At 34.9% G+C, this 72,089-nt stretch overlaps 3 protein-coding genes across 3 annotated transcripts; 1 reads left to right on the top strand and 2 right to left on the bottom strand.

Moving 5' to 3' along the window:
• Positions 1-24,131: 24,131 nt before the first annotated feature.
• LOC112701405 (uncharacterized) lies at positions 24,132-25,533 on the bottom strand. Its single transcript, XM_025752165.1, has 2 exons — positions 24,957-25,533; positions 24,132-24,247 (listed from the first exon to the last, which is right to left on the bottom strand). The coding sequence occupies exons 1-2, from the start codon at positions 25,531-25,533 to the stop codon at positions 24,132-24,134; spliced, it is 693 nt and encodes a 230-aa protein (XP_025607950.1).
• Positions 25,534-29,466: 3,933 nt separating this feature from the next.
• Positions 29,467-34,020, top strand: LOC112702965 (uncharacterized). The gene is made up of 3 exons (XM_025754222.3): positions 29,467-30,027; positions 30,297-30,644; positions 33,206-34,020. Exons 1-3 carry the CDS (start codon positions 29,701-29,703, stop codon positions 33,704-33,706), a joined length of 1,176 nt encoding a protein of 391 aa, XP_025610007.1. The 5' UTR covers positions 29,467-29,700; the 3' UTR covers positions 33,707-34,020.
• A 16,866-nt stretch (positions 34,021-50,886) lies between these two features.
• Positions 50,887-57,136, bottom strand: LOC112702964 (ent-kaurene synthase-like 1). The gene is made up of 14 exons (XM_025754221.3): positions 56,851-57,136; positions 55,562-55,614; positions 55,207-55,492; positions 54,950-55,130; positions 54,428-54,645; positions 54,209-54,329; positions 53,918-54,015; positions 53,598-53,821; positions 53,383-53,495; positions 53,169-53,267; positions 52,686-52,901; positions 52,435-52,576; positions 51,562-51,807; positions 50,887-51,348 (listed from the first exon to the last, which is right to left on the bottom strand). The coding sequence occupies exons 1-14, from the start codon at positions 56,900-56,902 to the stop codon at positions 50,998-51,000; spliced, it is 2,400 nt and encodes a 799-aa protein (XP_025610006.1). The 5' UTR covers positions 56,903-57,136; the 3' UTR covers positions 50,887-50,997.
• Between the last annotated feature and the right edge of the window lie 14,953 nt (positions 57,137-72,089).

The raw sequence follows: 72,089 nt of genomic DNA, 5'->3' as shown, positions 1-72,089 counted from the left end.
TGTGCGGAGTTGTGGCTAAGTGTGATTCACGTTTGAGAGCGCTACCAAGTTTTTGGCGTCATTGTTGATGATCACAATTCCGTGCACCACATATCATGTAAGATCGATTCACAAACTGAAATTCACACATAGGATTCACATGATAGTAGCAAATATCAGATTTAATTCACAAAAAATGACCACAGCAGTGACACAATAACCAGATTCATAAAGATAAATCAAAATTCATATACTACTACTACTACTCCCCCATTTGTCATCAAGGGTGGAAAAGAACTTAATACCAAGATAAAACTACACCTTAAAACTTGCACAAAAGTGTTAATGCAAAGTCCAAACATCTAATTAACTGAAAATAAATGCAGCAGTGTTTAAACGGTTCACAGTCATCCAAACCAAAACATAGAATAGTTCAAAAAGGAAACAACAAAAGTTTCATGAGACGAAAGTAACCGGAAGACAGCAACAAGTGGGACAATTCTAGACATCTGAACCAGCCACCTCAGAATCATCCTCTTCTTAAGTATCAGTGGCAACATTTTCATCCTGTTGGAGATTATCAATGAACTTTAGAAAGATAGCCACTCTATCTCTTGATTTTCTGAGGAAGTTCTCATGCTTGCTTGCTAGCTTCCTATGTTCTTTGCTTAGAGTAATCATGTGGTTTGACTGGAAGACAAATTCTTGTACCACATCCTTAACAACCCCAAATAGAGTAGATTTTTGTCTAGTTGAGACTGTGGTACCCTCAGTAGAAGGAGCAGGGGAATTCTCAGGAACAGATTCATCATCATCATCATCAAGCACTACCCTTTCAGAACGAGTGGGTCCCTTTTTCTGCTGTTTCACTTAACCACCTTCTTTTAGATATGAGTGTCTATTTTCATAATCCTGATTTGACAAGTCAACACCAACATGCTCAAAAATACAAGTTAAGAACATGCCATAAGGAAGGGCTTTATCTTTCTCACTTCTAACAAAATCAAACATATATCTTACCATTAAATAAGCAAAAGAGATTTCTGTTTTTGTGAGAATAGCATACAAAACAAGAGTGTCAATGTAAGATACCATTTGGTATAAACCACTCTAAGGAAGGATGATATGATTTACTATACGGTGCAACTGAGCACGATTATAACCCAAGGCCTTGTGATTGGGTGTGATGCCATCAATAAGAGAAAAATGTTCACATACATAAGCCAGAGCATCATTAAAGAGATACCAACTCCTTCATCCCACTTACCTGACGCATAGCCACACACCCCAACATCAGTGTATTTCAAGGAAGCACTGATATTTTCATTGTTTAACACAATGTCTCAGCCTTTGACATAAGAATGAATACTGCTCTCATGGTAAGTCATATTGGCATAAAACTTACTGACTAACAGTGGGTAAACTGGCTTTTTAATTTTAAAAAGATGATTCCAGTCCAGAAATTCCAAATTTTCAACAAAAAGAAAACCTTTCTTTTTCAGATTGGGTAAATCAGCAAGAAAAGTCAGACACAGGGTACAATACTGAATAACTTCTTCACAAAATTCATTATTCATGGCAGACCTAAATCTGTGAAGGTTATAGTTTGAGTGGGAGGTCATGAAGTGTAATTTGTGTGCAAAGGGATCAATGTTTGATTCCTTAATAGATTTAAAAGGGATATGTGGTTTACCTCTCTGAAGATGAGTAGGAACAGACCTTGGCTTAAGTTGAGTTGGCTCAATGGTTGGTTTGGCTGCAGCAGACCGTTTCCCTTTCGAGGTGCTTGGATTCGATGAAGCACTGTGAGGAACGTTGGGAGTTGAGGTTGGCTTGGAGGAAGATGGAATCCTTGAGGGATTCTTGGTGCAAGCCATAAGATCTGTGCGAGGAGGAGATGTAGGGGGAGAAGGCGAAGGTGTGAATGTTTGATCTCTGGAGCGAGTGGAAGGTTTTGGCATCGAAGAGAATTTGAGAAGATTTTTTCGTGGAAGTTTTTTATGAACAACTTTCTTCCTCATTTTGATTTTAACCCTGGTTTTGAAGGAAATGATGCACTGATGGTAGTGGGGGAAGGAACCGAAGGGTTAGTGGTATGATTTATGAGGAAAGAGGTTTAGTAACTGCCATATTCTTGTACCCATGCAACTGCATTACTGTGACTTGACACTGAAAAGACTTGACATCACAAAGAAAAAGTGATTTGATTTTATTAAAAATAAAACAGAAAGTAATTTTAAATTTGAAAACTTTTGACTAAAGGACAAAAGGAATAAAATAAAAGAGAATACAACACATGGATGATATAACACTTAATTTTGGGCCCAGAGGTGGTTTATTTTAAGGAAACATATTTGGACCACCCAGAATCTAAATTTTAAGGTTGGCCCAGATGATTCAGCATATGCAATAAAGCCTAGAGAACGAAGTTCAGAGAGATGGTTCTTCATTTGCCCAAAATTATCTCATCCCAACCTATGAGACAAAAACTTCAACAAATATATCAGCAATTTACAAACAATGAAACATGACTTCAAATTCCTAGACTGGTCCTAAGCATGCAAAATCTGTCTTCAGTGAGTGGTTTAGAGAAAATATCAGCTAATTACTCTTCTGATTTAACAAATTGAATGCTAATATCCTCTTTTTGAATATGTTCTCTTATTGAGTGAAATCTCACTTCAATATGTTTAGTTTTAGAGTGCAAAAATGGATTCTTTGGAATATTAATGGCACTTATATTGTCATACAACAAGGAAATATTTTCAACATTTAATTTATAATGAGCAAGCTGTGTTTTTAACCACATAAGCTGAGAATAACAAGAAGCAGCTATATACTCAGCCTCTGCAGTGGATAAAGTCACTATGAACTGTTTCTTACTTAACCAGACATTTAGAGACTTTCCAATGAAACAACATATGCTTGATGTGCTCCTTCTATCAACTCTAGTACCAGCAAAATCTGCATCACAATAACCAACTGTAGAAAAATCATCAATCTTAGGATTAGAGTGCATGGGAGTTCCTACATGGGTTTAGCATTTTCTATACCAAATTTCTTAACTAGTTCCTTAGCATACTTCTCTTGATGAATACAAATACCATTTTCAGTTTGCTTAATTTGAAGTCTACGAAAAAAATAAAGTTCACCCATCATGCTCATGTCAAATTCACTTGTTATGAGTTTTCCGAATTTAGTACAAAGAGATTCATTGGCTGATCCAAAAATAATGTTGTCAACATAGATTTGGACTAGAATGAAAGAATCATAGAGTTCTTGATAAATAGAGTAGTGTCTGTGGTGCCTCTTTGAAAACCATTTTTCAAAAAAAAAGAGCTAAGTCTCTCATACCAAGTTCTAGAAGCTTGTCTTAAACCATAGGGAGCTTTAGATAATTTGAAAACATGGTTAGGAAATTCCTTATTTTCAAAACTAGGTGGCTGTACCACATACACTTCTCTATCTACCACACCATTCAAGAACGCACATTTCACATCCATTTGATATAATTTGAAACCACAATAAGTAGCATAAGCAAGAAGAAGTCTTATGGCTTCCATTCGGGCAACAGGGGCAAAGGATTCATCAAAATCTATTCCCTCTTCTTGGTCATATCCTTGATCCACTAATCTTGCTTTATTTCTAGAAATGCTTCCATCTTCACCAAGCTTGTTCCGAAATATCCATTTAGTGCCTGTTACTTTCTTTCCACTTGGCTTTGGAACCAATGTCCAAACTTAGTTCTTCTCAAACTCATGAAGCTCATCCTCTATTGCCTTTACCTAAGAGGGGTCATCAAGAGCTTCCTCGACGTTTTGAGGCTCCATTTGAGATAGAAAAGCAATGTTAGTTTCTTCATTTGCCTTTCTAGTAGAAGAACGAGTCTTGACACCATGTGAGACGTCCTCAATGACAAACTCCTCAGGATAATTCTTTAGGAATCTCCACTCACGAGGTCTAGTGGACTTAGAGGCGGATTTAGTTACTAGGGGCCTCAAGGAACTGGTGGGTTCAGGATTTCCTCCAGATTCATGAGACAAAACAGAATTGTCTCTTACATAATTTTCAGCAGCTACAGGTTCTGATTCAGCTTGCTCAGAATTTTCACTTTCATGATTTTGGGCCTTTTCATCATCCTTTTGAACCTGATTTCCTGTATCCCGATCTTCCAAAACACTTCGAACCAAATTAGTGTCACAAAATATAACATGTATGGACTCCTTGAAATAGGATTATCGTCGGTTAGGAATTTCTTCTCGGATAAAGGAAACAACTTCGTTGCAAGTATAGTTCCAAACCGACAAATAATGCTCAATCAAAGTTTAATTTTTGGTTGTCACAAGTCCAACCCACTAAAAATAACCGAGAGTATTAGTCCCAGGTCATTATCCCTAGGAATTGCAATCGAATGCCCAATTATTGGTTATGAGGTTCAAGGAGGGTTGGGTTGATAAAACAAAAAAAAATTAAAAGAAAACAAAAGTAAAGCAAGCAACTAAAGAAAGCAAGTAATAAAGAGAGATATTCATGGCAAGGATTGAGAATGTAGGCTTTCTATCCTAGTCATTAATTATCTTATAACAATTAACAAGAGCTAATCCTATTAAGTCATCTTCAACAGAGGAAGAAGGTACAATGTTATCTTCAACATAGGAAGAAAGTCAAATAGGACTAGTTAATCTCAATCCAAAAGTCTTAATCAATTTACTAATTGAATTATCAAGAGATTAGAGTCAATAGAAACAATATTAACTAACAACTCTAGATCACCAACATAAGTTGGGTATTAATGACTCAAGATTGCCTAATTTCTCTTCCCAAGGCAAGAATACTCAAAATCTACTCTAACATCCAACCAAGCATTTTGTCAAACACTTGGAAGGCATAAAAGGAAAGCATTATAAAATTGCAATAATAATAAAATCTACAACTACCAATTGCAAGGGAACAATAATAACAACTCAATTAAATAATAAAAGAACATAAAACATAAATTGCATGAAATGAAAATCAAAGTAACAAGAGTTTATCAACATAAAAGAGTAGCTCAAAAGATAAATTAACAAGGTAAACTAAGAGAATGAAGATGTAGGAACAAGAAATTGTAAAAAAAACAAGATGAAAATAAGAATTAAACCCTAGATCTAAGAGAAATTAACCTAATTCTAACCTAATTCTAGAGAGAAGATGGAGCTTCTCTCTCTAGAAACTACCAAAAGCATGATCCTAAGCTAATCTAATTGCTCCCCCTTTGTCCAATCTTGAATTCTACATCAAATAGCCTAAAAATGAGTTGGATTTGGGCTTGGAAAGCTCAGAAATTGCCCCCAGCATTTTCACTTTAATGAAGTCACATGATCAGCGTCACGCGTGCACGTGGACGACGCGTGCGCGTCGCTAGCAAATTTCCTCCTCACGCGTACGCGTAGGTGACGTGTGCCCGTCGCCATGAATGTCCTTCTCACACGTACACGTGGCTGACGCGTACGCATGGCCTTAAATCCTCCAAATGCTCATTTCTTCATGAATTCTCTACTTTGTATGCTTTTCTCTTCACTTCTTCCATCCAATACTTGCCTTATGAACCTGAAATCACTCAACAAACATATCAAGAAATTGAATGGAATTAAAGTAAATTAAATTTAGCTATTTTAAGAACTAAAAAGCATGTTTTCACTCTTAAGCACAAATTAGGGAGAATTACAAAAACCATGCTATTTCATTGAATAAATGTGAGAAAAGTTGATAGAATCTCCTAAGTTCAACACAAGATAAACCACAAAATTGGGGTTTATCACTCCTCAATTATCATCGCATCTTGATGATAAACTCTATATGCTTTACTATTTGTGGAGTAACCTACAAATAAGCACTCATATGCCTTTGGATCAAATTTTCCCAAATTATCTTTGTTATTAAGAACAAAACATTTGCATCCAAAGATATGTAAGTAATCTAAATTTGGTGGGTAGCCTTTCTAAAGTTCATAGGGAGTTTTCTTCAAAAATTTCCTTTTAATGGTTCTATTCAAAATATGGCAAGCAGTGTTAACCGCTTCAGCTCAAAGGAATTTTGGAACATTGCTCTCACAAAGCATAACTCTTGTCATTTCTTGTATGCTTCTATTTCTTCTTTCCACAACATCATTTTGTTGTGGTGTTCTAGGACAAGAGAAGTTGTGGGATATTCCAAATTTCTCACAAAATGATTCAAACAATTGGTTTTCAAATTCAATTCCATGATCACTTCTAATTGAGATGATCTTTAAATCCTTTTCATTTTGAACTTTCTTACTAAAAATCTCAAAGGCTAAAAAGTCTTCATTTTTGTGTGTAAGAAATAAAACCCAACCAAATCTAGAGTAGTCATCCACAATTACTAAACCATAATGTTTACCACCTAAGCTTTGAGTTCTTGTTCGACTAAATAAATCAATATGTAGTAATTCAAGTGGTCTTTTAGTAGAGATGTCTTCCTTTGATTTAAATGAGTTCTTAGTTTGTTTTTCCATTTGACAACCCTCACAAGTGATATCCTTGTCAAATTTAATCAAAGGGAGACCTCTTACTAAACCTTTCTTGACAAGCTTGTTTATTTGAAACATGCTTGCATGGTCCAATCTCTTGTGCCATCACTTTTCAAATTCTTTAGAGTGAAAACAAGCTATATTTTGATCTTTTAGTTCATCAAGAGTAAATCCATACATATTTTCACATCGCTTAGCAATAAATAATACTTTATTTGTCTTTTCATTCACGACACAGCATTCCAATCTTTTGAAAGAAACTAAATAACCTAAGTCACACAATTGACTTATACTCAAAAGATTATTCCTCAAACCATTTACCAAAAAGACATCATCAATGAAAGTAGAATGATCATTATCAATGAAAGTAGGATGATGAAGAAAGTTGACCTTCTAGTCATGTGCCTTGAGCATCCACTATCTAAGTACTATATATCCTTTTTTGTTCTAGGATGCTAGGCAAATCTCATCAAGTTGATCATCACCAGCCAAGAAGCAGATTTATGCTTCGCATTCGTAGTTTTCTTCCTCATCCGAATCATTCTCACGATCTTCCCAAGATGCCATGAGCACTTTTTTCTTTTCTTTCTTTCTTTTTTCTTCCTTCTTGAGCTTCGGATAGTTAAACTTAAAATGTCCAGCCTCCTTGCAATGATGACAAATCACCTTGCTCAAGTCCTTCTTGTATTCTTTTGAGCTTGAACCCTTGTACTTTCCTTTGTTCCTCATTAGCCTTCTAAGTCTCCTAGCAAAAAACACAAGTTCATCGTCTGAAAAACCATCACTAGACTCACTCTCTTTTTATTCTATTTTTGACTTAAGGGCTATTTCCTTTTTCTTTGAGTCCGGGTTAGTATGTGTGGCTTAATAGGCAATGAGTTTAGGTTATTACTCTCGGCTAGGACAATGGCTGTTGTTTCCCATTCCTTTGTGAGGCTTCTCAAGAGTTTTCTCACTAGGGTTTGTTCTGAGTTGGTTGTACCCATAGCATCGAGGTTGTTGATTATGATTGAGAATATCTTAAACACTTCATCAATTCTTTCTCCATCCTTCATATTGAACATTTTGTATTCTTTTTGCAGCATATCAATCCTCATTTCTTTAACCTGTTTAGTGCCTTCATGTGTAACCTGGAGTTTCTCCCAGATTTATTTGGCTTTCTTGCATTTAGACACCTTTCGGTACTCTTCAAAGCTGATAGCACAGTGAAGAAGGTTGATGGATTTAGCATTCAGCTTCACTTTCTTCTTGTCGTCATCATTCCATTCAGTTTCTTCTTTTAGAGTCACCACTCCATTAGCGCTTGTTTTGGTTAGAATTTTGGGGCCGCTTACAACAATCTTCCATATGTTGTAGTCAATGAATTTGATGAAGATCCTCATCCTCCCTTTCCAGTAGGCATAGTTCTTCCCGTTGAAAAATGAAGGCCTATTGTTTGACTAGCCTTCAGTTAGAGTGTAGGCAACTGTGGTTGTGCTCAAGTTGTTCGCTATTCGACATTTACTTCAAGTGGTGAAGTTTGATTCTTGAGACCAATGCTCTTGATACCAATTGAAGGTTGTAAAAGGCTTAAAGAAAGGGAGGTTAAATCTATGACATTCTTTTAGTTTAATGAAATAAGGCTTAACTTATAAACTTACACTAAGATTCTGTTTGAACTCAGCAGTGAAAAATTTATAAGACAATTTCATTTTGTCTCATGAATGTCAGAAAACAGAGTAGAGAAAGGGAAGAGAGAAGCTGACACCATCATGTATCCTGGTTCAATTGCCTTATGCAATGCAACCTACATCCAGTCTCCACCACAATAGTGGTGGAATTTTCACTACAGTTAAAGTATTACATACACCAATTCCACAGGATTGACACAATCCTTTCACTCTCAAGTTCTAACCTAACTTGACTTGGTTATGCTAATACCTAACTCTTCACTCTTAGTGCTTATTACCCAACTAAGAAATGGGTACCTCACTGGTACAAGATACAAGACACAAAACCAACCTAAAAAAATCTGAAATCACTCTAGTCTTTTCACTCAAGTGTATCACTCGGGCTTTTTCACTCTTTGGCTTTTTCTTAAGCTCTCTCTTTCAGCCTTTTTACACTCAAAAAATTATAGAAAGATATACATTTAAAATGAAATTACAATCTGTGAAACATGAAGGAGATTGATGCTTCAACAGCCTCTATTTCTATGCGATGAACCAGATTTGCTTAACTCTGATTTCGTTTCTCATTCTGGCGGAATACTCTTTTGATATAAAGCACTGTCCAAGTTGATGAACTCTCTCAAAGAAGACTTTTCAGAACATAAACTTCAAACCTTGGTTCTCTCTCCTTGGCTTCAGAATAATGAAAAAATTGTCTTTTGTATCTCATGCATGTTGCTGAGTTGCTCTCTACCAAGTCAACTCCTCGAGCTGTGTGCTACCAATATAGCCTTTCACTTTCTTCTATTAATCCCCAATTTGAAATTTTGAAACAGATCTCTTTCTCTTGACCGAATGCCTCAGAACAGCAAAGAAGAAAAGTTTTCATTGGCAATCCCACATCTGAACCCTTGAGATACTAATTTGTCCCCAAGAAACAATCTTGACCTTTGATTCACAGCAGTGTATTTTAGAAATCACTTTTTTCATATATCTCAAAATGAAATAGCAGAGAGTTGGAGAAGGAGGGAAGAAAGTAAGATGCATACAAAAGGAAATGAATCACATTTAGCTTCTGACTTGGCTTGATATGGTTTGATTTGGATGATTAGACTTCAACCTTTTTTCTTAATCTTTCTCTTTCTTTCTTTTTTGGTGAATGACTTAGAAACGAAGCTTTCTCTCTCTTCTCTGAGTTCTGACCGAAAAGAAAAAGGAATGTTGGCTTTGGTGAAAGCACTTTGGAGGGATCAACTTTAAGTGAGATCAATTCAAACTTGGGTTGGCTCTTTTCTAATTCAGCCCATGTGATTCTTTTGCTTAACAACTTCGGACTTTTAATATTTTGTTAGTCTATTTTATTTCTGGTTTGATTTCTTTCCTATTGTACTGCTGTAACATTTTTTCTTTGACCTACAACACTAATCAAATTCAATCAAAGCGAATTAGATATTTAACCTACTAAGAATAATAATATTTATCATCAAATTAATTTAATTAATTTCTTAACTCAACATATAATTAATTAATTTCTTAACTCAACATATAATTACCGTAATATAGGCACATTAGAATGAGCCTTTTCATAGTACTATTATTAAATATATGTTGTAAGGTAGAACGGATAATGCTCTTAATATCAATTAGTTTTTACTTAATTATGAGAATTCGAATAGTTAGTGTTGCAAGTAACAATTGCAAAATAGATAAAATTAATGTTTTCCAATTTAGAAAAAGAAAAATCGAAAATGAAACGCTTAGTACTACCATGGGAAGAGATAGCAATTGATCAAAAGTGGTAGGCCACAATCCTCATGAAACCTTTGGAGTCATAGGGAATGGATAGGCTCAGGAGAGGAGAGGAGAATAAAACAAAAATAATAGTAATGAAAATGTACGACAGAGAGAGTCCTAAAGCAAGTGGAATAAAGCAAATAGACAGACCAACATGCAATTCTGTATTATTATTATTTTATTGTCATTCTTCTGCGGTTGAACAGATAATCTGTCGCTTTTGTCTCTTCCCCGCATTACTACAATTTTATGGAAGAAAATCTTGTATTTTATATGCATGATATAAGTTTAGAACATTTATAAACTTACTTATTATGTATACGTTTTAATGTTTTATTGTATGATGAGTTCATTTATTAGGAGAAATGATACGCTCATTTTTCTAGATTAATTAGTATTTAGTGCATGTTTGAGCGTTATTATTTTATTAAAAAAAAATTTTTTTAATAAAATTTTTTTTTTATTTTTTAACGTATTTGATAAATTTTTTGTAGTAAATAAATAAATAAAAAAATACTTTTATACTGTTATATGTAAACATAATTGATAAATAAAAATACTTTTTTACATAAAATATCCAAACATAAAATTACTTTTACTTCTCTATAAGATCTTTTTAAAAAAAAATAATTCGAAAAAACATCTTTTCTTAAAAAATTCACCCAAGCCCTTAATAAGTTTAATTTTAGTATAAGTTTTTTTTAACACTATTTATAAGCATTGGTATATTGTTTATTATAACGTGTTTTATAAGGTGATTTATTCTCTTTCACTATCGGTATAGATATTATAAATAAATTCACATCATTAACCTCTTAAAAGAACAAAGGAGAAAAATAAAACTTACATCATATACATCTTAAGCTTTATTTAGGTGTGATCACAGGATATTTTATTTTTAAATGATTCTTTTAATATTAAATAAATTAAGAAAATAAATTTAATTAAAAATTTGGAATTATATTAAATTAAAAATCCATTTCCTAGTTTAGTAGATAAATAAAAGCATGTTTAAGAAAAAAAATTATTAGTGGTGGATATAGAAATGGGTCAAATAATGTTATCTATCATTATTAAAGTGGGTGTTTATGACAGATATTTAATTTTTAAAATAAATAATATAAAATCCCAAATAATAATTATAAATAGAATATTTAAAATAAAAATAATTGGATGAATAAATTATTTTATAACTAAATTCAATTAAGTCTTTTTTTTCTTTTATTGTACCAATAGACTATTACACTAATTTAATTGACTTTAATTACTAAAATAACTTAACCATATATCACATCATAGTTTAAAAGTATTTTAGAAAGGTAAATATTTTATTACTAATAAAAGTTTTTTTGTTTATTTTTGTAGATATATATTAAAATTTAACTTTTATTTTACTAATTTTATACAATTAAATTAATTTAAGAAAGATTAAATATAAAATATTAAATATTAAATATAAAATAAAAATAAATTAAATAAATTTTAAAATAATATTTAGTTAAATGATTTAAATTATACATTAATTAAGAAATATAATATATGATTATGTAATATATTTAAAAAAGACCATAATATATAACCAGAATTACTCTGACCTGGTGATAATCAAGTTACTTCATATTCTTTGTAGAATTTTTAAATAGAAACAAACCCGTACACTGACATCATCAATGCATAGCAAATAAGTAAAAAAGTCTTATACCAATAAAATAGAAAAATATTAGAGAATAAATATTTTTATTAATATTAATTAAATTGTTTTAATTAATATTTTATTATTATATTATTAAAATTAGGATTTGGAATTTTATTGATGAAGAATATTAGAATAACATCAGAATTTATTAATTTTTGTCATCACCTTAGTCATTAATATTAAAAGCATGAAATAAAATATGTAGTTGGATTATTAAACTAAAATTTTTTTAGAATGTTAGAAATTAGAAGTCATTTAACAGTTGAATTTTTTTTTCTTATTTTATAACAACTAAAAATAAATTATTTAAACTTTTTTAAAAATTTTAATTTTTATTTTTTCATCATTTGTAAAGCACACAAAAAGAAGTTTAATTTCTAAATTGACTCACATAATTTTTAAATTTAATTTCTATTTTATTAATATATTATAGTTATTTTAAATTATAGAATTAAATTTTGAATAAAAATCATTTTTTTAAGGAAAATAAATTTTTTTATATTAAATAATTTTTAAACAAGTTCTAAGTGATGAAAAAAATAATAAATTCTTATGATTGTTAGTATTTTTTTTCTCTATTGATTATAGGATTTTTTGCCTAAATAAATGAAATTGAAACCAAATTTTGTCGGATTCTCCTAAAACAAATTTCGAAACGTGTCTACCCTATTTCTAACATTATATAAATTAGCTTGGGGTGATAAGGGTTACATAATATGTTAAATATGGCACCTTAGGACGATTTATGTATGTATGGCCTAGTTTGAATTAGCCATAAATCGTGTCAGGGTATCCATGGTTACTAGTTGAGTATAAATTGTCATACCCTAGTGAATTCATGTGATTTTGGGCTGAAACACAAAGACTTGCCACGATTAATGTGCTTTTCGAACCCTAACAACCATGGCACGATTTACTTTCTCTTTACTAAACCTAATAGACCTGTCATGATTTACTTGCAACGTCGTAACCCTGAAGAGGCTAGAACGATTTATGATGATAAAAACTCTATAAATAAACGAGTGTGGCGTCAACCAATCACACTTGAAGTTTAGTGAATTTAGGGAGAGATGGCTGAGAGTATATTTTTGTTAGTTCATCGCTGAGGGAAGATTGATGAAAACACAACTGAAGGTGTTGTGTTCTCTAGTAAAAAGCAGATAAGTGTGTTTGTAAATCCATCAACGATTGTGATGGAATTACATAGTAGTATATTACAGAAGGCAGAAAAGTGTGGCAAAAAAACGTGTGAAACAATTATTTTTTCTTATTCCTATATCACTGAGGCAAGGTTATGTTAAGTTTGAAAAGTACAAGATGCCTGATGATGACGACATGCGAGTTATATTCCACAGTCAAGCAAGATTTTTCGACTTGGGCGCTATAGAGTTGTTTGCCAGAATGGTTAATGTAGAGAGTAGTGATGAGTCCATATTTTTCGATATATTTTACCCTGATTTGAATGGATTCTAGCATATGAACTCACACTTAAGCACCCAAATAGCATACTTTTGTGTTTGATCCTTAATTTGATCCTAAATGTAAAAACATGCAATTTTGTGCTTTGATAGAGCGATTTAATTCCACTTTTATTTCATTCGATGCCGTGATATGGTTTGTGAGTGATTTCAGGCCTTGAAGGCAAGAATGGATGGCCAAATGGGGAAAGAAAGCATGTGCAAGGGAGAAAATATGAAGAAAATAAGGAAAAGCACACACAGCGAAGTGTGCGTGCGCACAACCCTTCGTGCATACGCACAAGCGAGAACTTCCATGTGTGCATGCGCACAAGTCAATTTTCAGCCGAGTGTGCGGACGCACACGTCTGTGCATCCGCACAGGTTCCTACACGTGATTTCATCAATGAAACATGTGCTTCGTGAATTTGGAGGCCCTTGGCTCATTTTTGGAAGGCTGAAATGCTGATTTGGAGTGCTATATAAAGGGGGATTCAACACTTAGCAAGGGAGCTCACTTTTATTTAGGTAGTAGTAGTATAGGAAACTTCCATAGGAGTAGGAGTAGTGTAGAATAAATTGCTTTCTTAAGGTTTAATTTTCATCTCCATTGTAGCATTTTATAGTAAGCTTTTCTTTTGGATTTTGCTTCTTTAATTGTAAGTACTCTTAATTTTCTCTTTAATTATATTGTCTTTATTTTCATTTCCTCTTGGTTCAAGTGCTTTGTTTATATTTCCAATTTTGAGTTCTTGAAGTTTTGATTGATGAATTTAATGTTTCATACTCTCTTTTTGTTTGATTGCTTGTTTATGTTTTGTTTTGTTGTTAGTTGGTTATAGTTTTCAATTTTCCTTTACAATTTTCCATGTTTTATTTTTATGCATACAAGGTGTTTGTGAAAATACCAACCTTAGATTTTGAGTAGGTTTTTCCCACTTTGGCTTGTGGTTTGAGTTCCTAGGATACTAGAGTCATAATGTCTGACATTTAGTGGTAATTCTTGGGTAGTTAGTTGACTCTTGTTTCCATTGACGCTAGTTTTTTATCAATTAGTTTGGTAAGTTAGCTAGGACTTATGGATTAAGGTCAATTATGCTTGTTTGACTTACTCCTCGATGGTTGGGGTTGACTAGGCGAGATTGACTCATCATAATTATCATAGTTGTGGTTATGGCGATGATAGGATTCCTTGGATCCTCATTCCCAAGTCAAGGTCCTGTTATTGTATTTTTAGCATTTTCACTAGTTTTGATTTCATCTTCTCTTTTCTTGCATTAATTACAATTTTAATCATTCCTTAGTTCTTTTATTTCTTAAGTTCTTTAATATTTTAGTTCTTTGATTCAAAACCCCCCTTTGCCATCACAACCGAAAGAGAAACATTTCCAATTGCATCCTAGGGAGAACAACCCGAGGTTGAAAGACTCTCGGTTAATTAGAATTTGTAAACATTTGATTAAGAGAATTCATTGTTGGTTTGGACTATGCTACCAACGAATTGATTCTTGTTTTGATTGATGCCAAACTATACAACAAATTCTCTTGTCAGGTAGCTATGGTGAACCTGCTCCGAATCCGCCAATTGGCGTAATATAAGGGAGTCCAGCGCCATTCCAGCTGGGCAACCGGTGACTCCCTTTGTTTCATCCTCATCATTTGCGGCTGATTTGCCGGTTTCGACATATGACTTGGATGATGGGCATACCTTTGGATAGCTGCAGTTGTAATGGGAACAACACCTGTAGTAGAGGTGTACTGGCATTCATGGAGGTAAGAAAGAGAGATCCATTTGCGGAGGCTATAGGCGATGATGGGTCGGATTCGGAGCCACCAATTATTGGTGATGAAAGCGATGGCGAGGAAGACACCACACGTACCGGGGGAGCACAAACCCATGCAAGCAGTCAGACATAGCAGTATCCTTGACACTTTTCAACTTTGGACCTTGATGCAATGAACCAGCCTGTATTTTCAGATCAGCAGCACCCTGCTATTCACAGAGACAGGCTTAGTATGATTGGCACGGACGAGTTTGAAATCGGGCAACGGTTTGAAATCAAAGAAGAACCTGTACTGATATTCAAGAGTTATAATATTCATCGTGGTGTAGAATATAAAGTATTTGAGTTCGACCAATTGAAGTATTATGGAAAGTGTGTACGTGCAGTTCGGGAATAGATGTAACTGGCTGATACGTGTGACTATGAGGTAGAGGAACGGCTATTGGATAGTTAGAAAGTACAACAGACCGCATATATGTCTAGCAACTGAGATATCGATGGGTCACAGGCAGCTCGATTATCATGTCATCTGTGCTTCAGTTATATCGTTGGTCATGGCGGATGCATCAGTCTCCGTTATGGTATTGCAGAATGCAGTGTCGTCAAAGTTTGGTTTCAAGCCCAGCTACAGGAAGGTTTGATTGGCCAAACAAAAGGCCATTGCTCAGATATATGAAGATTGTGAGGAGTCTTACAACCTTATACCAAGGTGGATCATTGGGGTTTAGTTGTATATGCCAGGCATTATAACGGTGTTGCGTACTTCACCAGTGAGGGCAGGTAATACGATAGATGGAACGAAAGTTTTCTTTCATTGATTATTTTGGACATTTTCTCTGCGTGTTAAGGCATTCAAGTATTGCAAGCCATTGATATCCATCGATGGTACTCAAATGGCGATTGTGCAAGATGGAAAATCGAACATTCTTCCAGTGGCATTCGGGTTAGTCGAAGGCAAGAACACATATTCGTGGAAGTTTTTCTTAGTCATCTTCATCAGCATGTGAGTCCCCAGCCCGGCATTTTAGTGATCTCTGACCGGTACACCGCCATCAAGGCTACCCTACTTGCAGAAGACGGTGGGTGGCTCCCACCAATGGCATACCGTGTATTCTATGTACGACACATCTCTACTAACTTCGCTCTATCCTTCAATTCTAAGGATGGTCGGAAGATCCTCGTGAATGCCATATATGTGAAGACTGAGGAGGAGCATCAATATTACATGGATATCCTACGGAAGGAAGACTCTGCCATGGTTGATTAGTGTGACAGGATTGGATTGGAGTTATTGACTTAATATCGAAATGGAAGCCTTTGATATGGGCATATGACGACAAACATTTTTGAATGTATTAATGTCGTGCTGAAGGGGACATGTAACCTACCAATGGGTTCACTTGTTAAGTCAATATATGGGCATTTGGCTGAGCTCTTTGTGAAGAAAGGAAAGGAAGTCGAGTCGCAGCTCAGGGCTAAGCAAGAATTTTGCCAAACTCTTGTGAAGGCTATTGAGAAGAATCTACATGCCTCTAGAAATATGTGGGTAGATCTATATGACAGGGGAAACTCTGAGTTTGTTATTGAGGAGCTTGCACCGACCAGCGGAAGAATTGCAATGAGTAGTTTTCGGCTTTCTTTATCTGCACGCACATGCGACTTTGGATACTTTCAAACCTTCCATTATCCATGTCGTCATGTGCTTGCCGCATGCTCATTTTGTAGATTGGACTGGAGGATTTATGTTGATGATGTGTACCACCTCAGCACCGTGTTCAACATTTATAAGATGGGTTTCTTTCCGCTTATTCAGGATGAGCTATTGCCCGTATATGAGGGACCTCATGTGATCCCCGATCCTGGCATGATGCGAGTTGTTGCTGGAAGACCTCAAAGTACCAAGATAAGGAATAGTATGGATGAGACTGAGCTGGACGACCAAAGAGATGTGGAATGTGTAGGCTCTCAGGTCATACTAGAAGAAACTGTCCATAGCATCCAGGTGCTTCCGAATTTCATGAAGGAAGCAACGCATAGCCGCCAATGATTGATACATTGGGTTATTAGTATTTGTTATTGATTGTTTGTCTTTATGATGATATGTTTGCTTTAAGTTTACGTTAAGTCGCTATTATTGTTAAATTGGCCTAATTCTATGTTATTTCGTGTTATGTTATTTTATGACAAAGTCACCTATAAAGACACCTTCTAAGACACCTGTACAACTAGGACAAAGTCGTTGAACCCTAACTGTACCTGCCAAGCCTGTCAAGGTCCGCAACATACGAAAGCCACCGCAAATGAAACCTAGCACCAGACTTGTCTGCGAAAAGCATCGTAGACAACATCATCATAATGTAACCCCCACGTATAGATCTATACCGTTGCCTCCGATGCATTGGCAGGCAAGTCTCTGAACTTGTTCTGGAACTAGAAAAACAAAACCGTGAAGTCATCAACACAGTCATCTGGTGAAAGTTCACCGAATAACTCTCCAAACAACACCCAGGCAGGCTTCCCCCTCTATCAACTACTCGAAATCGCTGAGACACCCGCTCACTTCATGTCCATCAATAGGGAGGCCAAACTGGTATGGCACATCCTATAGTGTTATAGTGCACTTCCCAAATGGCATATAGAATGTCTGGGTCTCAGGACGTTATCGCTCCATGAATGCACTGATCAGTAGCTCATCAAGTTTGAACCAATTATCATTCAACCTTACAACATGCATCAAATTAGCATGATCTAAGTAGGGTAGTATACGATCATGCATTACCATCCTCTGTTGCCTGCGAATGCTCCTAACGCATCATGTTAGCTGATAAAACATAAATTTTAAGGCAACAATTTAATGGGTCATTATACAGAAAAAACAAAAAACAACTCAGTATAAAACGTTCCTCTAATAAGCTAACAAAATAAAAAAGGACATGTCATATGTATTCATCAAAATATCATAAGTCTAACAGCACAAGAAAAAATTCATCACAACTCTAACATCACAAGCCCACAACATCCTAACATCCTTTAAAATAACCAAAAATCTATGAAATCACTAAACAATTGAACCCACAAGATCTTAATTAAAAAATGTTCTAACATGCATATTCGAACTCTACTATATTCTTCAACATATTCTTCAAACTATACTAACTCAATTAAATTTGGATTCCGATAACTAACCTCTTCATCGATAAAATCCGGCAACATGTGCAATATCATTCAAGCAGTACATATCTCTCTGGTTGGTGGCCATTCTTGCCATCAGACGGATTGTTCCACCTCTGCCGCACCACTCACTACTATGTGCCTCACTTTGCTGGACAATGGATGCTCTGCCCCACCCGTCGTCGCACCGTCGCCGATGAACGCCACACGCCTCCGCTCATTGGCACCTCTTCCGTCCACTGTGGGCTGTCTTCCTCCCAAACTTTCTCTCCGAAAGCTTTCCTAACGTTGAAAATGGTGGTTCCTCCTCCACCAATGTTAGTCGCCCAATGTTTTGAGGTTTCACTTGAGCAATAACTCGCTGCAGCCTCCTTAGGGTAACTCTTTAACTATAAATCGTGGCAAACTAATGAGGGTCTTCAAGTAGAAAGTAAATCGCGCTAGAATTGTTAGGGTTCGAAAAGCACATTAATCATGGCAAGCCTCTATTTTAACACAAAATCATGTGAGTCCACTCAGAGTGGAACAATTTATACTCAACTAGTAATTATGGGTACTCTGACACGATTTATGACTAATTCGAACTAGACCATGCAAACATAAATCGTCATAAGATGTCGTATTAATATATTATATAACCCTTATCACCCTATGACAATTTATATAATATTAGAAATAGGGTAAACACGTTTCAAAAAATTTTTTCGGGAGAATTGGATAAATTTGGTTTCGATTTTATATATTTAAGTAAAAAACCGTTGATTATATAATATTTTTTAAAAAAATACTTTTAAAATACCAAATATAAATAACACAATATATATATATATATATATATATATATATATATATATATATATATATAGGGAACTTTTTATTTTTGATATGATGAAAGGAATGGAGTATAGTTGAATCATGGGGGTGTAGGGTGATTTACCGGCATATGATGGGTGTGCAATAGAAATCGGACCGTCCGATGGGGGAAACTAAAATCGGACGGACCGAGTACTGTAATCGGGGGTACACAAAACCCTCAGTCCGATTTGCTACCCCATGCCAGGTGGCATGCATGCAGGCCCCCTCCGGATGTATCCAACGCTTCCCATATTAGCCTGGATGTACCCCCATCCTCCAGCAGCGTCCCTTTCAACCTCACACCCAAAACTCTCTCCATTTTCTTTCCAAACTAACACAATCTCCATTGTTGAAGGCTGCAAGGACCATATATTTGCTCTAAATAATTTGAATATAATGCCAAAAAGACCGAAAATTAAGGATGTGAATCGGCCAAAACTTCACATTATTAATTATCTTGGACATCTAAATTATATAAGTTTTTATTATTTAAAATTTTGATTTAATAAATATAATAGTAGTAGAATAAAAATAATAGAGTAGAGCTAATTAGTTAAATTTAAGGGATTTAGGAATAGAATAGAGTAGAATTAATTAATTTAAAAGTTCTGAATTTTTTTGTTAATAATATGCTTTGTTTTGAAATTAAATATATGACTAATTGTTATTATGTTTTTGCTAGTTTACATGAATGAAATCAAATTATTATTATTATTATTATTATTATTATTATTGTTGTTGTTGTTGTTGTTGTTGTTGTTGTTGTTGTTGTTGTTGTTGATAATCTGTGGATTATTATTGTTATTGTTATTATTATTATTATTATTATTTGTTGGAAGGAAATTTGAATTCATATATTTTTGTTTTAGTTAATTGTATTGTACTGGAAGCAGAGACTAGAAGTACGAATTTGTAATATTTTAGTTTAAAAATAAAAATAATAAATTATTATTTATTGTTGATAATAATTAACATTAATTTTGATAATTCTATTAGAAGAACCGAATGTAGAACACAAATTGATATGTTGGTTTATGAATATTATTAATAATAATAATTATTATTATTTATATATATGCTTGTATGTATGTAAATAATATAAATATATATATATATATATATATATATATATATATATATAATGGAGCATATTCAGATTATTGTTAATATAATTATGTACTGGTAGTTATAATAAAAATATGATATTGCAGAATTCACGGATGTTGATATGTGATCATTTTTTACCGTCAGATCCGTACAACCCAATTGTTGAGGCGCATTTATGGGAGATTGGTTTTTATCATGTTTCTCATATTGGAGTCGTTCAATGCCAGTCAGCAATGATTAATGCTCTCATCGAGAGATGGCGGCCAGAAAGTCACACGTTTCATTTTCCGGTTGGTGACTGTGTTGTGTCGTTGGAGGATGTGGCGATGATTCTCAGACTGCCAACAAACGGAATGCCAGTTACAGGACCAACCACGAGTAGTTTTGAAGCCTTGGAGGCTGATGATTAGATTTTTGACGGTTTAGAATTTCACAAATGAATTCTCGTTGAAAGTATAGTTTCTAAACCAACAATAATCCTCTCATACAAAAGATTGTTTGTCACAAGTAACAAACCCCTAATTTTATAAACCGAAGTATTCAAACCTCGGGTCGTTCTCCCTAGGATTACAATAAAGTGTCTTGTTATTGGTTGTGATTTATTTTGGGGTTTTGGATAAGAAGCATGAAAAGTAAATGGCAATGAAAATAAACTAACAACTATAAAAGGCTCTTGGCAAGATATGAGAATTAGAAGTCCTATCCTAATTATCCTTCTCAATTGTGATGAGAATTGTTCATTGCTCCCACTTAGTTAACCCTTACTAGGTAAAGGAAAGTCAAGAGTGGATGAATCAATTTGATTCCTCAAGTCCTAATCAACTCCCTAAGGAAAGACTAGCTTTAGAGATATCAAATCAATTAGCAACTTCTAATTATCGATCAACAAAGGAATTAGATAACTCAAGAGTCACTAATTACTCTACCTAGGCCAAGAGGGACAACAGCCACACTAAAATCCAACCAAGCATTTCATCAAACACTTGGAAGGCATAAAAGAAAAGCATAGTAAATCAACAACAAGAATAGAATCTAACAACAATTATTGCAAAGAATTAACAACAACAATCAAGGAAATCACAATTATCATGAATTACCTCAAATTGCATTATTGAAAGGAAACTAAAGAACAACAATCTATCCAAAACAAAATGAAGAATTACAATTATAAAAGCACATAACTAGAAAGGAAGAGATGAGAAGATTGAGAATTGATAAAGGGAAATTGAATCAAAGCATGAATTAAACCTAGATCTAAGAAGAGAGATTAACCTAAACCTAATCCTAATCCTAATTCTAGAGAGAAGTGAGAGCTTCTCTCTCTAGAAAACTCAACTAAAACTAATCCTAGTGAGTGTGTATGTATGTATGAACATGTGTTGTCAATCCCCTTCAATCCTTGGCTTTTATGTGCATTTTGGCGCCAAAGTTGGTTGCTGAAACCTCTCCAAAATCGCCAGGCACGTGTTACATAAATGAAGTCATGTGCCCTCATCGGCGCGTGCGCGCATGGTACGCGTGCGCGTCCTTGGCCTGTTTCGCAATGTGCGCGCGAGCGCCTTGTGCGCGTGCGCGTGTATGGCCTGGATCAATTCTTTTGGCTTTTAGTGCTTCTCTCCACTTGTATGCTTCCTTCCTTGCCTCCCTTGATCCATGCCTAGCCTATTTCAACCTGAGATTACTAGCAAACACATCAAGGCATCTTATGGAATCAAAGAGAAATTAGAATTCATCAAAATAAGGATTGAAAAGCATGTTTTTACACTTAGGCACAAATACGGGAGAGATAACAAAACCATGCTAATTTATAGGCTAAATGTGGCAAAAGGTTATCAAAATACTCTAAATTCAATACACAACAAACCGTCAAATTGGGGTTTGTCAGAGGCCGAGTGCTTGCACCACTTTGGTGTTGCACCAAGGAAGACGGACTATAGAGGAAGCTTTATAAAACTGAGGTGGATTAGGGGTTTGAAGGATCACACTGTGTTGACTGATGAAATTCAGATTCAAAGGTATGTCAAGTGTCACATAATATTGTTATTTGGGACAATTCTATTTGGTGACAAGTCTGGTGCAGCAGTGCATTGGAAATTTCTGCCTTTGCTCCGTAACTTTGCGGGGATCATACAGTATAGTTGGGGTTCAACATGCCTCGCGAACTTGAACAGATCATTGTGTAGGGCAACTCATGTTGACTGCAAGGAGATAGATGGTCCGCTTACACTTTTGCTTACTTGGGCTTGGATCCGTCTCCCATTTCTTGCCCCGATTCCTAGCAATCCCCGAGTGTTTCCGATCGCAAACAGGTAAAAATGAATTAATGTATGCATTGATTTTTCTACTAGAAGTTGTATTCTATTTTTTACACAATTAGTTAAAAAAGAGATTTCTAACGGCAGGTGGCACAACTGGGAACGTGAGAATTATGCTTACCGATATCATACGCTTGCGCACTACAAGAGGTTGCTAGATGATTTGCAAGAAGGACATGTATGTTGTAAACTACTAGTACTTGCTGTAGTTTGATAAATGAATTAATTGTTGTGTAGTCATCTGATAGTCTCGACGTATCCAGTTTGTGTGGCAGGCTTATGGCATTGACCTCGTTGAGCCGGACGTGATTCCTGTAGACATCCGTGAGCATTCAGTTGTTTAGAGTGCCACAGTGCCGCTTATATCTTTTGAATGTGTCGAGTGGCATGCATCTGATAGATTCAGAAGGCAGATTGGTTTAATGCAGGGCGTTCCTAATCAAGAGCGGGATCTAGGTGCATCACACGGGGAAGTACTAACTGGAACTAAGAATCAAGATTGGAGCGACACCCACTCTTTTTGGGTTATGCAATGGACCAATCGGTATAGTCATATTCTAGCTGAAGACCTGGTGCCTTTACATTATCCTTTGGAGATTTACATGCATTGGTACCGTGGAACATTCGGTGCCCACTTGTAGATATCGGACCTCGTATTTCAAGAGGATCCAGAGGGTCCTCCGGTTCATAATCAGAAAGATCACCAACAAGAACTGCCTGCACCGCCCCCGCAGCCGCCACCGCCACCGCCACCCATCCAACAGGAGGTTTAGTGTGTCTCACCATATGTTTCGCAAACACATCCATCAGATTATTTTACACAGTCAGTCTTGTTACATCAACAGTATTGGAGTGGTACACAATCTGATGTAGGGGAGCAAGCTTCATTTAGCCAGCTGTTTGGTTTCATGGCTCCAGGGCCAGGGTACTCACATTCAGCAAATGTTCATGACATACCCACGGACCAATTGGCGCATCCGAGTGGTATTACTCTAGCTAGGATGTCATTAGATTCGATACCTCAGGTTCACACTTCCTCTGAAAATTCTGGAGCTAGAATGTCTGTTGACTCGTCTAGGAGTGCTGATGCCACGAGAGGGATCCTACATACTTGTGTAAATAGGCGTATTTCAATGACTCTAATTCAGGAGACCAATAAGTCAGTTGATAATGAGGCTGATGACTACCTAGTAGATCATCCAGATAGTAATGAGGATGAAGATGAGGATGAGGACGAGAATAACGACGAGGATGAGGATGAAGACCACGATGATGATCCCGAACCTAGTACAGGTTAGCTGTTAGTAATATATTGATTACATTTAGCATTGTCGTGTATATTATAGTTATTTTGTCTTTATTTGTTACATGTCTTGATTGTTACGTCTACAAGTGAAAAGGGAAAAGGCTACAACCTTAGAATCGATCCTCCACGCAGGAACGCTACTCGGTATACCCCATCCGCTTTTAACAAGGTTGCAAAAAAGTGCAAAAAGTTATTCAAGGATGTGAAGTCGGCAATGAAAAAATAATGTTTGATGTTGTACTTTTTTAATTAGGATATTGTTAATCAGGTTATTGTTATTATTATGGTTTCAATGTGTGTATCGAGTATGTTAAACAGGTTATTGTTATTATTATCGTTTCAGTGTGTGTATCGAGTATGTTAAACATGTTATTGTTATTATTATCGTTTCAATGTGTGTATGGAGTATGTTAAATAGGTTATTATTACTATTATTGTTTCAATCTGTGTATCGAGTATGTTAATCAGGTTAATGTTACTATTATCGTCTCAACGAGTAAACCGATTCGGGCTAAGGTCCGGTTCGTCGGTCAAACCGGCCATTCCGGTCCGGTCAAACTGACCGGTCCCGTTCACCAGTTTTCGGTCAAATCGGCCGGTCCAATCTGGTTCTTACATCTATATGTAATTACGTTGTTGTTACTACTATGGTTTCAATGTATGTTAAAATATAAAATAGTTAAAAATTTAAAATTAAAATCTGAGGTCCGGTTCACCAGTTTTCGGTCAAACCGGCCGGTCTGGTCCGATTTTTACATTTATATGTAATTACATTGTTGTTACTACTATGGTTTTAATGCATGTTAAAATATAAAATAGGTAAAAACTTAAAATTAAAATCTAAGGTCCGGTTCACCAGTTCCCGATCAAACCGGCCGGTCCGGTTCGGTTTTTACATCTATATGTAATTACGTTGTTGTTACTACTATGGTTTCAATGCATGTTAAAATATAAAATAGTTAAAAACTTAAAATTAAAATCTGAGGTCCGGTTCACCAGTTTTCGGTCAAACCGGCCGGTCCGGTCCGAGTTTTTGGTCTATATGTTATTACCTTGTTGTTACTACTATGGTTTCAATGCATGTTAAAATATAAAATAGTTAAAAACTTAAAATTAAAATCTGAGGTCCGGTCAAACAGGCCAGTATGGTCCGGTTTTTAATTCTACACAATAAAAGTCCAATCAACTGAAATGCAACAAAAGTAACTCTATTTCCGACTGGTCCCGAACTTGGACCACCACTTTGACAACATCTACTACGACTATGGCCCTCTGTACCGCATTGCTTGCATCTCCTAGGACCATGCAACATACGTGTATCCATCTCATTAAAGAAGCGGGTCATCCTAGGCCGACCTTTGGCCACCCTTTTAAGGAATGGATTACTAACGAATCGAGGTCCATGATAAGGTGGCCATGTTGTAGGATTTCCCAATGGTCTGAACCTGGCCCTGTATACCCTTCGAACTTGGTCCATTTTGTAAAAGTCATGAACGTACACCTGCCAGTCCAACCGCTGATTTGCACAACAAGCAAATACATGTCGACAGGGAATTCTGTCAACCTGGAATTCACCACAGTCGCAACGTTGTCGGCATAGGTCAACTGCATACTCAACTCCACTAGGCATCTCACGTACGTCAAAGGCTTCATTTTCTCTGTCAAAGCAACTAACTTGTATATTTCTTGTTACTCGTTGGTTTGCATGCAACTTAGAAGTCACAAGCTCAGAGAACACATGCCCAGCATTAATGCGAGTCTCAGCCTCGACTCTCTTCCTAGTGAACAACTCATTCAGTCTGTAAAATGTGGCCTTCACAAGGGCGGTGACTGGCAGATTGCAAGCCCCCTTCAAAATGGAGTTGATGCACTCCACAAGGTTGGTGGTCATGTGACCCCATCTATATCCACCGTCAAATGCCAATGCATACTGCTCACCGGGATCCGGTCAAGCCAGTTGGTGTAAGCCTCACCCCGTTCGCGTAGTCGTTCATAGCGCATCTGGTACTCCCGAATCGTCCTCGAATATCCTACGATAAGAAACATTGAACCATGAACAACATTCTATTCTATCGTATTTATAATTTTAAAAGAGTGCCTGTAATTCAAACTTACCGATATTGACGATAAGCTTCTGCAGGTAAGGTACCTTAAACAATCTCAAGAAATTCGACTCAACATGCCTGATACAAAACATATGGAAAGCTCTAGGAGGAGACCAAGCCCCATTACTGCGAGCAATAGCTGACCTGATAGAATCGTGTCGATCAGAGATAAGTCCTATACCATCACGTGTTACCACATGTTGGCGTAAGTTACGTAGAAAAAAGTATCATGCCTCAAAAGTCTCTCCCTCCACTATGGCAAATGCAATAGGCACAATATTGTTATTTCCATCTTGTGAAATTGCTACCAATAAACAACCCTTGTATTTTCCATACAAATGAGTCCTGTCCACCTGCACAACTGGCTTGCAATGTCTAAATGCCCTTATACAAGGGTAATAACTCTAGAAGACTCGGTGCAATACACGGATATCAGGAACCAAATTATCTCCCTGGTATGCAGACATTGTCCCAAAGTGAACCACCGCTGACGGCTCTTTATGACACATAGCCCCAAACCATATGGGCAAGGCTTCGTACGATGCTTCCCAACCCCCGAAGATTGACTCCACCGCCTTCTGCTTTGCCAACCATGCTTCGCGATAACTGATAGTGTAGTTAAACTTTGATTGTACTTCTGCAATGACTAATTTCACCTTTATAGATGGGTCAACCTCTACCAATAGCTTAATTGCTTCTGCAACTATCTTAGAATCCAGTTTCTAATGTTCTTGAGAAATACTAGATCGAGTACAAGTGTGACTACCATTGTACCTTCTTATCTCACAACAGCACTTTTTCTGCATTTTGGTAACCCTGATCAGCCAATTGATAAACCCCATTTGTAGGGTTTATCTTGTATTGATTTTAGGAGATTTTAATGCCTTTTACCCACATTTATTCAATGAATTAGCATAATTTTGTGACTGTCTCCTTATTTGTGCTTAGATGTGAAAACATGCTTTTTAGGCCTTTAACTTGATGATTTTAATCTCCCTTTGATTCCACTAGATGCTTTGATGTGTTTGTTAGTGATTTCAGATTGAAAAGGCTAGGAATGGATCAAAGGAGTGAAGAGAAAAGCATGCAAAGTGGAGAAATCATGAAACGCCAAAGAGTTGAACTCGCCCATGGACACGCGCGCGAACCAGGCGCTTATGCGCACCTTGCGAAATGGCCCATGGACGCGTACGCGTGCTGTGCGCGTACCGTCGATGCTGATACTTGATTTTTAAGTGAATTCGCACCCAACGAATTCTCAAGAGTTGTGGGGCCCAATCCCAACCAACTTTGGCACCTAAACTGCTATTTAAAGCCAAGGATTGAAGAGCAAAGGGGGAGACTAGACTTTTGATCATTCACACTCATTAGGAGTTAGTTTTAGAGAGAGAAGCTCTCACTTATCTCTAGGATTAGGATTATGATTAGGTTTAGTTCTTAGATCTAGGTTTTAATTCATTCTTTCTTCTACTTCTTCTTCTCAATTCCTTGTTGTTGTAATCATCATTCTTCTATTCTTTTGTTATAATTTTCTTTATGTTGCTTCTATATTTTGTTGTAGATCTACTCTTGTTCCTTCTCTTTTCTTTCAATTTAATTTGAGGTAATTCATAATAATTGTATTTCTTTTGATTGTTGTTATAAATTCTTTGCAATAATAGTTGTTAGATTTCATTCTAGTTGTCAATTTACTATGCTTTTCTTTTGTGCCTTCCAAGTGTTTGATGAAATGCTTGGTTGGATTTTAGAATAGAATTTTATGCTCTTGGCTTGGAAAGGTAACTTAGGAACTCTTGAGTTACTAATGTCCAAGTAATTGATGATTGAGATCCATTGACTCTAGTTCTCACTAATTAAATTAGTGGAGAGTTAGGACTTATGGACTAGGATTGATATAGCTCATTTGACTTTCCTTTACTAGTTAGAGAATGACTTAATGGGATTAATCCTTGCCAATTCTCATATTGTGGTTAGTGATTAGGATAGAAATCCTTGACCACCAACCCTTGCCAAGATCTTTTTAGCCATTAGTTTACTTTTTTCCATTTATCTTTCATGTCTCTTATCAAAACCCCAAAAATAACTCATAACCAATAACAAGACACTTTATTGTAATTCATAGGGAGAACGATCCGAGGTTTGAATACTTCGGTTTATAAATTTAGGGATTTGTTACTTGTGACAAACAATCTTTTGTATGAAATGATTATTTGTTGGTTTGGGAGCTATATTGCAACGAGATTTCATTTGTGAAATTCTAAACCGTCAAAAATCCAATCATTACCAATCACAACCTGCGCCATATTGTGTACATTTAGCATAGAATGTCGTCGGTTCTGACTCATACACCCTATAGTCTACACCTCTACGGATGGTATAATCCTTCATCGCCTTGATTACTGCCTCCCTTTAACTGAATTCCATTCCAACCGTGAATTCCCCATCCATCACAACAGGAAGCTCAGCTACAATCACACATCAAGATACGTATTCTCGTAAATAATAGTAATCTACATTTTTACATATATAATTATAGTCTACATGTTAGCTATCTTATCTACCTAACCACCTAGTAAATATAGTCCATACTGAATAACTAATAACTAATAAAATAATCAAAGGCATGTTACACAAATTGTAGTTTACATATCAGATAACTATATTTCTTTACATACCTGCATTCATGTATTGAGGAAACTCTGGTGCATGCATAGCCTCCAAATCCAACGACCGCATGAAAGAAGGCTCTTGAAACGGTTGTTGGTTTGCCAATACATTTGCCACCTCCGCTACATCTGCGTTCATAGTGCCGTCAGCTTCATCTTCTTCTTCACCCAAACCAACGATCTCATAATGACTTTCAAATTCCTCCTCACTATCACTATCATAATCTTCCAGTTCAATATTTCGGTCCGCTTCCGACTGCTCGAACTCAATGTACAGCTCGACGCACGACATTCGATGGCAATTTTCAATATATATTGAAAACATCTCATGCATGCTCGCTTCATCCGTTACGTACTTCGTTTGAAATTGTACGAACTCACCAAATACAGATAAAATGATACTTGTACAAAATACATGACACTCTCCTAGATAAATGAGGATCTATCTTCTCACAAATCACACATTTTAATTCCTCAAACGACAACGTGTATGGAATAACAACATCTAACAGATTTTCACATACAAATTGAACTCCTTCATATGTTTGTAATAAAATCTGCCCAAAACAATATATTTTCAAACTAACTCTATCATCCATACTAACAGTGATATACTAGCTACTCTCAATAACACTATTGTTTTTTTTTCCTTGTGCAAAAATGAAGAAGAAGGAGAACAGAAAAGAAAAGTTACATAGCTTGCTGGGTTTTCTCTCGGGATGAAGAGGAAGACAAACTAATGGGGAGTTCCCAAGGTAACTTTTATTTTATATATACAGCAGCAACAAGCAAACCAGACGATCCGACCGCGTCTTCACATTTCAAATTTTTCAACAACACCAATCGGACCGTCCGATTAGTTTTCAGCTATTCCCTCTTTCCTGAAATCGCTGGGACCAATTTCAGTTCTCCCCATGCTATGCCTCGCACAAATCTATCCGTCTGATTTGTTACCTCTCTATCTCCGCAATAAAATCAAACGGTCTAATTTCTTCACACTAACAAACAAAACTTCAACGCCGTAAATCCCCCCAAAACAGCACAAATGAGGCTAACTCACACATGAAACTCAAAAAAAAAACAGCCTATATATAGGTCTATCAGACGGACAAATATCATTACCCTATTCTTTTGCTGAACTCTCTCTCTCTCTCTCCCAAACCGCATCCACTTTCTGATACCTCTTTCCTTCTCCTGCTCTTTGCTTCATACATTCTCACAACGTATTTTCACTTTTGATCAGTCAATAATAATTGTCCATTACTGCCTCACGAATCCTGATCATCAATGGGTTCTAGAGCACGATGGCGCCAGAGTTGGGCACCACAGCCACTAACGCCGTTAATGGAAGGTCCAGACCCAGATATGCAAGAAGAAGTTTCCAAGAAAGAGAGCTCATGGGAAGTCATAAGGGAATGGTTCAAGGCTCAGAAGATTTCCCCTGGAGGAGGAGGAAGCTTCTCGTCTTCGTCGTCCTCATCATCGTTCTACGGAAGCATTCACGCAAAGACACAAGATTTGAGGCTCTTGCTTGGTGTCTTGGGGTGTCCATTGGCTCCAATTCCTTCAGCACGTGATCCTTCTCTCAGCATTCACATCAAAGACACCCCTTTTGTAAGCACTAATTAAGCAACCCTCTTCTCTCGCTCTCTCTATATATATTAAAAAACGTTTGTTTTCATTTTTTTACTACATGGTCAAATCGGTTAATTATTCCCCTCAAATAATGAACATCGAAGTGAAAACTTGATATAAAATGTCAAGAGAACAAAAACGTAATTTGATTTCTCGCAAAAGTTCTAGTAGAATTGTAAGAAAAGTATAACATTGTTCATATATATAAGTAAATAACGCTTGAGTTTGAATACCGGGAACTAAAATAGGAAACTTCAACGGCCAAGTACATCATACAACAGTACCTGGCAGCAACAGGTTGCTTAAAACAACAAAGGGACACAAAAAACATGTATGCGGCGGGGGTGGTGAAGATGATATGCTGCGAGACGGAGATTTCGTCCGGCAAGGCGGTGAAGTGTTTGGGAACAAGGAGCACCGAGAACGGCTGCTTCGTGCTATGGCAGATGCGGCCGGGAATGTGGTCACTTGAGTTGGTGGTTGGTGGCCATAAGGTCATTGCTGGCAGCAATGGCAAAACTGTGTGGAGGCACACACCTTGGTTAGGAACTCATGCTGCTAAAGGTCCACAACGCCCTCTCCGCCGCATTATTCAGGTAAACACGGATAATTGCCCAGTAATCTTTTAAGAGAGAGTCTTTCTATCAGTATTTTTATTAATTTAGTATAATTTTATATTATTAAAAATATTAATAATAATCAATTATAAAATATGCTAATTTTTAACATTATTAATCTTTTAATTATTTTAAATTTAAATTAAAATTAATCGTTAAAATTAACTATCAAAATAAAATATACATTAAAATATAAATTATATATTTATTTATATACAATAAATATATTTTTTATAATATGTAAAACAAAATTCGAACTACTAATAATTATTTTTGCTATGTCCAAATCAATTATTTTATATCAGAAATTTTTAGTAGCACATGACATTTTGATCATTTTTACTAAATATTGGTATTTATTATTATTATTATTTCAAAAATAAATTAATATACAACTTTTATAGTTTTTGTAGTACATATATTATTTTTCATTTACTTTTCACAATTATTTCTTGAAATAATGTGTGGGATTGAAATTGCAATTTGCATCCATATATTATATTTTCACCTTAACATTTCCTTGAAGAATTTATGCATCATGTTCATTTGTGGTTATAATATTGTGCGAAGAAAAATAATTAACTATCCACCAAAAGCTACCACGTAACAAGAAATGTTCTAATCGCAATTGGTGCAATTGCAATTAATCACATAAGTGTCGTTTTTATTAGAATATTTCACAAAGTTAACTAATCTGTTATTTAAAATCTTTCTTGTAAATATATATATGTACTATATAATGATAATTAATTAATCTTAGATTTGTTATAGTGAAAACTGAGAACGAGACCAGGTTTTCCATATATGTGATTATGCGAAAATTTGTCTTAGTACAAACATGAAATTGGGAAAGAATAAAAGAGCTTTAATTTTGTTCTGGATTTTGTTAGGTTATACACCAAACAGAAACTTGTACTATTTTGTTAGGCTTTATTTGTTGGATTACTAGAGCCTTGGGGGACAAAGAACTATAGGGTTCAATTCAAAGGCAAGACCGCAAGATGTACCTAACAAAGATAAAGATTGAGAAACCAAAAATTAAATTAAAATCCGAATGAGTTGAAGGGTATATTTCGATTTTTGCTGACAATGATGGAGAAACTGTCCCATGCTTTTACCCTAAACAATAAGGAATTGGCATACTTACATGCCACGTGATTATCAATCTGACGTCATCTTTGATTATATGAATATTTTGAATAGATCATGAGTCACATCTTGGGATTGCTGCTTATCTGAGGTACCTAAGGGTACCCTCTATCTTTTTTATTTATTTTTTTATTATTTATATAACCCTTTTGCTTTAACTTTTTCTTTTTGGCACTTTAATGAACAGTCCTGTCTCTCCAACAATGCATTATTGCCCCTCCTTTCATGCCTATATATTCTTTTTTCATTTGTACTTGTGTCTCCCCTTCAAAGTTGTTTGGCTCAGGATAGCCTATCACTCACTTTTTTCCTATTTATCAAAGAAGTGAATTATTTTTATTCATTTTTTTATAAAGTTGAATCGACATATATATTTTTTTATTTATTAGATTATATTTTACATTTGTAAAAATTGAGTCTTAAATTTATCTAATAATAAAAGGCATTTATTGATGTAAATGAACTTGCAATTTAGTAGTTAATTTAACTCTCTTAAAAATAATTTTTAACTTTATTATCTTTTGAAAATAAGAGAAAATAATGTTTGTGATGATGGCTAAACATGCAAGATAAAATGTATATAAAAATACTCTTGATTATTTTATTATAAAAAGTTTTCCGCAGAGTACATAAATGATAAAATAAATTAATGTGATTTTGGTGAAAATTTGTGAAGTCATTTTGTCGAGTTTTTAAAAAGAAAAAGGAAGTACAAAAAAGATATACATAAATTTAATAATTGAAATCAACAAGGGCAGCATATGGGTCTACACGAAAATTGAGATCGGGTATAACAATAGTATATTTGCAAAACCCTATGCAATTTTGAATTTCTTTAATACGAGCATACACTTTTTCTTTTAGGTAAAGTAGATAGAGAGTAATACAAGTCTAATCCCCAAAATTAAGGAACATGTTAAAGCAATGTTTGTTTTCTATTCTTATTTTTTATTTGAATGTTTTTAAATTTTAGGATTATGTAAAAAATTAGAAGTAAGAAAAAAGGTTATTATTTTTTATATTTTTCACTTTTCTTTTAAATTCTAAAAAAAATCTTTAAAAAATAAAAATAAAACATAAATCAGACGCACTATAAATTTCAACATACAACCATTAATAATGCTACTACTGTATTAATCCGCCTATTAATTTATTTTTTATTTATTAAATATGTATAAAATAATAAAAATAGAATTAATTAAATGGTTTATAATTTAGTTATAAGATCTTGAACATAAATGATTAAAATACCAACATATATTTTTATGAATTATTTATGATAAAAAATTTTAAAAAGAATGATATACAATAATCCTTCTCGTAAAAAATGATACATACAAGTATACAATTAATCCATGACCTTTATGTTTCTTTTAATGCACATTTTCCAGGGGTTAGATCCTAAGACCACAGCAAGCCTATTCACCGACGCACAATGCCTAGGCGAGAATCGAATTGGGACCGTTGATTGCTTCGTCCTAAAGGTTTCTGCAGATCGAGCGGCTGTGATCGAAAGAAGCGAGGGCCCCGCTGAGGTGATAAGGCACATACTATACGGCTACTTTTGCCAAAAGAGTGGGCTCCTCATATACTTAGAAGACTCCCACCTCACAAGGGTCCAAACACAAGACAACAATGATACGGTGTATTGGGAGACCACCATAGGGAGCACTATCGGCGACTATCGAGACGTGGATGGTGTTCTGATCGCCCATCAAGGACGGTCAATCGCAACCGTGTTCCGATTCGGTGAGCTGTCGATGCAGCATAGTAGGACCAGGATGGAAGAAATATGGACCATTGATGATGTTATGTTTAATGTGCCGGGATTGTCATTGGATCACTTCATTCCTCCTGCGGATATCTTTGACAATACTACTAATTCTCCTTAGTAAGGTAACTTCGTTAGGGAACTTTCTCTTTATTTTTTTTCTCTTGTGCATGTAATGTTAATTGTAATTTTACTTTGGTGGGGTATAATTAAAGTATTGGTGGGGATGGTGTAACCTTTTTTCTTTTCCTTTGTTCTTTTCCTTATTAATGTAATTTTGTAGTGAGAATGTAGCTGTGGCTTAGCTCAAATGACAAATTCAAAAGAGGGGGAGGGGTTGGAATAAGTTGCTCAATGTTGAGATAATGGTATATGTCATGTATTTAAGAATTTCATATGGAGAAAATATGTTCAATGGGGTTGACGGGTTTTTAATTTTGTTAATGTTGCTATATATTACCTTTTTTTTTTTTCCTTTAGCCTTTTGGGTTTTTGACAAATAATTTAGTTAATTGACATGATGCATTTCTACAGGAAGTAAAATAAAATGGGTATCATTATCAAGAACAATTTTTTCATAATCTGTATAATTAAATAAACAATATTAAAAATATTCTAAACAGTAAATATAATAACAAAAATTAAAATATTATACATTTGAATTTTTATTATGAAAAACTCTCAAAAAAATAAAAAAATCATGAAAATTAGTTCAGTAAAATTTTTTACTATCAAAATAATAGGTACACAATCAGTATTTCTAGTAGCACTATAGTATTTTAACAATAAACACAATAAATTATTAAAACTGAAGAAATCAACATAGACTCTCTATTAAGTAAGTATCTCAAATCAGACAATAGAAAAAATAATTTAACCAAAGTTATATCCTAATGTTTATCTCTACACTAGAAACAACATACTAAAATTTTATAAGAAATAAAATAAATTTACTAATTTAATAAGATCAAAATGACATTGTCCTTTTTACCCTTTTTCTTCTTTGCTTTGGTGATGATCCTCTCTCTCAGACTCTCTCTCAGACTCTGTGTTTCTTTTCTTTTTCTTTTTGTTTGTGTAATACACACTCTCTCTTCTTTCTTTTTTTTTATAATGGGTAAGCCACTTCTTTTTTTTTATTTTTTTATTTAATTTGTGGACTTCAATTGAGTTGGAGACCGATCAACAAATCTCTCTTTTACTGACTCAAGTGGGTACATACTGCTCCGTCAAGCTCGCCTTCTCATTACAAGAATCAAACTTCACTGTAGGTAAATTCTTAGCCATCATATTTAAATCATTATCATTAGTATGGATCTTCTTAAGTGCATATGACTTCTTCTCAAATGTTTGACGTATCTAATGATACCTCACCTCTATGTGCTTTGATCTAGAATGAAACATTGGATTCTTGCTGAGATGGATAACACTTTGGCTATCACAAAATAACACAAACTTTTTTTATTGATGCTTAACTCTTGTAGAAATTTATTCATCCATAAGAGTTCTTTAGAAGCTTTAACAACGATAATGTATTTTGCCTCTATAATAGACAAAGCAACATATTTTTGAACTCGAAATTGCCATGACATAACTCTCCCTGCAAAAGTCATCATATAACCAGAAGTAAACTTTCTTGAATCAGGATCCCCAACCATATTCGCATATTCTATAACCATCCAACACATGTTGGCCACTCCCAAAGCATAAATAAACTCTGTTAGTACCATTAAGATCTCTAAGAATCTACTTCACTACTTGCCAATGTTCTTTTCAAGGATTAGAGAGAAACTGGCTAAAAACTATAACAGCATGAGCAATATCTGGCCTAGTGCAAACCATAGCATACACCAAATTACCAACCACAGATGCATATAAAATCTTCTTTATTTCTTTTTTTCTCTCACTTGTAGGACATTACTGTGAACTCAAGTTTGAAATGGCTAGCAAGTGGAGTACTAACAAGTTTGAAATTATTCATGCTAAACCTCTTTAAAACATTCTCAATATACTTTTGGTGCGGCAACCACAGTTTTTCATTCTTCCTGTCACGAGTGATACTCATGCTAAAAGAATTATAAATTCACCATCAGAGAATTTCTTGACATAACACACAATGATCAGAAGAAGTCTTACTATACCCATGAATTTCCATGAAAGAATCAAGCTTCGTATTCCACTACCTTGGCACTTGCTTCAGTCCATATAATTCTTCAATTTGCATACAAGATGCTCATTTCCTTTAACCTCGAAATCCTCTGGTTGTTCTATATAATTTTTTTTATCTATGTCACCATGAGTACAAAATAATGAGTACAAATATTTAAAGTTGTACCTTTCGCTGGAAGTGAGTGCCTCATGGTTAAGATGATAAGTTCTTTCTTGCTCAAATGACCAAGATACATATTGCACAAATCAGAGGAGGAATCATTAGCCACATTCACCTCTTCTTTGCACAACTTTGTTTGCAACTAGTAGATACTAGTGAGACTATTGTCTTCTTTAGTAAGAATGAGGACCCTTTTGGTAATCTTACATTTTTCACTACAAAAAAAAGTACAATAACCTTCTTGATCTACTACATTCACTAAAATAAGACTAAACTGCATATGTAGCGCATGCCTAACATTCTTCAACTACAACTTGCATCCTATGTTGGTTTCAATCTACACATCTCCTATACCAATGATGTTCCACATCTTTTATCTCCTAATTTGATCTTGCCAAAAATTTTAGCAGTATAAAAAGTGAAAAACTGACACCTTAGAGTAATATTATAATGATCCAACTTCTAGCACCTCATGAGCATACTAAAGGCAAGATGTTACTACGTATGTCTCTATAACTCTAACTCTTTATTAAATAATACATAAGTCTAATTTGTCATTAGAAAATGTGGGTGTAATTTCGGAGTAAATTTTTCTTTCAATACTCATTATAATGATTATCTATCATGCATAATAAGTTATAAAGCAGAATAAGGAGAATAAACATAGATCTTAAATAGTAAAGCTAGACAAATATATGTACATTAAAACATTAGTCAGACACCTATATAACATATCCCAGACTTAGACCCTTTTAGTATATTATATTTCATATCTATAAGACACTCTTGTAAATAAGTGATGGATTGACCACGTGGGCACTAATTTAATTGGTTTTAAATGTAATTTATTTTGAAATTCTTAAACAATGTTTATATTTACTCATCTTTAGTTCTTCATCAATAGGTTTGCACCGGATAATAACACTTGTACACAGGAATATACTAATGTCATTAAATTGGTGTACGACCACTCATGATCGAACTACAAGAAGATCTCTGCAAAGACCAAAGAGCGATAATTTCATAAGTGGGTGGTAAAACCTCTTCTTACAAAACTTTAGTTAGTTTCTATATTATGTTTTGTTTATGTATTTAATTTTGATTACCTAATGCTAAGTTTTTCTTTATGCAGGAGAAACTTATTTGGGAGAAGACTCACGATCCCATAAATAACGCCAATAGGGCATCAGTCAGGTTGTCCAAGTATACTGGCAGGTCAACAACTTTCATGAAGACAAAGGCCAGCCTAGTATGTACTTTGCTTTAATATGTTATGTTCATTTTATCTTTGATTTTTTGAACTAATTATCACTTGATTTAACCTATTTTTTCAATACGTGTAGTCTAAGTTGTTGGATCGTAAGGCGACAATGGTAGATTATTATATGATTGTGGGGATTATTATGTGAGTAAACGTCATGATTTTCTTTTTTATTTAATTGTTGTCCTAATAACTTTTGCATATAATGTGGTAGGAATCCGACACGCAAAAATTAGAGGTTGTGATCCAACAATCACAGCAGAGTAGGAGGACGGCAACAACTCATCTACTTCGTCATCGATCCTGATGCAGTTTGGTGCTAGACTGCATCTGAGCTAAAAAAAATTGTGTCTACGGGTTGGGCTAGTTCTTCGCCAGCAACCTACGTAGCACCACCTTGAGGGCTTCGTCCACCTCATCCACCAATCCTGCCGATCTCGAGGACATTAATTTGCGGGAGCAGGTTCACAGTCTTACCCAAAGCCTTCAAGACAAGATCACCAACTTCATCTGGTTTAGGAGAGGTATAACGAGCTCCTCGCATGCATAGCAGAAAGAGACTCTTGTGATACAGAGACAGAGTCCCTGAGACAGGAGCTTAGGCGAGAGTTGGAGCAGATTCAACGGATGTGGCACCAGATAGCGGTGTACTATGACCAAATGCGTGTTGGTGGTAGCGCCGCTGCTAGAGGGGTCTCCTCGGCCTAAGTACAGGAACCAGGACAGGCACCAACACCACTACCTAGACTGCCACCTTAGCAGGACTAGGAAAATGACGACGACGAGAATTATCAGGACCCGTAGTAATTAGGATTTTATTTTGCTTTGTTTAACAGTATTTTATCTCTTTGACTTTTTATTTTGTACTCTTGTTATTTAATATAATAATTAATTGTTTTTGTTAAAAATACTACTTGATTTTTACTAATTGGCATTTAACTATTGATTGTTGACATATTGATAATGGTATATCAAGTTCTAACAGGTTCAAAAAAATAATAATAAACAAATAAAATTTATGATTTGGTGTGTGAAATTAGAACTCGCGCAACTTAACCGGTAAGTGCACCGGGTCATCCAAGTAATACCTCAAGTGAGTGAGGGTCGATCCCACGAGGATTGTCGGACTGAACAAGCAATGGTTGTCCTGTTGGACTTAGTCAGGAAAATAGTAAAAAGAGTTGTTGTTGTAAATGCATAAGATGATAAACAAGCAAGTAAAGAAGATCAAGTAAAGGTTTGGTGTAAAATCAATAATGAGAAATCAGTTAAGGTCTCGGAGATGTTTATTTTTTTCGGATTAAAATGTCTTACCAACTATTTTAACAATGAATGATTCATTCTATAACAAACCATAAGTGATTAAACTCTAATCTCTTAGTGATTTAATCTCTCCTAACCTACGTCAAATGCCACTCTCGTGGTAACTCAATTCCGATTAGAGGGTTAAGTTCAGAAAACTAGTTTAACACCACAAAAACCCTAATTACCCAAAGCTAACAGAATTTTATGTCACATATCCCAATTAGTTCATGTAATTAGCAACTTAGGAGGAATTTGTTTTCAAGCTGTAGTTCAAGCGAGATAACTCTCTCGAGAATTATAAGAACTCAAGTAGAAAAGGGTCATACTCTCGTTCCACCAAATTCATAACATTAAGAACGAAAACAATCCTTAGAAATAAACCAAAATATTAATTAAAATAGAAGAATAATAGTTCTAATCCATAGAAATAAATAGAACTCTTAACCTTAACTAGAAAGGGTGCATCTTATTCCTTAAATACTAACCTAATAATAAATGCTAGACCTAAAAAGATATTATTTGTAAATAAAAATTGCAAAAAAAATAAAATAGGTTAAGAAGTGCTAAATCTACTTGAGAGGCCTAAAGAGGAGTGATTCGGGTTGCTGCTGGGCGTTAAACTCCTCAAAGGGGGTCAAAATTTGTGTATGCTGAGGTCCTCTGCTAGTGTGAAACGTCAGGTGGGCATTCAGCACCGGCAGGGGAAGTTTCTGGCACTTGTCTATCTCTCTAGGGCGCTAAACGCCAGGCTCGACTTTTAGCGCCAATTTTGGCAGTGATTCCAAAAGAGCAGTATAAACTATTATATATTGTTAGAAAGCTCCGGAAGTTGGCTTTCTAACGCCGTTGAGACCGCGTCAATTGAATCTTCGTAGCTCAAGTTATGGTCGTTGAAATGTAAGGAGGTCCGGGTTAACAACATCTACATCCTTTCTTTGTTGTTGCACAAAACTCTGCCAAATTTCCCCAAAATTCACCAAAAATCATAAAAATACCAAAACAACTCAAAGTAGCATCTAAAGAGGATTTTTGCACTAAAATATAATAAAACTTAATAAAATCTAACTAAAAACAACATAGAAAATGCTAAGAAAAAGGGTATAAGACGCTTACGCATCACAACACCAAACTTAAACTGTTGCTTGTCCTCAAGCAACCAAAACAACATAGGACCAATAAGAGATACTGCTTAAGACTTTGAGTTTATCAATGAAGCTCAGGTCTAGTTACTGAATGGGGCTCATGACATTCTATTTCTGAATAACTTTGGCATCTCACTCTCCTTTGAAGCTCAGAAATATTAGTGTCCTTCAGAACTAGAGCTCGGATGATATTATAGATTCTCTTCTTTAGGCTCTAATTTATTCTTGAACACAGCTCTTTCTTTTCACTGGTGCTTTGCACCTTGAGCCTAGCCATGACTCTAAGTGTTTTGTACTCAAGCTTAACTTGATACAAGAACACCACAAGTACTTAACTGGAAAACTCTTTGAGTTCTAATTTTTCTTCTTATTCCTCCCAGACAGTGGTGCTCAGAGCCTTAGGCATACTTTGTAACAGCAATTGGTCACGACATTAAGTGTTCGGTCTCAAGGGTTACTTGACACTTTCACACCACAAGATTATGGTTAGGGAAAACCACTCTTTTGAGCTTTAGATCAATTTTGACCCTCCTAACCATTGATGCTCAAAGTCTTGGACCTTTTTCTTTTGATTTTTCTTTTCTTTTCAATTCTTTTTAATGTTTCTTTTGCTTTAAGAATCAATCTTTTTCTTGTTTCAGAGAATCCATAATACTTCTCTAAGTTCCTGTTCCTCAAGAACCAAAATTCTTAACTCCAATATTAAATATGCACTGTTAATTCATACATTCAGAAATAAAGATAGTGCCACTACATCTAGTTAACTAGAACAACTCAATATATGACTCAAAATCTCATGCATTTTACTACTTTTTCAAAAATTTTCTTTTTAAGCTTAGTGGGCAGTACAAGAGATATCTTTTAACCATATAATAATTACATAGTATTTATGAAAAAAGAATTAGGCTCATTTTTTATAATATGAAAAGTTTATTGATGTTTTTTGTGGATATGGAAACTTTTAGTTTATTTGCAAATTGGTGGACGTGTCAGATAGGAAGCTTCAACACATAGGGGTATGCTGACGTAGCACATGGAGGGCGAGCTGACACCACGGTGAGGGCGTGTTGATGACATATCGATGTCTAATTCGATGGCGACGCAACACGTGTGGCGTGTTGATGACGTGTCGCTCTCTGATTCGATGGAGATGAAATACGTGGTTTCTGTGTTGAGTGCTCTCCCTATATAAGGCAAAGCTCGCTACCATTTTATTGCAAAGAGAAGAGTTGTTTGAATGTGTTTCTAGTATGATGGAGCGTACCACAAACTTGTTAGTGTATCGCAATAGTGAGATATACGAAATATTCAAGAGGGAGTGAGGGTTGCATGTGAGAATCCGTTTTCACTTGTGGTTCTATGCACCAGGACATTCATGGAGCTTAAGAATGGTCTTTGTCAAAGCATGGAGAATGATATGTTGAGAAGAGTGAACAGTATTCTGTACCAAAACCACGTTATAGTTTTTGGTGGTCTAACACAAATTGATATTATGCCGATCATTGATGAAGCAAGTATGCAGAATATATTCCATATTCACCGGCAGACTCAGGTACAACAGCCAAAGATTGAGCTATATGTTGAGTTTGAAAACATAGAGGCAGATTGGATTTAAAATGATTTAGATATAGAGGATGATAAAGCTGAAGTGTACGAAGGAATGAACAGTGACAACGAAGAGGACTTTAAAGCTACTTATGAAGCCGGTGACAAAGAGAAGGATGGTAATGTGGGAGTTGAAGCAGCAGTGAAAAATGTAGTGGTTCCTCCCACAGTTAGTCAATGATGGACATTCCGCCTTTTATGCGTAACTTGGATATTGACATCATGCATGCACCAGAATTCCCAGAATATGCAAACATAGGTATGTGATGAGTGAATATTACATTTTTCTTAATTTATATTTTAGATGGATCAATGAGTGATGATTTTTTCTTTGTGTAGGTGTTACTAATTCTAAGGATGGAGAGTTCAGGATCGGAATGGAATATAGTTCTAGAAACTCAGTCGTCGTAGCAATTAGAAGTTACACTATCTCTAGAGAAGTCAAATAAAATGTCTATGAGTTTGAACCACAACGTTCTATGCAAAATGTAAGACGTATGGGCAAGGGTGCGACTAGCTTATCCAAGCCAGCTTGATACAGAAAAATGGTTATTGGGAGATACACAGATACAATGGTAGGCACACATGCACCATGGAAACGATTTCACAGGATCATTCCATGTTAGACTCAGATACAGTTGTTGAGGCTATAAGGCCATTGGTTGAGACCGACCCGTCCATCAAGGTGAAATCTATAATTGCAGAAGTCCAGTCAAGGTTCAACTACACCATCAGTTACCGAAAGGCTTGGTTGCAAAGCATAAGTGCATAGCCAAAGTTTTTGGTGGTTGGGAAGATTCTTACCAAGCTTTGCTATGGTAGTTCTCGGTCATCGTTTGAAAGATGCCTGGCTCAATTGTCCAAATAGAAACACGACCCCTGTACAATGGGAGTGAGGAGGCGGATGGTGTCAGGATACTTCACCGCGTGTTTTGGAGTTTCAATGCATGCATTAGAGCATTCAAGCATTGCAAGCCTCTAGTTCATGTTGATAGTACACACCTTTACGGAAATACAAAGGTGCACTTTTGGTTGCTGTTGCACAAGATGGGAACCAAGACATTGTGCCTAACGTTTTTGCCCTTGTGGAGGAAGAGACCGCTAATGCGTGGCACTTTTTCTCAGTAATTTACGAAAGCATGTTGTTAGAAGAGACGATGTGGGTATAATCTCAGACCGACAAGAGTCAATTTGGGCAGCAGTAAATTATTCCAGAGGTGATTGGCAACCTCCAATAGCATGGTGGATGTTTTGTATTAGGCACATAAGTAGCAACTTCTCAAGGGCATTCAAAGTTTCGTACTTACAAAAATTTCTTGTCAACATAAGGTATTTAAGGACAGTGGAGAAGTACAACATCAACTATAAGAGGTTGTAAGAGGAGGCGAGGCATATGCCCGGTGGTGCGATGCCATTGGACCTAGTAATTGGGTATCGGCATTTGACAAGGGACATTGATGGGGCCACATGACGACAAACCTTGTTGAGTGCATTAATTCAGTGCTAAAGGTTGACTGAAACCTCCCTGTGTTGGCGCTCGTCCGAGCAATATATTATCAGTTAAATGAGCTATTTACGCAAAAGAGTGTCGAGGCTCACAATTGCAAGCGGGCCGGATTTACTTTCTCTACTTTTCCATAATAGGGGATAGAAGCAAATACGCAACGTGTTAGAAATATAGTTGTGCCAGTTTGATAGACGAAATAAGGTGTTTGAGGTGCATGAAATGCCTAATGGATCGGTGTTGGCAATTGATCATACACGACGAACCTGTGATTGTGGGCAGTTTCAGGTGGAACAACTACCATGTTGCCATGTTATTGCTTGTTGTGCCAACCAACATCTCGATTGGCAGTTGTATGTGATTGATGTGTATAACATGACAGAGGTTTGTAAGGTCTACAGATTTGAGTTCGTACCATTAGGCGATCCAAAGACATGGCCTGCTTTTCTGGGACCGACATTGGTCGCTAATCCTCCTTGTGGCAAACATCGAAAAGTCGCCCCAAATTGATCCGATACTTCAATGAAATGGATTTACGAGAAATGCGTGGTTCTTGGATATGTCGTTTCTGTGGTAGACAGGGTCATAGTCTGTATGTTTAGGTTAATTTTATTAGTTAATTTTTTGAGGTTAATCGTGTTCGCATTTTTAAGTTAATTTTATCAGTTAATGCCTGTGCGCGTCGTCGTGTTTGTATTATTAAGTTAGATGTTAACTTCTGTGAATTATTAAGTTGACAATTTCTGAGATGATGATTTCAAATTTGATACAATAGCCTTTCAAAAGGTTAATTAAAAATTACACTAACTTGATTCTAAAACCATGATTTAAAGTTCGATAAGGTAAACTTTCAAAAGATTAATTAAAAATTAAACTTATTTACTAAACCCTTGCTTACTTCTTTCAAAGCATCCAATCAAGTCTCTTGCCCATCATGCCCTGACTAAAACATGACGGAGTAAACCTATCAGGTGGATTCTTTTCTGTTTGTAGGTTATACAGATGACCCAGAACTAAATCACCAACATCCGGGGGTGGCTAACCCACCTGCATCTGCTCCTTGTACTACTCAACAACCTCATGCTCAAAGTGATCGGCCCAATATCTGGTAGATTGAGATGATCAGTATCGAAAGTTATATGTAGAGCGATGACTGTGCTTGACTGTGCTTATTGTGTCGGTTGCGACGGCTAGGCTCCGTGGTCGCTGGACTGGCCGTGGTGACTATAATGACTCTGCTAAATATCTCAACTACGACGACTAGGCTCACCGTGGTGACTGGACTGGCCGTGGTGACTGTGCTAACTATGCCGGCTGCAACGGCTGGGCTCGTCGTGGTCACTGGACTGGCCGTGATAATTGTGCTGACTGTGTTGACTATGGTTTAGTTGCTATGGGAGATAATAGGAAAAATGATTGAAACACTGTATATTGAGGTGGTCCCTGAGGTGCTGGTGGCTTAGGTGGATGCTGATGAACTTACTCCGACAATCTCAGCAGATGCCCGAATAACCCTACGTACCAATCACGTTACTCAGCCAACAGTCTAAAGTCCCAAGTTGAAAGGGGGTGCCGATCCCACAACCGAGTGTTACGATAGATGCCCTATTCTACTATTCACTTCGCATGTAAAACCCCCCAATCATGAAGCTACACTTTGTGAAGAGTGATGCAATGTGTAAAACCATGAAAATTAATAAATAATTAACTAATAAATTAAATATTATTCAAAGGAATTAGGAAATTTAAGTTTTATAGTTTAGAGAGGTAGAAATAATTAAAATATGAATTTCGACATTAATTTTTAAGATATGTGCCCAAAACTGGGTCAATGGCTAAACCGGTTAGACCAGACCCAAACCGTGCCTTATAAGGCCATGAATCAGCCTTCTTCCCCAAACACATAATGAAATCATGCCGAACTTGGGGGTGGGAGGAGCAAAGGAAAACCCTAACCTAATTATGACTTCAAATCCACATATCTCTCGATCCGGAGCTCCGATCGCCGCACCGCTGGTGGCCACACAACCATCACGTCGAGCTCTTCAAAACCATCCAAACGAATTGGTAAGAAATTATCAATTTCTCACCCATTCTCTTCTCCCTTCAATTTCAAAATTACAGTTAATAGGTATTGAAGATTTTGGTGTTTTGATGTTTTAGGATTGAACTAGCATGAAGAAATTGTTGGATTTTGTTAAATTAATCTGTGGGTGAGGTAAGAAACTTTTAAACTCTTGTGAATCATTGAAATTTTATAACCCTATGTTGATTATGGTAAAATTGTGTGGTATTAGATTAAATTTTAAGGTGTTCCGAGTTTAGGGAGGAATTAACCAAGGTATGGTTTTGGTTTCTCGTAGTTAATGTATAATATAACGGGAAAACTTAGTTTAGTGAACCTTAATATAGGAATGAATTGAATAAATTATTGATTGAGTTGTGTATGTGGTATGTAAATTAGGAATGAGGATTTAATGAGTGTGTATGTGTTGGAGTATGATTTTGATTATTATTAAATGATGATGATTGTTGGTTTTTAGTGAGGATTGATGAGAAGTGTTGTTTGATTTTTTATGGTGGATTTTAGAGTGGAAAGTGCTGAATAAATTAGTTGAAGAATATTTTTGATATTGTTGAGGCTTGGTTAAGTTGTGTGAGAAGTTATAGTGTGTGTGTGTGTGTGTGTGTGTGTGTGTGTAGAAGAAAAAGGTTGATGATTTGATGTTGAATTTGGTGAAAAATTTATTATGAATTTGTTGAATGGATTGTATGGTTGTGAATGTTGATATATTGTAGAGTTAATGGAAGTATGTGAAATTGAGTAGGTATACTTTGTATTGAATTGGTTAAAAATTTGGTTGGTTTTGGATTTGGAAAGTTGGAAAACTTGAGATTTGAGTTTTTGATAAAAACATGATTTTTGACCAACTTCGGCGGGACATAACTTGGCTTTCGGATCCCAAATTTTGTGAAACTTATTTTGAATGCAAATTGGGTCTGCTTTTGGGTTTAAAAACACAATTTTGCACAAAACCAGAATTTCTGGTGTGCGTGCACACGCATAGACCAGAGCATTGGTGAGACTTGTGCGTACGCACGAGGGAGTTTGTGTGATTTTGTAAGTTGTGTGAACGCTCACTATGATGTGTATGCAAACGAACAGAAGTTCATCTGGTGCATGCGTACACACAGTACCATGCGTATGCACGATGCCCTATTTCACACTAATGCCATGTTTTTAATTGTTTGACCTTTCTGGAAAGCTTGTAACCCACCGAAGCCACTATTTTGTTGAAAATTTACAATATTTGAACTATCAACCATTACTCCAGTTTTCTCAAACCTTTGAAAACTCTGTTTAAGGTTCGATGGCTAGGTTTCAGGCTACGAAATAGGGGTAAGAGTGTTGATGGAGCTAGTTTTGGTATCAAAGGAGATTTAAGAAGTGAATGATTGACTTGACGAGATATTATAAATGATGAATGAGACATGATGAGAATGATTATGATATTATGAGATGATGATGAATGAGTTTGATTGATGATGATGATGAGGATCAATTTTAATTATGATTTTTGAATGAATTGAAATGATATTGAGAATAAATTTTTGAATGAGATACCTGGGCAGTAGCAACAATAATGGTTCATCCCACTTGCTCCACGTCAGTGATTGAGACGTGTGGGCACTAGCAACAATAATGGTTTAGCAGCAGTAATGGTTCATTCCACTTGCGTTGGGTTAAGCGGGTAGTAGCAAGGGAGTTGTTGCTCAGACCCACTTGCTCTGTGATGGGGTGTTTCTGTCCAATGTTAGCTACCAGGACATATCGGGTTTGGCTACATAACTGACAGATGATATCATCAGCCATAATAAAGACATGAATCATGTGCATTTGTATGATTTAATTGAGTATGCTTTATTTTGGCTTGCCTTATTGTTTAGCTGTAATTAACTGCAATTTGTCTTATCTACTGTACTTGCTATCCATATATGTGTTTTTCTTGATTGTATTGTATGTATTTGCATCTAAGAGACCCCTCATATGGTGGAGGCATGATGATGAGGGTTGTTTCATTGGTGATTCGGAGGATTGAAGAAGATAGGAGGTGAATAGTTTGTTTAGAAATGGGAATCCTTTGGGTAGATTACCAAACTTTATAGTTTATTGTTGATTTTAAGTTTGATTCTGAGTGTCAGAGTTCTAGAAATGCCTCTGGTTTTTTTTTTGGAATCTTATATATTAACTATGTGAGCGTCTTTACCATACTGATGAGAACCCCCAATTCTCATTCCATACATATTTTGTTGTTTTTCATATGCAGGTCGAGAGGCACCTCACTAAGCATTCTAGAGACTCTTTGGAAGCTAAAAACTTTTTTGGGACTTAGTGTTTATATTTTGTTTATGTATATATATGTAATAGATTCTCTGCCTTGTATATATTATATTTTGACCCTCTTAGAGGTTGACTTAGAGAAACAGGTGTTTATTTTGGAGTTTGAGTAGACTTTTGGGTTATGTATATATGTCTGTATTCTCGGCTGGCCTTAGCTCCACAGGTCGAGTCTGGAGCATGATAACTGTATCTTTTGGAACTCTGATCTTTATGTATATAATTTATCCTTTTAGTCCTATTTTGTTTATCCGTTTGCGTTTACTCGGATGAATGTGATGCAATTTCTGATACGCTTTTGATTAGCTTTTTTCTCAAGGCTCCTAGTTATAATTTCTTTCAACTATATTTGCATACGTATTTTTATTTTTAGAGGTCGTAGCGCTTCACCACTTCTGTTTTACGTCCTAGGCCTAAAACTCTGTGTGGTAGGATGCTATACTATGCTCCTCCGGTAGAATAACTTTTGCTATTTCCAGGGTGGGTTGTGCATACCCAAACTCGAATAAGAATAACAGAGCAATATTGTCACACACCTCAAAGTGTCCATTTATCTCGTCGGGTATGATTAATCCTTCGAACGGTTGCCACATATTATTAGAAAATTAAAACCTTAATATTAATGTTGGATATTAATCACACACAAAGCAAAAATATTTACCTCGTCCATGTAGTCTATTTCTTGCATAAATATTGTTGTGGTCTTCGATAACCACACTGTAGTTCGTATGGAATGACTCCACCTAAAACACATAACATAACATTGAAAAAATTAAAAAATGTGTCGGCATTCAAATATGCTTCATCAATATAACACATAACTAAAATAGAAACTGTTACCTCCGAGCAACTATTACGTCAGCTACTGGAAGGTACTGTCTCGATACGGGTGCAATACACGACATTCACTTCCATGCCCAAACAAATAAAAGATTAAGAGGACCATCCATCTCCTTAGTATCATATCGTGATACAAGGCACAGTGCCCTGTAAAGATGCATGACACATGCTGACCCCTAATTTTAAGTGTGGATCTGCTCAAAATCGCAGAGCAACGATAGATGCTTCGTCTGGGCATATGTCGTCGACGTATCCGCGAATAGGATCGAACCCAGCAAACAGAAAATCTGACATCTCACACATCTTTGAATAAACTCCAAAGTATCCAATGGCTCTACGTCTCTGATACGGCGAATCCATGCCAGCTTTATATAATATTTGGAGGAACTACTCACAACGGATTCACGATCGAAAATTGCGATGCTCTAGCTCTGCGGGAATTCGTCACTGCTATTTGTCTAGCCGCTCATAACCTGTCCATCACTGGGTAGGCCAAATATATGAGCGACATCTTCTAGTGTCACGGTAATCTCACCCATCGGCAATACAAAGGTGTGAGTCTCTGCCCTCTACCTTTCGACCAAAGCAAATAGTAAGGGGTAAAATCCTCTGATCACCCCAATTCTAAAAATATGGTAGAACCCCGTTGCTTGTAAAGCATCTTGTATCATCGGATTTCATGTCTCCAGCAAATCCAGTTTATGAACCATAAGATTCTTGTTAAGTTGGTACAACAAAAATATATTTATTCATTAAATATTTATTAATTTAAATGAACGAAGATTATAACAAATAATTATTTATTAATTATACTAATTTATATCAATATAAATATTTTGATTACTAATCATAAATAGAAAAACATTTATTTATTTAAGTATTAAAATAAATAAAATATTTAGTTTCACAAATAAATAAATATAAATATTTATTAAAATACAAGAAATAAATAATACTATTTATTTATTAAAATATTTATTTTCAAAATATTTAAAAATATTTATTAATAAATGTTAAAATATTTATTTTCAAAAAATAATAACAATTATTTATTTATTAATATTTAAATTATTTATTATATGTATAGAAAAATAATCACATTATAACAAAAAATTCAAAAAAATTATATATTCATGTTTATATAAAATAAAATAATATTATACTAAACAAATAAAAATATTATCTAAAAATAGTTTAACATATGATACTAACAATAACGAAACTAACATTAATTAAAATTTAAAAAATTTAAATACATCAAAAAAGTTAAATTTATCAACTTACATAAAATGGATTATCCAAATAATTGCTAATATGTTCTTCAGGTCTGTATAATTACAAACCATTTTTAATTAATACAAATTTACAATATTTTTTCTATGGATAAAATCACTGTTTTTTTTCAACACAAATTTTCTTCTTCTTTTTCAGGGACTTCCTTCCCAATATTCCTCTCATTTCTTAAATCTCCTCGCTGAATGAATGCTGGAGGAGGGTTGAGCTCAATTTAAAGAGTTTCAATCCTGCGTTGTTTATTTCTGGAGGAAGGACGTGTCCCCTACATGTAGACACTACTCCAACACGTCCTCCCCGTATTGAATAGGGCTTTGCAACTCCTCAAAAATATGCAAAAATCTCTACGAGAGCTGCATGGAATCACTGCTCCAATATGCCCATTGTGTGTTGACATCGAGCCTCCACGTCCGCGCCGCAGTCTGCAAAAGATGGTTGGCGTCTCTCCTCAGCACGCCTTGTCGATGACAAACTCTGGCTCACTCTAATAGCACGTTGGTAACACGTCTCTTGCGTGTTGATCTAATCCACAAATCAACAAAACACTCCAGTTGCCAATATTAAATCAAAACACCATTCTTCTTTCCATAATAAAAATAATTTCGGAAGGAATTACTCAAAGTACAAAACTTTTACCAAAAATCTATAAATTCATATTCTGATCTTTTGGTTTACAAAAATTTCAAATAGTGTAACCAAAGACAAAAGTAATCGGACCAAGATTAGCGCTTTTTTACTTTTAATATTGGAGAATAGTATGTGTTTTAGTATTTTAGGAGAGAGGCATATCACGGAATTATAACTAATAGTTAAAAAATTTAAGCCAAATTTGTGTTTATGATTTTTATTTTATTTTCTTAAAATAAAACATTTAGGGTCAGATGTGCATTTATGAATTTTTTATTTTTTTAGAATTTTATTTTTTAAAATCATAAATCTTACCTTTCCATTTGTGTACTTGAATTTTTAAAATTTTATAATGCACAAAATTGACCCGCAAATTGCATTATCTTCCTCTCTCTTCAATAAATCTGATTGTTTGATTTGCTTAACAACAATCTAAAAACAATTAACTCTACATTTAGAAAAAAAAAAAACACTAACCCTTCCTATAACAACAATTTCCTCGATTTAAGAAAATGAGCCATAGATTAGAACCTAAAGAAACCAAGAGAAAGAAAACAATAGGAGAGGTGCACAAGTGGTGCACCTAATCTATGTAGAGTTTATTAGGCAATTTAAGAAGAAAAAAAAAAACTCGGCTTCAAATTTTATCAAGTAAAATAACATTAGGATATGAGCACAAATAGACACGAACTCGAAAGCAAAAAGGCATGAGACTTATTTTTTCGTGTTTCAGATTCTTTTACCTTAATTAGGCAAAATATGTATTTTAACTCATGCTTTTGTAGTTTACATTCTTTTTGTTTCGGATTTGAAATACGTAGATTGTAGACCTTTTGAGGTGAAATTATAACATCTGTCAATCCGTTAAAAATGTTGAACAATTAAAAAAGAAAAATGAAAACTTACCCTAAAGACAACATGACCAGAAACCAAATAAAAAGCCGGTAAACCAGAAAAAATTAATTCAATAACTAAGCACCAAAAAAAATATAGTAGTTAAAAAAGAACATGCCATCCTTATTTTATACTTTATTAACCCAAGAGAAATTACAGCTCCAGTATGGGGAGAATTCTACATACTCAATGAACATTGGCATTTTCTAATAACTACACACTTTGATAGATCGGTTTAGGGTTTTGATTAGTATCTCTCAGTAATTCACTAAGAACAACAGGTTCATTAATCACTGAATTTACAGTAGAATGCAACTCAAGTGAAGTAAATCCATCATCCTTCAGGTAAAACAGGTGCAACACTTTGATCATTTTCCAAAACAATTCCTTGCAGTCTCTTGGAACTGTGCTTCCTTTTTCCTTCAAAACTAATCTCAAGAGTTCTCTTCTCTTGTCCTCGATGATAACCTTCATCTCCTTAGTGGCATCATCTATGGTAATAGCTCCATTTCCATGGATGAGACGCAAGCCGAGTGCATTCAGCTTTCCTTCCGCTGATTCTCTCTACAATAGTCACAAAAACAGGTTAGTCAGAAATACCTGCTTGCTCTTGGAGCATATTTAACAAGTGCTCCAAGAAAAATCACAACCAATTGTCTATAAATGTTTGAGGATGTTCTTGGACCACATATTAAATATGTTCCAAAAGCATAAAATAATATCTAAATTGTCCAACCTAAGACTAGGGAATGATGGGATTGGTGATGAAGTACATACCTCAAAAGTGTTAATATCGTTTAACAAACGGCCGCAAGTGCTCATTGTGTTGAATAGACAATGCAATTCTTCAACTTCGGCAGCCTCGCCTGAAAGCTTAGGACCAACAAGAAAGAGGGCCGGAAGGACGATTGGACCTAATGCAAATGAAACGCAAGCATTTTGCATATACTCATCTAGTGTTGGGACAGTCTTGGTTTTCAACCACTTGGCTTCCGTTAACATAGACCGTATCAAGCTTAACCACTGCAAAGCAAGCAAAGCCAATTTGACAATTTGGAACTCAGGACAAGATGACTTGAAGGAACATAACTTTGAAAACACGTTTGAGTACTAATATTTGAGCTACTACACTAACAAGAAAAAAAAAAACTACAGATGAAATAAAATGAACAAGAAAAGATTAAAATGCAAATACCATGAATCATGCTAGGGTGATCCATTTGAAGCGGAACACAATGAATAAAAGCAAGCAGTAATAAGAGTGGGTACAAGACAAGCCCTAAAAAGTGTATACTTTCCCAAGGAGGGTGACAAGAAAATAGTTAGAGTGATGTAACTTAATAATCAGCCCAATATTTTTAGGAAATAGTAATTAAAAAAAATGGTCTATACTTAAGAGAGGATTCATCTATGAAATCAACATGAGAATGCATCAGGGAAAATGTGAGACAATTGAATACTTTTAGCTTAAGCAAAACATAGTCATTTTAGGTTTGAAACACTCTTAACACTCACAAGTTCAACCATATATTCCGAGGGATAAAGGGATGCAGAGTGGTCAAATCATATCCAGCAAATATGTCAATATTGGGAATTCACAAGCAAATGAATAGAAATATGTAAAGCCAGAAAGATGAGGAAGCATCGCACAATCTTAATAACACTGCCTTCCACATTTCGTCCTTGCCACTTGACTGATCTTTCTCCAATCTCTTTAATCGTGCTCCGAAGTGAACAAAATATTATCTTAACATTCTCAGAACAACAAGCAGTTTCGATATCTACATCCCACCTGCAGTTCAATTTCGACAACAAAAAATGTTTGTGAAGAAAAACTGGGAGGAGTTCAAACAGAAATCAATAGATGGAGCAGTTTTTCAATTAAAAGAATAGGATTATACTCCTCCATTAGTTGAATAAGGTTCACTTGCTCCTCTTCAGTGCTCCCAACATCATAGAAATCATCAACAACTGTTGTGAGAACACCATTTTTTGCCCATGATATGCGAGCATCGGAAAGTTCGGGTGCAAAAAGATTAGCTGCAGCAGAAAAGTAACAATAGGCTAGTTTCTGCCTTGCAAATTCAAGTTTATCTAGTTTGCTCTCTGTAACCCACCTGCATATGCAGGGTACGGTTAGATCAAACTTGACAAAATGTGCCTTTAATTGAAGCTTGAGCACAATATCCATTTTAATAAAATTTAGACAAAACCCAGCAAAATAGATATACAATGAACAATAGAACCACAACCTTCAATGATTTCGAACAGCAGGACAATACATTTAAAAATCCTTAATAGTTTTCAATTACTAAATCTTGAGTTATGCTTATGATCATAATCATCAAGGTGTACTTTTAAAATTATGAAGAAAAGGGATAAACCTTGTGAGTTGTTTCAACTCTTCTTTTTGTATTATTTGGCAGATATTGAAGTCTTCGGCTGCTAGCTTTAGAAATTCTTGGTTTGCAAGATTTTCAGACCTGGACCATAATAACCATAAAACTAGTCGGAAAAGGGAGAAATTAAAAAATAAATAAAAAGACATGGAACTTGGGGAAGGGGGAAGATTGTAATACTTCTATAAACTCATCCCACCTATATGATGACTTTAAAATCCTTGTTTCTTCTACATTGTAATGCTTCATCGATCTCAAGTTTAAGATTCGCTCCAAGTTTGCGTAATATGGAAAAGAAAGAGCATCATTGGCCTAAAGAGCAAAAAACATTTTATTTTTCAGGAATGATTATGAGATGCATAGACATATGTAGCTAAATTTTGTGAAAGATTAGAGCACGATCATGAAATGAACCTCTCGGTCAACAAAACGACGAAGTTTATCAGCATATAATTGATAATGCGATGATTGCTGCTTTAGAAGATGCCTAGTCCAAGCATTTTGTCTCACTAAAATTGATTCATCTGGATGTATAATCACTTGAGAAGCCTTATACAGCTCCAAAATAGCACCAGCATCCTTCAAGTACCCTTTCAAGGAGTCCGAAAACTTATCTTCTGAATATTGATAAAATGGATCTGCAAAAACACAATATACTTAATAGTCTCTTTGGTATTTAAATATAAAAAAAAAAAAAAATCTCCTTGCTACCTAACTTTTTCATGTGATCAAACCTGAAGATACGTCGTAACCACTGAGACGCAATATACGGAATGCCATTGCACAGGTGGTGGGATCTAAAAATATATCTTCCACTCCCTCTTGCCAATATCTGTTTTTTTGCAAATTTGATTATATAAAGAAATTCAACTATGAAAAAGAAAAATTCTATATTTTAAATAAAATGCTTTCTATAATTTGATCACCTATTCGCCTACATATAGAATTTGCTTTTTACTTCTCTAGTTACAGATATATTTAGTATTTGACCTTGATATTTGCATGCACCAGAAGTGGTTTATTACCTGTATGTTTCATCCAATACACTTCGAATTTCCTCTTTGAAATGGTGACTTACACCCAACCTTTCAAGATTGTCAATCATACACAGCCGGACATATATGTCCAGAGGATAAATTGTTGGAACTGAAAATTTATTAAAACAACAAAAAATCCCAATTAATGTGCCAGACAACAGTAGTTCAAAATAAAACAAAAACAAAAGCAGCTCTGTAAACATATACCAGCATTCCCAAACTTTTCTACTACAGATTTGAGATAGTTAAGACAGTTGGTGTTCTTAAGTTGATGAAAAGCAGCTGCGGTCGTAGCAGGTGAATTAAACAAAGATCCATTCAGTCTTTGGTACTTCAATATTGCTTCCCAGTCCTGTGATTTCTGCAGTCTCTCTGAAACATAAGCAAGATATGCTCGCCACCCTTCCGAATTGCTTTGATTTCCTCTACATATAGACAAATGATCCTTAAAGTTAAACCAGTCAGTCTCGAAAATTCAAAAATGGTAGTATTCAAATTATCTACCCACAAAAGTCTTAGCACTAAGAAGCTAGCATTTGACCAAAGGATCTTGAAAATAAGAAATAATTCCAAGAAAGGACAATCTTGAAATGCATACATGAAGACTTCATAATCAAACTTGAGAATCTACCTAAATTATTTGACTTTTTAGAAAACTTGAATCATAAAGCTCAATTCATAACTAGAAAGAGTTAGGAGTTTGATAACTAAAAGGAACCATAGTACTACCTGCTAAGCTCTATATCTCTCTTATGAATGATTGCTTCCAAGTTTGTTGCACTGAGAGAAAAATTAATTCCCAAATTTTGACCATATTCAATCAAAGAAGGGAAAATTAAATCAAATCCAATGGGAGGTTGCTGCTTCTCATCATTGATTGAGGCAATATTTGAGTTGATAAATTGGAGACCTGCAAAGAATATCAAAATTCATTTGTATAACATCACAGCAAGTGATAATAATAGCAAGGGGAAAATCATATTTACCCTTGTTAATTTGATCTTCACCAATACCCCATTTCTTTAATGCAAGGACACATGCTAAGGTAGACAGCAGAGCTTCATTCATGAATGACGGATCATGATTAGGTAGACCCCATGATCCATCAAAGAGTTGATTATCCAACAACCAATTCAAGCACTGAGGGAAAAATGGTGCATGAGGATTAGTCGTCGATGGAACCATTGCGACCCAAGCTGTGTCGTATGAAGAGACAGAAAGTTCAACCTTGTTGAACATTTTTTTGATCCTTTCTTTAGACTCTTCTAGGCACTGCAATTTCCCCTGGTCAGAAGAGAGAAAAGAAAAAGCGAAGGAAAAAAATGATTGTGCATGTCGTACCAAAGCTGTTCTGTGATTTTCCTTCTTTACCTTTGATGCAGTCATGAAAGTATCTGTTGAACACAAAGACATATATCAGCCAATAGTGAAGTAATATAATAGATAAGCACCATTTCCTCATTTGAATATAGAACAAGAACATATGATAATTCTGACTTAGAGAAAACTCTAAATCAACTAACCAGAGACCAGAACTAGACAAAATTAAATGTTATATGAGCAGCAAGAGAACGCTAAGGATGTATTTTCGAGTTGAAGTTTTAGAAGGAAAGAGACGGGTTTGAAGAATAAAAGACTTGAAGTGTAAAATGGTTTAAACATAATATCTAGAACCCGTCATAATTGTGCTACACAAGATGTGATGCTTCATGCTTCAACCTTTTAATTATTATAAACTTGCATATTACCCAAACCCATTTTTTTCCACCAGTTAATGCTCACTTTGGTCCTTGTAGGTACACGAGTGAGCCATTTTGATCTGAAAATTTTTAGTGTCTCAAAATAGTCGTTTAGATAATCAATGTGACAATTTTATTCTCATTTCTTGTCTATAGAAACTATTTGAACTCATAAAAATGACCTAAGAAAGTGATCAAACCAAGCAATGAACTCGCCTTGAACGTTTCAGTATATGCACACCATGTAGGAGAATAACGTTATATGCATATTAAAATATTAGTGAATGTGAATATGAATATGTATCAGAACATAAGAGCAGAACAACCATGAGGCATGCGTAGTTAAGCACAACAGAAATAGAAACAGAGCAGAATAGAGGGAAGCGATGCGGCGGCAGAACCAGCAGAGCGGTGAGCCGGCGAGGCCTAGTGGGGTACTGAAGAGACATTAGTGTTCACCGGAGAAGCGCTGATGGCGACGAGGTGGCAGGAGTGGCACAATATCTAGGGTTTCATCCCTCTTCTCCACTAATGGCTAAGAAACCATGCTTCTCGAAAAGACTCGGTTGATAAATACGATCATCATCGAAAACAAATTGATATAAGCACAAACCAAATTTCTAAAACCTAAGTTTCAAACCGAACAAAATAGGACAAGAGCTTCCGCTTCCACTTGCACTTTAAACAACACAAAACAAAGAAATAAGAACCATCCAATAAAATCAGTGTCACAAGGATTCAACTTATTAGAATACTGCCATGCGCCAAATTAAGAAACGAAATTCAAGAAAGTAAAAACATGCATAATCCATGAGAACAATAGAAACTGCCTCCCAAGTATTCGTTCATAAAAAAGGGATTACAAAAGGAAAACCATCAAAAGGAAGAGACCTGAAGTAGAACAGGAGCAAACGAGGGGAGTGATATGGGTGGAGAGAGACATGGTGGCAATGGAGTTGAAATGGGAATGGGAATGGGAAGTGTGGCTGTATCAGAGCAAAGAGTAGCAAAGTGAAGAAGAAGAAGAAGAAAAAGAAAGTCAAAGGCAGGGGAAAGAAAAGAAAAAGTAAAGTATGTTGGAATGCAGTGCATGGACTGTCATTGGACAAAGTAGCAGCTACGAGTCTACGACTGCACGCACTGACATATAGTTACGAGGAATTACGATTTCAAGGATGCTTTGGAAAACTGCAACCGCCTTTTTATTTTTGTTTTCATTTTGCTTGTATTCATATAGTGTCCTAAATATTTTTCAATTTTATGGATATATTTTAAGAATATTATAAAAAAATATTTTATTAAAAATCGTTAAAATTATTTATTAATTTTTTTTAATATAATGAATGCATAAAAAATTTTAAAAATTATTATTATATTATTAAATATATTTAAGACATAAAATAGCAAAACAAGAGTGCTTTTGATATTTTTAATATATCTTTTATTGAAGAGCTTAACAAAAAATTTTGGTTTAACGATTTCTAATTTTTTTTTTTGGTTAGGTTTAGGGCTTGAAGTGAGTTGAGTCGAGTTAGACCAAGTTCAAGCTCGACTCACAAAATATGAGTTTGACTCACGTCTCAACTCATTAACAATCGAGCTTATTTTTTAAGTTCAAACTCGACTTACCAGAAACTTACGAGCTGGCTCAAATAATAGAAACATAATCTATAATTCTATATCAATAAATTATAATTTATATATTTTTAAAAAATTAAAAAAATCTATTTTATATATTGTTTATCTATCAATAAATTATAATTTTTATTTATCTCCTACATCAAAATTATATATAAAAAATAAATATAAAATTTTAAATAATTAAGATCATTAATATATATAATTATATATTACTACTTCATATTATATATATATATATATATATATATATATATATATATATATATATATATATATATATATATATATATAATCGAGCTAGTTTACGAGTTAATGAGGTGAGCTTATTAAAACTCAAGTTCAGTTTATTTAATTTATGAACTCAATTTTAGGTTCAAGTTTGGTTCACCATCTTACGAATTTAGTTTATCAAACTTTTTTAGATGAATTTATTTAAAAATTAAAAACTTATAGGGTTGAATTAAAATTTTTTAATGATATTGAATGCTTCAAAACTTATATAAGATTTCAAATTCATTTTATAATATCATTAAATATTTTAAATAATACAATCAACATTTTTTTCTAAACTAGTGCATAACTTCCTAAAGTTTTTGCTATATATGAATTAATAAAAAAAATCCTTTTTTATGTTTCAATGATTACAGTAAATTTAACTTTTAAATTAATAATGGTTACATATATTATTTTAAATCAGAAAAAAGTTCTTCAAATTGATGCAAATAAATAGAGATTAAATTTTTGTATGGACACTACAACACAAAAATTGGCCAATTACTTATTAGTATCTAATTTTTTATTTTATATTCGTTTAATTATTTTATTGTTCTTATAGTTTCACAAAATTTTTAATTAGATTTCTGTATTTTTTTTTTAATTGAGTTCTTGCACCAAATTTTTTTAATTAGGTCCCTACATTTTTTTTCTTTTATTTGGATCTCTACACTAATTTTCTTTTGGTAATTCATGTTATTAAACCAAGTTCCATCCAATATTACACAAATCACCCAAAATGAACAACGTTACGTGAATCACCCAAAGCAAATTTCTATATAAATCGAAACAGATAGGCTAGATTTATGTTTGTACATAAATCAAAACGGCCATATTCTAATTATATGTGCTCCTAGTAAATCTAATGAGACTGTTTCGATTTATATGTAAATACAGCGTTACCTATAAATTTAATTAGACCGTTTCGATTTATGCATGTATCGTATGTGTAGTAAATCTATACCCACTGTTTCGATTTATTTTAAATCATATTGTTTTTATTTATTCATGAGCTAAACGATATAAATCATGTATTTACCTAAGCCACTAGAAAATATTACAAATTTTTATAATACTCCCAACATCTTTTAATTATTTTTTTAAATTATTTTGCATGGAATAAATTTTTTTTGTAGTATAACTTAAATAAATTTATTTAAAAAATTTGTTAAAAAATATATTTATTCAAATTTTAAATACAATACTCTTCTACATAATTAATCATTTAAAAATTAAAATAATTATTTTATTTCATGTGAAATAATTAAAAAAAATTAAATTTAAATATAAATATTTATATATATTCTTAAATTTTAGATAAAATATTTACGTAATCAATAATAATTAAAAAATTAAAAAATTTATTTTATTCCATGAAATAATTAATTAATACATCATATAACATTGGATTATTTTCGCTTCACATACATTTTCTTTAATTTATTATTATAATAATAATATAATGTTGTTGTCATTGTATATATTATTATTTTTCTTTACCTATGCTGGAAGATGAGGTCATGAAGGAAAATTGAAGGCTTCTTTTTCTATATTGTTTTCTAGCCAAGTATTATCATAATGGTGTGTTATATATTGAATCTCTAAGTGCCCTACAACTTATTAGTAATGCATGGAATAAAATAATTTTTTTTAATTTTTAAATTATTATTAATTACGTAAAGTATTTTATTTAAAATTTGAGTATATGTATAAATATTTATATTTATATTTAAATTTAATTTTTTAGTTACTTTATATAAAATAAAATAATTATTTTAATTTCTAAATTATTAATTACATAGAAGAGTATTGTATTTGAAATTTGAATAAATATATTTTTTAACAAATTTTTTTAATAAATTTATTTAAGTTATATTATAGAAAAAATTTATTTCATACAAAACAATTTAAAAAAAATAATTTAAAAGATGTTAGGAGTATTATAAAAATTTATAATATTCTAGTGACTTAGATAAATACATGATTTAATTTATATCGTTTAGCTCCTGAATAAATCAAAACAACATGATTTAAAATAAATCGAAACAGTGGGTATAAATTTACTACACATACGTTGCATGCATAAATCAAAACGATCCAATTAGATTTACTAAGTAATGTTGCATTTATATATAAATCGAAACAATCTCATTGGATTTACTAAGAACACATATAATTTGAACATCACGGTTTTAATTTATGTACAAACATAAATTTAACCTATCTATTTCGAATTTAATAAAAATCTACTCTGGATGATTCACGTAACGTTATTTATTTTGGGTAATTTGTGTAAATATTGGATGGAGCTTAATTTAATAACATAAATTACTCTTTTTTAGTTGAATTTTTATAAAATTAAGTCAATTATTATTAAGAGAAATTTAAATAAAAAATTAATATAAAGATCTAATTAAAAAAAAATACGGAAACCTAATTAAAAATTTCAACAAACAATAGAGTAATTAAACTTTCTATATTCATATAACACATAGTTGTATTGAAAATTATGGATGGCAATGAGAGCGTAGGCAGGTATCACATGAAAGATGAAACACGACAAGAAGGAATCAAATAGGTAAACACACACAACAATAAAAGGCACGCAAAAAACACCGGAAAGTATATATGCGGCTCAGTTTTTTCAATATTGGACAGGTGGATGAGTTGTACAGGGATATGGAACATGGTGGTGTTAGACAATGGTGTAGGGCAGCTTTTTCTGAGCCATGGCAGAGGGGAGTCGGACCGAGCGATTGCCTTGCGCGGGAGAAAAAGTTGAACTTGTAGGTAGTAATCGTAGGGTCCGATTCCATTAAGGGACCAAATTTAAGTTTTTTTATTTTGTGTTTGAAAATGGAATCGCTGGGTACGTTTGGTTTTTTTTTCTTTTTTTTTTTTCATGGACGCGCTGGGTCCGTTTGCTGGCAGATTAATATTTTTTTTATCATGGAGTCGTTGGGTCCGTTTTGTGGGAGAATTTTTTTTATTCGGAGTCGCTGGGTCCGTTTTGTTGAAGAAAAAAAAAATATTTTTTTAATAGGATTCGGAGGGTCCGATTTGAGTATAGTGTGTGTGTGTTTTGGAAACTCGGATGCACTCCTCATATCTGATTCCTCTTCGTTGTTCTGCGTCTTCTTCCTCCCCCTGTTTCTCTTCTACTTCCCCTTGCGTCTCTGTTTTTTCATTTGAACTCCAAGAGTAAATGAGAGTCCACTAGATATTTATGTATGAGAGTATGAAAAATGGTTGATAGAGTTACAGTAAGAGTATATTATTTTGGTCAGATTCTGTTACAAACATCTGAAGGAGTGAGATTTAGTTGTGAGAAGCCGTTAGATATTGTTATTCCGTTCACAATCTCATTTGAGGAGCTAAAAGGTGTGATTTGTGAGAAGATAGGTTTTCAGATATCCAAAAGAATATCATGTATGGTATACAGATATCCCATACCGGTATTTGGCGGTTTCGTGCAGTATCAAACCAAGTATGTAACCGACGAAGCGAGTATGCAGGAGATGTTTTCAATGTATTTTGAAAGTCGCGGTCAGATATCGGTGATAGAGTTGTACGTCGAATTCGAACAATCTGAAGCGGACCGAAATATTGAAGGGGAAGAATACGATAGTGACAGTGAGGAAGAGTTTGAAAGCAATTACGAAGCTGTTGCTCCAGAAGGAGAAGAAGATCAAGGTGATGGGGTGGTGGCTCCAAATGTGGGAGACGTTGCAAATGCACTTGCAAACGAAGATCCCTTTGAGGAGCCGTCCTTCATGCGGGTTCTGGATTTGGAAGCCATGCATGCGTCGGAGTTTCCGGAATATATGAGTGCCGGTACGTATTAACATATAAATATAGAAAGTAGTAGACTTTGGGAAATAATCTATGTTGATAGATGTAAATAAGAATATAAGTCACGTGAAAATTAATTTGTGCGCATTTGTCCAAAGTTTTTTATGTGTTTATGTTTGTATGATGTTAAAAGTGGGATGACAACATGATAGGAATAATATTTATATTTATGTGGATATAGGGAGCATTGACGTAGTCTTAATTTCAGTTATTAAATGTATTTGCCTTAAATTATTTTGATTTGGCTGTGGTTGTGGTAGAAATTCCTATGGTCGCAGATGGTGAATTTGCAATCGGAATGGAATTCAGTTCTAGGGAAGCTGTTATGATGGCGGTGAAAGATTATACCATCCGAAGAGGCGTAGACTATCGTGTTTATGAGTCGGAGCCGTTGACCTTCTATGCGAAGTGTACACAGTATGGATCAGGGTGTGATTGGCTTATCAGGGTTAGCATGATCAGCAGAAAGTATTGTTGGGTTATAAGGAGGTACAACGGTTCTCACACTTGTACGAGAGCCACTATTTCTCAGGATCATTCGAAGCTGGATTCGAACACAATTGCGGAAGCAATAAAGCCGTTGGTTGAGGCTGACCCGTCGATAAAGGTGAAATCAGTTATTGCGGAGGTGCAGTCGAAGTTCAATTACACCATCAGCTATCGGAAAGCATGGTTGGCGAAGCAAAAAGCAGTGGAAAAAATATTTGGTGGTTGGGAAGCATCATATGAAGCTTTGCCTATATGGTTTCAGGCCATGTGTAAGAAGGAGCCATCGGCAATCGTCCATTTCGAGACTATGTCTGCATATCAAGGTGATGAGGAAGTAACTGATATCCGGGTATTGCACAGAGTCTTCTGGAGTTATTACCCATGCATTAGAGCGTTCAGACACTGCAAGCCAGTTGTCCAGGTTGATGGGACTCACTTGTACGAAAAGTATAAGGGTTGTTTGTTGGTTGCAGTTTCATAGGATGGTAACAATAATATCGTCCCTATTGCGTTTGCAATTGTGGAGGGGGAGACTTCTGATGCATGGCACTTTTTCCTTAGTAATCTGCGACAACATGTTGTGACCCGGGATGGTGTGGGACTGATTTCTGACAGGCACGAATCCATCAATGCAACTGTTGCCCGGAGCAACGGAGCTTGGTCGCCCCCGAGAGCATTCCACATGTTTTGCATCAGGCATATAAAGTCGAACTTCTTGAGAAAGTTCAAGGCACCGTACCTGCAAAAACTTGTGGTCAATATAGGTAAATTTTAATAATTTGAATTTCATTATTAACCGAGTTACCTTCAAGCAGACTCATGAATTCTTCTCTTGTGTGGCTTTGATTGTTGTGCAGGTTATTCGAGGACGGTGCGCGAGTACGAACAACGCTACCAGCGTTTACGTGAACGGGGCGAGGCATATACGAACTGGCTTAACCGAATCCCACGCGAACAGTACGCGTTGGCGTATGACGGTGGCTATCGCTGGGGTCACATGACGACAAACCTAGTGGAATGCATCAACTCAGTGTTGAAGGGGGCACGCAATCTTCCTATAACTGCACTTGTCAAAGCCACATTCTACAGGCTTAACGAGTTGTTCACTAGAAAAAGAGCCGAGGCGGAGTCGCGGATAACAGCTGGACATGTTTTTTCTGAGGTTGTCACGTCGAAATTGAATGCAAATCAACTTGCATGTTCAAACATCCAAGTTAATTGCTTCGACAGGATGAATGAGGTCTTCGAGGTTCGTAAGATGCCAGGTGGAACTGAGTATGCCGTCGACCTCCGTCAACAACGATGTGACTGTGGTGAGTTCCAGGTGGATCGGATTCCCTGTCGACATGTTTTTGCATGTTGTGCGAATCAGCGACTGGATTGGCGAGTGTATATACACGAAGTTTACAAGATGGACCAAGTTCGGAGGGTTTACCGAGGTAGGTTTCGGCCACTGGGAAATCCCACAACGTGGCCTGTGTACAGCGGCCCTCGATTTGTCCCGAATCCGAACCTGAGACGGGTGACGAAAGGCCGCCCGAGGATGACACGTTTCTTGAACGAAATGGACACACGAATGTTACGTGCACCTAGGCGTTGTCGGCAATGTGGAGTCGAGGGACACAGTCGAAGTAGATGCCGTCGGTCAGCTGGTGTAGGTCCCAGCAACCCAGGACAGTAGATTTATGCCTATCATGTTTCATTGTAGTACTTTATGGCATTTGCTTGTTTATTTTTATCCGTTTGTTTATGTTTATCGGAACATTAATTAATTAGTATCTATTACATTATTGAAATATATGTTAAGAAATATTAATTTATTATAGATATCATATAATTATCAATAACAAAAATAAAACAAAAAGATTAATTTATAGATATTTAACAAAGTTTAATTTTTATTTTAATAATGACATAATTAAAAAGTAATTAATTTAAGAAAGATTAACAGAATTAATAATGACATAATTAAATTTGCATGACAAAAATAATTAATACACAGGTTTCCATAATACAAACACAATATTATGTTCAAAATACAAGTCTTCAACATAGATACACGATATTAAGTCCAAATTACGAGTTTCTGACATACATACACTAGTGATACAAATACAACTACTTTCTTATTGCCCACTTTATGTTGTCGACGATGTTCTTGCATTTCTTCTTGGCCTTCTTGAACATGGACGGGGTGTATCGATTAGCGCTCCGACGTGGCGGGTCCACCCTGAGATTGTAATGTTTACCTGTCTCGCCTGTACATAATTTAATGAAACAGACTATCCAAAATGATGTAAACACGGGATAAAAAGGCAAAAAAAAAAAATAAACCAACAAGTTCAAAACATAATCATAAAGACACAAGTACTGAGACGAATGCAACATAATCAATGGACAGTGAAATCAAGTCGGACCTGCATCATCCCCATCATCAGGGGCATTGTTGCGGGATTCTTCATCCTCATCCATCTCCTCATCTTCGCTCTCGTCTTGATCCTCATCATCCGGTTCATCCACGAGATACTCATCCGTTTCATGCTCACCTGTCCCGGTATTTTCTTCAATCTGACCCATTGATACACGCCGTAGGTTCCGGCTATTAAATATCCCCCGACCGCCGTCACTTCTACTGGAATCTCCAGTTTCCAAACCTCCAGAAGCAACTGAGGCAGTATGGCATGGAATCCTCGCGTCCAAAGAATACCTACCGGGCATAAATTCAGGTTGATGGCCAAATTGTGACTGCCCTGCATCCGCAGCCATGAACCCAAGCAACTGGCTAAAAGAACCACCCTCTCCTGCATCCCACTGTGGGGTACTCCAGTATTGTTGATCTATTGGGTATGACGGGGTAAATTGTGTCTGAACAACATATGGTACTGAGGCCTGAAATTGTTCTTGAGAAGCTGGAGGTGGAGGTGGATGTGGCTGTGACTGTGCCCCCGGTTCTTCATGGGCTACATCAATAACTGGGCTACCCTCATCCTCCATTACTGGGCTACCCTCATCATTTATACCTGTGTTACCCTCATCATCCATTACTTGTTCACCTTCATCGTTCTCTTGAACCACAACATTAGACAATTTCAAATGGTTGCCATACCGTGTACGATACCAGTCCATGTAAACATCCAACGGATGCTGTGAAGGTTCCAGATACTCTCTCAGAATGTAATTATACCTATTTGTCCAGTGCATAATCCAACATGAATGGGACGGGGCTGTGGACCAGTCAAGATTCTTAGGACCAGCCAGTGTTTCTCCATGTGCCCTTCCCAGATTCCATTCCTCAGGTGGAACTCCCTGAACAAAACCAAACTGTCTTCTAATTCTATCCGTTGCATGCCACTCAATAGTTTCGAATGAAATCAACGGAACCGTAGCGTTCCAGACTACTGCGTGCAGGAAGATGTCTTCTGGGGTTATGCCCGGATCAATGCGATCCACACCATAAGCAACCCACACGAACTGCACACAGCATAAAACATACGTTATTACAAGCCAGATAACAGTCAACCTCAGTTCCAGACAAATAATTTCTAATAAAAACACACCTGCTCTTCCTGAATCTCATCTAATGCCTTCCTAAAGTGGGCGAGACTAAGATATCTATACCGATTGTCACCACGCTCCCAGTTACGCCACCTGAAATTAAATATGTCACTAGCACATCTTAAATAGAATTATGAACATAACAAGTAAGTTGACAATGTTACCTGTTTGCAAGCGGAAAACAGCGTGGTTCCCTAGTAGGGGGCGCAAGATAGGGTAGGCGGATCCAAAACCAAGCTAGCAGAAGTGTTAACGGACCATCGATTTCTTTACAATCAAAACGAGATGCCCGGCATAGGGACCGGTATAGGTGCGCCAAACATGCCGATCCCCAACTAAAATTACTGATACTATGAAAATCCCGGAGCAAAGGCAAAAACTTCCAGTGCACAGATGCCCCTGACTTGTCTCCAAGTAAGATAGTACCCAATAACAACATAATGTGGCACTTGACGTACCTCTGCATACTAATTTCGTCAGTCAGTTGTATACGTTCTTTTAGATTCCTAAGCCATGTAATTTTTATGCCGCTCCCCCTGCAGTCGGCCCTTCCCGGTGCAACCCCAAACTGATGGAAACACTCACCCTCCAATGCTTCAAAGCTGCTCAAGGTCATCCCCGTCACCGGAAGTCCGTTCGTCGGGAGGCCCAAAATAACGGCTACATCCTCCAGGGTCACTGTGCACTCACCAATCGGAAGGTGGAAGGTGTGTGTTTCTGGCCGCCACCTCTCCACTAAAGCATTTATCAATGCTTTCTGGCATTGAACTACTCCAATCTGAGAGGCATGATAAAACCCAGTAACCCGTAAATGATCCTCTACACTTGGATGGTACCGATCAGGAGGCAGTGGGTGGTCACATGTCATCATCCGTGAACTCTGAAAAAACATAACATGTTACTAGTCAAATCATGAATGATTACTAATTTACCACTTAAATTAATCATACTATTTAATCGATTAATCATAATTTCTAGCCCAATTACAAAAAAATAACTAACAAATGATCAAACTACAGCCATAACTTCAAAAGATTATCATAATTCCTATAATTATAATTTCCAAAAATTAACCATAATAATTAATTAGTTAACTATAACTTCTCAGCTACTTACAAACAACATTTGAAAAACATTGTCTAACTAACAACATACAAAATTAACGTTACTTTAGTATTCTTAGTTTATTTATAATCGAATTCTTATAATTTACCTTTCTTCCCAAATGAACTATGTATTAAGTAAATTGGCCTTGCAATTAATATTAAAAAATATCGTTATTAATGATGCAGTTCCGGATTATGAATTTTTAAATTAATAGCAAAAACAAATTAAGTAATTCTAATTTCTAAATCTATTACAAAATCAGAATTATAATTTCCAACATTGATCACCAAAGTTAATTAGTTAACTACAATATCTACTCGTATTACAAAAAGATTTCTAACATATTCTCCAACAAAAAATTATAATAAATCTTAAACATATAATTTCCAACAAAAATGTGTGGATTCAATAATTCCTAAACTTATAATTTATAACATGAATCATAACTAACTAACTTACTAAATTATAATTTCTAAATCTATTCGAAAAATAATATCCTACATTTTCCTCCAACTAACTAACAACATCTATACATAATAACAAACAATTTACAATCATAATTTATAAGTTTAATCATCAAAATTTATTCATTAATCAAAATTTCTAACCGTCTTACAAAATTTTTTTTAACATATTTTTCAATTAACTAACAATATCTAAACATAATAACAAAAAATTATCATAATTGCTAATATTATAATTTTTAAATTAATCATCAGATTTTATTAATTAATTAAAATTTCTAATACTACTCCAGAAAAATTCTTACAAAATCTGTAACAATCAACATTTACATATCTATCTATCTAACTACAACATTTAACCATAAAATACAAAAAAATTTTCTACAAAATTTAATTAAAATACAGAAATTTGCAAAAAAATTAAAAAATTTAACTTACATAATCAGGATCAGACAGATAATTTACAATGTGAAGTTCAGGACGATCAACATTTCTAGCTTTGTGTCTTTTAGCCATTTCCACAGATTCTATTGCATGCAAAGTTTTTGAAGAGGAAGGGAGGAAGAAGATGAACTCAGAGAGGATGAAATGGGTTTCAGCTTGAAAATGATGTTTCGGACTGAGGGAGTGGGGGAAAGGGGGGTATGCTGGCTGCTAGGGCACCGTCTTGGGGAGCAGCTGCTGTCCGACACGTGGAAGGGAGCGCAATCGGACGGTCCGATTCCGCCAAACGCTGGGTCCGATTCCTTGGGGGAATCGCTGGGTCCGATTCCTGGGGAGGGGAGGGATTCGCTGGGTCCGATTCCTGGGGGGGGATTCGCTTGGTCCGATTCCTGTTATAGCATTCTTCCTGACACCACACCCTTGTTAAGCACCCACTCACCCCATATCCACGCCTAACACCAACTACTCTCCAATATCAAAATTAAAAAGCGTATATATGCACATGCACAACCAAAAAAAAAACCAAAAGATACAAACACGATTTATTAATTAACAATTAGTGATCAGATGGCCAAACTTGGGAATTTCTTTTCAAATAAATAAAATAAATACTAAATGTTATAAAATGTTTATTACCGTGGATGTGATATTATGGAGTATTATTATATATAATAAAATATAGAATATTATTAATTATAAATGTTCCATCATAATAAAAATGGATATTATCAATTAATAGAGTATGGGTCTTTATAATGTGTTCTTGCTAATTAATAGGTGGATTAGATAAATATGTTATTATTATTTATATTACTTTAAAATTTTCGTCTATAAAATCATTAAAAAAAATTTCAAGACACATCAAATTTACAAATTTACATTATTTAGCTCTTGTGTATTATTTATATATAATAAAAAATTATTTTCATATATTATCAAGTATTATACTGTGAGAATATCATTAAGATACAACTCTTCTATATTTTTATATATAAATATTTATTTTTATTTATCTATTTTTATTATATTTTTTACAATGCGTTATTAACAAAAAAGTTTTTGAAATAAGAAATTTCAGTTATGTCAAATCCTTTTTATTTGAAATTTGTACCACTTTATATTTTTGAAAAAAAATATTTATCATAGATTGTAGATGCTAAATTCATATTGACTTAATGGATCTCGACAATGCCACTAAGACAAACAATAACGTAATGCTAAAAGATAGCACTATAGTAATGATTTTTCTTCGTCATTATCTTAATGAAAGATTAAAAAATGAATATCTTATCATAACAATCTTACAGAGCTATAGAAGAGCTCAGAAGAAAGGTATTATCACAAAAATCGGTGATTATTCCAATTATCCGATATGAATAGTTACATTTGCGGTTACATGATTTTAAATTTATCACTGAATATAATTTTGTAATGTTCAAAATAAACTCCTAATTAAAATTGTGTGAGAAAAATATTACCGATAAAGATATATTGAAAAAATATTTTTTTGATATTTTATGTCTCGAATATGTTCCTGCAACATTAATATCAAGAGAAGGAATTTATCAAATATTATGAATTAATTGCATGCCTTCTTGTGATAAAATAAAATAATAAATTACTCATGAAAAATCATGAAACTCACCCTTCTGACTCAGCTCCATTTTCAAAAGTGAATGTGACACGTTATAATTCCAAAAATAATAAAGGTAATTATTTTGGTAATAAATATGACAGAAAAAAAAAGTTTCTTTAATAATAAAAAATTCTACAAAAAATGGGATAATAAAAAAAAGAAAAGTGAACACAAATATAAAAAGCAGAAGTTATCGTTGTCAGTAAAAGTCATTAGTCACATATTTATTGTATGTCAAAGTACATAATCGCATAATTGTCTAAAACAAATCGATAATCAAACTAATTAAATTATTAATTTACTAGTTCAATCGGTAGATCACAGTTAAACCATTTAAATTATAATTAGTAAATTTAAATTTTAAAAATATAATTTAATTTGTATATGTTATATATTTAAAAAAAGGACAAATGTAAAGAAAAGCAACTTGGCCTAGTAGTAGCCAAGTTCTTGCACATCAACATGATCTAAAGAGGAACTTTCTTTTATTAATTGTTGACTTGTGATTTTGACCAATTTGCACTGATTTTATTTGGTTATTACCAGTTTTTTCTTTAAAACGGTTAGAATACTGGAGCAAACCGATTACAGATCCAATTCATTAATTTTCTAGTCGAATTAGTCGATTCGATCTGATTTTAATAACTATGCTTAGTTAAACTCTACCAAATATCTTTAAAAGAAAATGAAAAAATGATAAAAACTAATTTTATCTTAAAAAATGTTCCTATCACAACTCATAGGATGTGTTTAATTTCTTTAAAAATGCTAAAAAAATATCAATCATTTGATTAATAATAAAAATATTGAATAATTTTTTTTATTGTATGTTTGATTTTTGATATATTAATGTATATTTTTACGTATTTATGTTTGAATATATTTATTTTTAAATTTGTCCTTTTATATAAATAAATAAATTTGTGCTATCATAATATATATATATATATATATATATATATATATATATATATATATATAGCTATGCAAGTAAGAATACAATTTAACTTATTACATATATATGCATTAATAAAATGATTGAGTTATAATTTTTATAAGACAATTAATTTTAAAGATAAATCATACGTTGAATTATATTTTTATATTTTTATTCTTTTTTGTGAAAAAAATAATGAAGGTACAAGGAGAAGACATTTATCTTGTAAATAGTAAATAGTGTAAATACAAATACTTTTTTCAAAAACAAAATTGATTTTGCGAATTTTGTACATGAAGAGATAAATGTTGCTACTATTATTGGTACAAATAAGATGATTAACAGTCGAAGAGCTGTTATTTTGTTTTTTAGGAGAACAAAATTCATTATACATAATCCGTCGTCGTTTACAAAGTCTCAATGAAATTTGTTGAATTTTAAAAATATCCATAGGAATGAATATCATATTGAGATAATAAGTGAGAATACAGTAAATTCCTCTATATTACTAATTGCGATTCAAATAAAAAAATTATATTGAAAAAATTGCCTACCAGCGGTGCAGCAGCGACCTTAAGTAAACCAAGACTATCTAAAGTTTTTGTTTTGAAAAATAAGAGTAGTTACTTCAATTATTCAAATGAACTAAGATTATAGTTGTATATTGAAAATTATAGATAATCACTTTTTGTATATGTCATTGAAGGACGGTATTATATGAAACACAACAAGAAGTAATCAAATAGGTATATGTTCCAGCCCAGTCTATTAGTGAGTAAGGCACAGATACCGAGTCGTCGACGCTACGGGTCCTTTAACCCACGAGTCCCCTCTTCTTCTGCCTGATGACAGCACTTGGACAGCTGGAAGGAAGGAGAGTCTGCTCCTGCAGGACCCGCTCGAACACAGAATATATATAAGGAGGGCCCTACCCCTCCCCAGATACGTCATTCTCCATAACCTTAAAATCCACCTTTTGTACGGACACTGACTTGGGAGTTGGAGTCCTTGTAGGTGCCCCAGCCCCCGTCTCATGCCACGTTGGCTCGGAAGAATCTTATTCGTGCAGCGCATCCGAACTTGGTGGCTAGCAACCCACTTATCCCAGACATCCACTAAACCCAATCCGTTCAGGATACGAGCAACCAAACATTGGCGCTGTCTGTGGGGAGCCTAGATTGAGCATGGCATTGTTCCCGCCATTAGACGAGCTTCGTGAAGAAGGAGGAGCCCACCTGAGAAGCAAGGTGAGCTCCGCAGGCGCCACTCGTGAGCTGTCGAGACCCATGACGCAAAGAGAAAACCAACACAACCATTCTCCCGAAAGGCGCCCTTTCGGGGGAACAGGGGATGACAATTCAAAGATCATGCAGGAACTCAGGCATAGGGTGCTGAACCTTGAACGTGAACTAGCGGCACGAGACCGATACCACCCCTCCCGAAGCAAGGACATGCGCCCGAGCTTGTCCCGCACCCGTTCTCCCCCAAGAGGTCGGAAGGTCGCAAAAGAAACCTCGAGAGGAACAACGGGCGAACAGAAACCAACGCTTGAACTCGCTCCTGCACTCCCGAGAGAACGGAGGGCCACGGTGAAATGGAGGAAGGAAAAAATGGGACCCCATTATCATGGGAGTAACCCCTTTTCACCCCCTCCATCCTCAAGGTCCGGTTGTCGAAACACTTCGACAAGCGGACGAGCATGAACTATGACGAGACCAAAGACCCTCAAGAA

This window comes from Arachis hypogaea, chromosome 7, assembly GCF_003086295.3.
Source record: "Arachis hypogaea cultivar Tifrunner chromosome 7, arahy.Tifrunner.gnm2.J5K5, whole genome shotgun sequence".
Taxonomy (NCBI): Eukaryota; Viridiplantae; Streptophyta; class Magnoliopsida; order Fabales; family Fabaceae; genus Arachis; species Arachis hypogaea.
This window is presented reverse-complemented; position numbering and strand designations above follow the sequence as displayed.

Bases quoted from the DNA above. Each gene is read 5' to 3' on its own strand.
- LOC112701405 (XM_025752165.1), bottom strand. From the start codon at position 25,533: ATGACCACCAACCTTGTGGAGTGCATCAACTCCATTTTGAAGGGGGCT. The intron at 24,248-24,956 runs GTATGTTGCATG...TGTAAGAACCAG, and splicing joins CTTTAATGAGATGGATACAC to ATTGGACCGGCCGATTTGAC.
- LOC112702965 (XM_025754222.3), top strand. From the start codon at position 29,701: ATGGGTTCTAGAGCACGATGGCGCCAGAGTTGGGCACCACAGCCACTA. The intron at 30,028-30,296 runs GTAAGCACTAAT...GAACTAAAATAG, and splicing joins ACATCAAAGACACCCCTTTT to GAAACTTCAACGGCCAAGTA. The intron at 30,645-33,205 runs GTAAACACGGAT...CACATTTTCCAG, and splicing joins CTCTCCGCCGCATTATTCAG to GGGTTAGATCCTAAGACCAC.
- LOC112702964 (XM_025754221.3), bottom strand. From the start codon at position 56,902: ATGTCTCTCTCCACCCATATCACTCCCCTCGTTTGCTCCTGTTCTACT. The intron at 53,496-53,597 runs GTTCATTTCATG...TTTGCTCTTTAG, and splicing joins GTCGTTTTGTTGACCGAGAG to GCCAATGATGCTCTTTCTTT. The intron at 52,577-52,685 runs GTATAATCCTAT...ATTGAACTGCAG, and splicing joins CTTATTCAACTAATGGAGGA to GTGGGATGTAGATATCGAAA.